The 69,870-nt window shown below is 48.6% G+C and overlaps 4 protein-coding genes across 4 annotated transcripts in view; all 4 read left to right on the top strand.

The window, feature by feature from the left end:
• The window catches only part of LOC132591334 (cation channel sperm-associated protein 1-like), a 7,160-nt gene extending 306 nt beyond the window's left edge, over nt 1–6,854 (top strand). Inside the window, exons 2-9 of the mRNA XM_060269587.1 lie at nt 196–287; nt 715–858; nt 1,204–1,267; nt 3,389–3,461; nt 4,281–4,338; nt 4,942–5,029; nt 5,755–5,869; nt 6,580–6,854. Coding sequence (XP_060125570.1) covers nt 196–287; nt 715–858; nt 1,204–1,267; nt 3,389–3,461; nt 4,281–4,338; nt 4,942–5,029; nt 5,755–5,869; nt 6,580–6,609 — 664 coding nt within the window. The 3' untranslated portion in view covers nt 6,610–6,854. The remainder of the gene's footprint in view (nt 1–195; nt 288–714; nt 859–1,203; nt 1,268–3,388; nt 3,462–4,280; nt 4,339–4,941; nt 5,030–5,754; nt 5,870–6,579) is intronic.
• A 6,714-nt stretch (nt 6,855–13,568) lies between these two features.
• Nucleotides 13,569–33,566, top strand: LOC118076228 (cation channel sperm-associated protein 1). Its single transcript, XM_060269845.1, has 12 exons — nt 13,569–13,854; nt 20,448–20,789; nt 21,940–22,053; nt 22,546–22,705; nt 24,524–24,615; nt 25,017–25,160; nt 25,530–25,593; nt 28,249–28,321; nt 29,280–29,337; nt 29,942–30,029; nt 30,761–30,875; nt 33,363–33,566. Exons 1-12 carry the CDS (start codon nt 13,569–13,571, stop codon nt 33,564–33,566), a joined length of 1,740 nt encoding a protein of 579 aa, XP_060125828.1.
• On the top strand, nt 33,513–56,306 carry SF3B2 (splicing factor 3b subunit 2). Its single transcript, XM_035098731.2, has 21 exons — nt 33,513–33,708; nt 35,798–35,844; nt 36,171–36,248; nt 37,569–37,814; nt 38,605–38,713; nt 40,334–40,419; nt 41,624–41,729; nt 42,542–42,630; nt 43,821–44,030; nt 44,651–44,785; nt 45,103–45,183; nt 46,394–46,621; nt 47,627–47,776; nt 48,181–48,270; nt 49,531–49,638; nt 51,208–51,315; nt 51,449–51,591; nt 52,121–52,222; nt 52,519–52,618; nt 54,829–55,014; nt 56,053–56,306. The coding sequence occupies exons 1-21, from the start codon at nt 33,588–33,590 to the stop codon at nt 56,122–56,124; spliced, it is 2,595 nt and encodes an 864-aa protein (XP_034954622.1). The 5' UTR covers nt 33,513–33,587; the 3' UTR covers nt 56,125–56,306.
• An 11,107-nt stretch (nt 56,307–67,413) lies between these two features.
• GAL3ST3 (galactose-3-O-sulfotransferase 3) overlaps nt 67,414–69,870 on the top strand; it is a 26,253-nt gene continuing 23,796 nt past the window's right edge. The window contains exon 1 of the mRNA XM_035099118.2: nt 67,414–67,791. The gene's annotated coding sequence lies outside the window, so the exon portion shown is untranslated. The remainder of the gene's footprint in view (nt 67,792–69,870) is intronic.

Below are 69,870 nucleotides of genomic sequence, written 5' to 3'. Positions count from 1 at the left end.
GTACCTTGAAATCATTCTTCTATCACTGTCCACAAAGAATATTTGGAACTGTAATTTGCTCAGTAAAATGGGTCATCTGGAACCCAAAGCAACTTCCCAGGTTTTAGAAGGTGGGGTGTGGGGCAGAAGGGTTGGCAGCAACTGACCTTACAACCCTACCTATCTCTCTATTTCTTTGTTTGCTTTTATATGTAGAATGATGGAGAACCTCCAGGACGTCGCAAGCACTTTTGTGTTGTCCTCCCAGGCCATCGGAGCCATTATTCTGCTCATGTTCTCTTTCCTTTGTATCCTCCCGGGAAAGAGCAGAATGGAGAGGGAAGATTCCAGGTGCAGCTGGGGCCAATTGGGACTGGTAGGACAGAAGGCAGGGAGGCCAGCAGTAGGTGGCGCCAGAGCCAATGAGAGACAGAGGCCATTAATTCTAGTTTTGTCCTCCTCCTCCTCCTCCTCCTCCTCCTCCTCCTCCTCCTCCTCCTCCTCCTCCTCCTCCTCCTCCCTGCTGAGCTCTAACAAGGGCAACACTGAGATCTGCCTTCTTCCGCTCCCCAAAATTTTACTGTCACTGATTTCTGTCATGTCATCCTATGATGAGGGAATTCCGCAGGTTAATTACGAAACCTTGGAAGAGGCAAAGGGATGGTGTTCTCCCAAAAATCCTGCATTTCCAAGGCTGATTATTTCGTTCCTTAGCCTCCGCCTTCCACCCGTCAGTCATGTCTTCCGTGGTGCTGCGTGACATGTTCAATGAAGCTGACGAAAAACACTTCGGAGACCTCTTCAACACCATCTTCACACTTTTCCAGCTCTTCACTTTGGATGACTGGTCCCTCATCTACCTTAAATGTCAAGAAGCAGGTGAGGGAAGAGGATGCTTGTCAGGGGGGTGCATAGAACAGGCACCCCCAAACTGCGGCCCTCCAGATGTTTTGGCCTACAACTCCCATGATCCCTAGCTAACAGGACCAGTGGTCGGGGAAGATGGGAATTGTAGTCCAAAACATCTGGAGGGCCGAAGTTTGGGGAGGCCTGGCATAGAACGTAGCACAGTTTTAAGCACAATCAGTTTAAAAAATACAACCCACCCAGCCTCGTGTCAAGATTGAAGAGCAAGATGGGAATTTGTTAAACGTGGAGATTTCCTGAAAAACCCACCCGTAGGCAGCAGCATCACCCACAGACCCCATATGTATTTCTTTCCAGGTTCCTGGTACATCATCATCTTCCTGATCATCTACATCCTTGTGGAGTACTTCTTGCTTCTCAAGTAAGTCTAGGCTCCTCAGGCTTTTGACTTACTGGAGAGGACCTTGGATGGGAGGTCAAGGGAAGGTTTGTTGATTTATCACATTTATATCATGCTTTTCCTCCAAGGTGCTCAAGGTAGCATACATTGTTCACTGCCTGCCCGCCCACACCACCACCACCCCGGAATTTTATCCTCACAATATCCCTGTTAGCAGTTCTGGGTTAAGATTCATGAAGAATTTAAAAATATATATTTAAAACGACAATTCACAAAAACCAGAGGCATACCTAATGGGCTTACTAACGGATGACATCCCAAAAGGAATTTATTTCGTTACGGGACAGCAGTGGCAAGAATATTAATCACTAAGAATTGAAAAACATCAACAATACTGTACCTGTATTGTCGGAATGGAGATCAAAAATTTGTGAGTTCATGACAATGGCAAAATTAACAGTATTAGTAAGAGGAGGCTCTATCCAGAAAGCTAATAAAGAATGGGAAAGCGTAGAATTATATATGAAAGAAAGTTAATAAAGAATAGGAAAGTGAAGAAAGATAGATTAAGAAATAGGGAAAGGGAAAGTAGGCAATAGGAAATAGAGTAGATTTTGAATCGCAAGGTAATTGGATAATAAAAAGATTGTGTATATCAAGAATAAAAATAAACAACATAGCAGAATAAAATAGGTAAATACCAATAATATCGCACATAGGTGAGGGAAGTAGGGATGCAGGGGGGGGAGGGAGGAGCGGAGGGATGGGGGGAATTATAAGTAGTAATTGAAGGGGTATTAAATATTAAAGATCAAGGTGATGGAGGTTGTTAATTATGTGATTTCTTCTTTTATTGTATTGATGTACAGTATTGTCTTATCTATTTATTTGTGTTATTCTTTATTTGTGTTGATATAATTCTTAATAAAGATTATTTTTTTAAAAAAATGTATAGAGATATCTATATAGATATAGATATAGGGAAGGACTGGCCCGAGGTTCTCTCTGGCACAGAGATGTCAGGCTGCGACGGGGCAATTCTCTGCATGTGAGCCACTCTAGCCTCACCACACTACTCCGTGCTTCGCCTCTTCATTTCTTGGACACTGGGGGAGGCCCGGTCCCCACCCCAAAAATATTGCGGGGGGATCCCCAAAGGGGCACGCGCCGCAGGAGCTGGTGCCCCTGTTGTGGCAGATTTAGTCCTGCCTGAGACAGTGGAGGAGGATCTGCTTGGATACGACCTTGCGTCTGGTTTCGGGGGAATGGGATTTGGGTGCCTTAGCTGTCCTCCTGACCCCTGCTTTGAGACCATTGGGCTGAAAAGTTTACCAAACTGGGCAGGGAAATCTGCCATACTCCTGGCGAGCTTCACAACTGAGCACATTTGAACTTGGGATTCCTTGGTCTTAGCCAGACACTCTTAATGGGATTAGCTGTTTCCTAAATACATTGAGCTCTGACTGATCACACCAGAACGGGGACCGTGTGGGGTGGATTCCAAAACGCACAGCAAGGTAAAAGCTTAAAGCGAAAGTAAAAAGTTTTAGATAAACTAAACCCCGAGACACCCAAGAAAAGACTAAATAGCAGCAGGGCCAGCCCAGGACATTTTTGCTGCTTGAGGCACAGCAGAAAATGTTGCTCCCCTGCCACCGCCTCCTCTACCGCCTGAGGCGACTAGAAGCAGCCCGCCCAGGGAAGTCCTGCTGCCCTGAAGGCAGTGGAAAAGTAAAAGGAGGCCAGAGAGGAGCAGGTGGCAGTAGAGGAAAAGGAAGAGGAGGTAGTGGCAGTGGCAGTGGCAGCACGGGACTGCAGAAGAGGAGGAGGCAAGCGGTGTGCTGGATCTGCTGCCTGTCCCAACTGAGGCAACTGCCTCACCCAGTCTCATGGGTGGCCGGCTCTGAATAGCAACGATTGCTGTTAAAGCCTTGAGACGCAGTTGGGCTCTGTATTGGATTTGTAATTGTTCCTATATATGCAATGTATTTTTAACTGATTTTGTATATCTGATTGTTTTAACTTTTATGAAAGCGATGGTTTTATGTACATTTCCATTGCTCTTTGAGGAAGCAATTAGTAAATTGTGGAATATAGAACAGTCACAGCCCCGTTGCTGCCCTCTCTCCCTTTCTCTTGCAGCCTGGTGATTGCGGTCCTGGTCGACAACTTCCAGATGGCTTTGGTGAAGCGTCTAGAGCTCAAGAGGCAAAAGGTCAGCACAGCTCCCATTGGTGTACCCAGGATTTCTGGTGGGTGGGGCAGGACACCCACCTGTTATCATCCTCTGTCTGGCTCTGTCTAGCAGATTTCTTTTGACAATACTGTACGTGTGTTCTGTAAAATTTTGCCCTGTCCCAACCCAGACTCCCCTACCCACGCGTGTTCTGTAAAATCCCCCACCCCGCCCCAACACATTTATCCTACCCAAAGGCATGGCCCTGTAAAAGGCCCATATTTAGTTTGTTGTTGGCTGCGGCCTAGTCAGTTCTCCGGTCTGGGCAATGGTGCAGTTCTCCGGTCTGGGCAATGCTGCGACCTATTCAGTCTGCTGGGCAATGCTGGGCCCAGTTGGTTGTTGTGGAATTCAGTTGGTTGTTGTGGAATTTTGTGATGTCACCAATTGTCTGCAGCCAATGGAGACGCTGCTTCTCTGTTCTTTTCCCCAGCATGCACTTTTGGGTGAGTTGTGTGTTCTGGAACAGGGTTTTTATGTGGTTTTTACTTCGCCCAGGTGTGACATCTGTCTTACCGTAGGTAACTTTCTAAGGTCCTTCAGACATTGGCATGTGACGTTGTGTCAAAATTTCACCTCAATCGGTCAAGCGATTTCAGTGAAAAGTGGACACCCACCCACATGCCCTATTTACATTTTTATATATAGAGAGATTTACTTGATTTGGGAGGGGGCAGCTCCGCCACCTCCCCCTGGTTATGCCCATGCAAACTGGGGGTAGGCAGGGAATAGCTGTGGCTGGGACTGCCAGAATGAGTGTGCCAATCACTGAGTTGTATTTCTTTCTCCAATTGACAGAAGTGGGTCGAACTGAAGGAGAGCAGTGTGGCAGAGGATGCTTTTGCCAAAGTAGCAGGTAAGAAGAGTCTTTGGGGAGATGGGTAGCAGGCTTTGAGACTGGGCTCAAGCTTAGAACCTTTAATGCAGGGGTGAGGAACCTCAGGCCCGAATGTGGCCCTCCAAATATTTCTATCAGCCCCTCGGACTTTCCCTGCAGGCCACACCTGCTCCTTGAGTGTTTTGGCCCAGCAGGTGGTCCAGTTTGACCCACAAGGCCATTCCCCACCCACAAACCATACCTATTTGCCAATCAGCTGACATCACATTAACTGTCCTTGCCATGCTGGTGAACCAGGGCGGGCTTTGGCTCAGTTTGGCTGAGTGAGCAGGCATGCATAACTAAAGCAAGCAGCTGGTCTTTTTTTTTTTGAAGGCATCATCTGCAAAGGGGACTTTTTGTTCAAGCAGCCAATGCTTGCAAAATGAAGGCTTTTTTTGTGTCCCCCACTCATCAACTGAACCTGAAATGAATGAGCCTAAGTTAGTTATGTCCATTCATTTCAATGGATATACAGTACTCTGAGTAGGACAAACACTGATTGTTCAGAGGGAGGAAGATGGTTCTTAACATTGAAGCCAAGCTATGCATGCTGTCAAGTCTCCTTCTGCCCTTCTGCAGATAAGCCCCAAGCAAAAGAGGAAAAGGAGGAGGAATTATTCAGACGGACGGTCATGGGAAAATATGGCAGCCTCGAGTTGATGGACAGGTGAGGAGGCGCAGCAGCCAATAGATGAAAACGTATCTACTTGCAACATTTTTTAGCTTGCTCTTCAGTGGAAGAGAAGAAAACGGGGTTCCACAGAAGCTTAAAAATATCAGTACAGTGGTACCTCAAGTTACAAACCCCTCAGGTTACAAACGCTTCGGGTTACAAACTCCGCTAACCTGGAAGAGTTAACCTCGAGTTGAGAACTTTGCCCCAGGATGAGAACGGAAATTGTGTGCCAGCGGCACAGCGGCAGCAAGAGGCCCCATTAGCGAAAGCACGCCTCTAGTTAAGAACAGTTTCAGGTTAAGAAGGGTCCTCCGGAACGAATTACTGTAAGTTCGTAACTAGAGGTACCACTGTAGTAATAAGGAAGACCTTCCCCTCAGACAACCAAAAGCAGCAGAACAAAATAATTTAGCAGTAGAATAAACATTATTATTATTATTTATTATTATTTATGTAACAGTTTAACATCTCTCCTAAATGTTAATTATGAGGTGGACAGATGCCTCTCAACCAGGAACGGCATTCCACAAGTAGGGAATCACCTCTGAGAAGGCGCTGCCACAAGTGACCACCAGCTAGGTAGCACTTGCTCCAACAGGGCCTCCTCCACTGATTAGGGCCTGAAATAATTAATACTGTACTGGGGGAGATGCTCTAATCAGTACTGATGTCCCAAGCTGTTTGGTACCCCCAATGATATTTTCTTCTTTGTCTAGAGAGTGGGAATATCTCTACTTCTACTTCCGACTAATGACAGCAATTGAGACAAACCAGCAGCAGTTCCAGTCTCAGGCGTACACCACTGACAAGATCTTAGACACTTTCTTTGAGGTAGGAACAGTGCTTCCCCCCCCCCCCAATAGAATAAAAGGTGCCGGTATTCCCCATGCAATATTGGGCCCTGCCAGAGTATCGTCCCTCCCTCCCTAAGCTGGGCAGAAGCTTTCTAGGCTTCGGAAGGAAATGCGAGGCTCGGATTTGAAAAAGGAAGAAGGTGACAATACTGCACACCAGCACATGCCACCAGGACAAAAAGGACTGGAGAAGAGAGTCCACTGAAATTAATCACTCTTAAGACATTTTCTCAGGCTTGCCTCCAATGAAGAGATGCTCTTTCTTTCCTCAAAGGAGCTCAATGAGATCAAGCTTAACCTCTTGGTCTTTTCATTGTTCCGTCGGGCTGGAGAGAATGAAATATATCCATTTCTTAAAGCAGGGATGGGAGATATGTGTGGGCCCTCCAGCTGTTACTGGACTCCAGCTCCCATCAGCCCCAGCCAGCATGGCCAATGAATTGGGAATGATGGGAGTTATGAATGAATTGGGAATGAAGGGCAACAACTTCCTACCTTGGCACTGAGAACATAGACCAAAGTTGCCAATCTTTTTTGCACCAGTGGTAATATTTTGATAAGGATTTTAATCCTGGTTTCTCAAACCTTAGTCCAACACCCTAACCATTATATCATGCTGGAATGAGTGGGATAAAGTGTAATAAATAATCATAGGATCTGACTCCTTTCTTTAACTTCCATTTACAGACAGCTGAACATGATTTCATTTCCAAATGAAGATGTTTGCATGGTGTTCCCAAACTAGACTTCACCTGCTCCTGGAGGCTTCAGTTAAAGGGTCAACCTAGCTTGACATTTTATTGATTTCTCACTTGTTTTATACATTATGTTATGTTTATTAAATGAATTTACATCTCTCTGTTGAGCACAACTATATTTGCTGGGTTTGACCTAAATAAGTTGCAGAATCTGTTTTGAATGCTTGACTTTGCCCTTCAGAGGACTGTAGGAAGCTCCTCAAGCTCTGGAACTCCTTAGCAAGGGAGGCATGTTTTAAGGTTAGACTTACACCATATATTTAAATCATATTTTGTACCACTTTAACAGTTGTGGCTTTTCCCCATAAAAGGGAGGGTAATGGGAAGTGAAGTTTACTCCTCACAGAATTATAGTTCTCAGCACCCTTAGCATATTACAGTTCATAGGATTATTGGAGGGCTGGGGATGTTCTAAATGTATGGTGTGGGTGTGAAATGATGAATTTTCACCAACGGACAAAAACATTTTTATTCAGACAGGTCTTTAGCTTCACAAGCTGGCTCTTATGTCCATTGTGCATGCTGCAATTTAGCTACCACTTTGTGCTTATTGATTTGCTTAACCTGCTTGTTTTTGTTATTTTGTATTTTACTTGATTTCACTGTCAGCTTCCTTGAGCACCACTTCGTGGAAAAGGTGCGACACAAATTTAACAACAAAGTGACAAACAGACGGACAGACAGACAGACAGACAAATGTTCATCTGCACCTCTGCAGCTACCGTATTTTTCCATGTACAAGACTAGGTTTTTCCCTAAAAAATAATGTCAAAAATTAGAGGGCATCTTATACACGGATAAATCTCCTCCTTCCCATTTTCTTAAATCTGAGTCCCCAAAGAAGGGGGTGTCTTATACATGGGGGTGTCTTATAGATGGATAAATACTGTAACTTTCACTGTGATCACTTGGTGTTCCAAAAAGACATTGCCTCCTATTATTAATTTCACATGTTGATTGTTCCTTGTGAAGATGAAGCTTCTACTGTATTTAACTTGTGCTTCCCACAGTGCTGGAGAAATGTGTGCTGAGTGTGCAAACTCCCTTTCATTTGGATACTGTCATGCTTTCAAAACAGTGTGTTGTGTACCGCAGCCTTAAAACCCTTGGACGAAAGGCAGTAATCTCTGTGCGATACAGTACTTAATAAATATGGCTAGTGAACAAATTATCAAAGGCTGTGCTTTGAGTGTGCCAGAAACATACACACATATGATTGGCCGCCACTCTATACTCGCCGCGGCTTTCATCCTCTCAAAGCTTCCTCATTGGGCACACGGCGTTCTGTCGTAGCTGCCGCTGATTGGGCGGGAGGCTCCACTGCTGTATTGCGTATGTTTCTGTTATGTACTGAGCTGAATCCTAGAACAATAGGATTCAGAATCAGCGGGAGCTACCCAATCCAACTCCAGGTGGAAGTGAATCCGCAACCTGATTGGCCTGCTGGAGCAGCCAATCAGGCGGCTGGCAGAAGTGAATCTGCTACCTGATTGGCCTGTAGGAGCAGCCAATCAGGCTGCAGGCAGAAGTCAATCCACAATATAATTGGCCCACAGGTGTAGCCCTGAAGTAGCCAATCACGCAAGGCCCATTGTGTAAATAATGTATATAAGTAGATGGTTTTGGGAAAAGAGCCATTCTTCTTCTCCTTTTCTCCTTGATTATGAGCTGAATAAAGAGCATGAAATTCACTCTCGACTCCGAGTACATTTCACTGGCGACGAAGGTGGGATCCTGCTGAGCTGACCGCCACCACGCACTGCACCGCAGCACCGCCACCTGCTGCACCGCTGCATCGCACCGTTCATCCAGGCTTCAGCTCCAGGACCCAAGGAACCCAGAATGGCAACCGACAGCAGCTTCTCGCCATTCAAACCAGCATCAGGAGACTGGGAAGGGTACGCCGCCCGTTTCAACTTCCTCCTGCAAGCGAAAGAAGTCACCAACGATGCCATGAAGAGGGCGACATTCTTCAGCGTCTGTGGAGAGGAGACGTTTGAAATCGCCCGGGCTCTCCTTGCACCTAGAGATGTCGCTACCGTCTCTTACAAAACAATAATGGAACGGCTGAAGGAGCACTTCTCACCACAGCCCTCGGTGGTAGCTTGCCGAAATGCCTTCTACGCAAAGCGGCAAGCCCCGGGGGAAACCATAACTGGGTTTGTGACCTCCCTCCGCCAAGCCGCCCGGCTATGCAACTTCTCAGAGTTGGAGAACATGCTTCGTGACCGCCTCGTTGGTGGCCTGAGGGACGAGATGTTGCAACGACGCCTCTACGCCAAAAAAGACCTCACGTTCCAGATTGCTCTGGAGGAAGCCCTGGCAACCGAAGCCGCCGAGAGGTCAACGCAAGAGGCACGACCGGCCCAGCCATCCCAACCGAGGGTCTACCACGAAGACCTCACCGACGAATCCGAATCTGACAGGGAGGAAGTACACCGAGTACAGCGGCGCACTCAAGCAGCACACACACCACAGCAGCCTCGACGAGAAGGAGGGAACTGTGCAAGCTGCGGGGAGAACCACGAGAGGAGGACCTGTCGTTTCCGCAACGCAGAGTGCAGGCAGTGCAGAAAATTGGGACACATCACCCGGGTGTGTCGGGCTCGACTCACCCGTCGACAAGCATCAGATGACCGACCCAGGAGCCCCAGGTCACACGGCACCATGCACCAAGGCAACTCGACGGAGATCACGGACTACCAGGTATTCCAGTTGCCCCATCCCAGCACAGAGAAAATTTATATAGAGGTACAGATAGAGGGAGCCCCATGCCGCATGGAGCTGGACACGGGTTCAACTCTATCCATAATCTCGGCCCGAACATTAAGGGAACTGTGCCCTAATGGGGGTCCCAAACTAAGGCCGGCCCCATTCACCCTCCGGGACTTCCAGAAACATAAGGTCCCTACAATGGGGGTGGGGACCTTCAGGGTGCAATATCGAGGGCGAAAGCAACAATTGGACTTGCTGGTAGTTAAGGGCCCCTACGTTAGCTTACTGGGACTGGCATGGTTTGGACCTCTGGGGCTAGCCGTTACCGGGGTGAACCGCACTAGCTTACAAGTGGACGTGGACGCCATATGCAAAGAGTTTCCAGGGGTTTTCGATGGGGCATTGGGACGATATACAGGACCCCCCATTGCCCTACAGCTAGACCCCGCTGTACGACCCATCAGGCACAAGGCCCGCCGGGTCCCGTTCGCCCTGAAACCCCGCATAGACGAGGAATTGGACCGGCTCGTGGAGCAAGGAGTGCTGGAGCCGGTGCCCAACGCCCCCTGGGAAACTCCAATTGTCACACCCGTCAAGCCTAACGGTTCGGTCCGCATCTGTGCAGACTACAAATGCACCATAAACAAGGCTCTCACGGCCCATGCATACCCAGTGCCAGTGGTCAGCCATGTCCTCGCCACCCTGGCTGGGTCAAAAATCTTTGGCAAACTGGACTTGGCCCAAGCGTATCAACAGTTGCCTGTGGACGAAGCCACAGCAGAGGCTCAGACGATTGTGACGCACAGAGGGGCATTCAGAGTAAAGCGGCTGCAATTTGGCGTTAGCGTGGCACCAGGCATATTCCAGAATCTAATGGACTCTCTCCTTAAAGGGATTCCTGGCGTCACCCCCTTCTTCGATGATGTACTGATCGCCGGGCCCACACCAGAGGAATTTGAGGACCGCCTCCGCTCCGTCCTGCACCGTTTCCAGATGGCGGGCCTCAAGGTGAAGCGGGAAAAGTGTTTACTGGGAGTGCCGCAGGTGGACTTTCTGGGATTTAAGGTGGACGCAGAAGGGGTCCATCCAACCGGTGACAAGGTACGGGCCATTTGTGAGGCCCCAGCGCCCAAGAGCAAGCCCGAACTTCAGTCATTCTTGGGACTATTGAACTTTTACCATACCTTCCTTCCCCATAAGGCAGCGGTAGCGGAGCCCCTACACAGACTCCTAGATAAAAGGGCCCCTTGGGTGTGGGGCCAGCGACAAAGGGCCGCATTCCAGGCAGTCAAGGACTTGCTCGTCTCGAACTCGGTCTTGGCACACTTCGACGAGAGGCTGCCAGTGGTGCTGGCATGCGACGCCTCTCCCTATGGCATCGGCGCTGTCCTGGGACACCAACTCCCGGATGGAAGAGAGGTGCCGGTGGCATACTTCTCCCAGACGCTTGCTGCAGCCGAACGAAACTACTCACAGATTGACAAGGAGGGTCTGGCAATCGTGAAGGGCGTAAAAAAATTCCATGATTTCTTGTACGGGCGGCCCTTTACCATAGTGACTGACCACAAGCCGTTGCTTGGCCTGTTTGCCCCCGAGAAGCAGACCCCCCAAGTGTTGTCTCCACGTGTCCTCAGGTGGTCAATTTTCCTTGCCGGCTACCAGTATGCACTAATCCACCGCCCTGGGAAGGCGATGGGCCACGCAGACGCCCTCAGCAGGCTACCACTACCAGAAACAGGCCCCGACCCAGCGCCTGCGCAAGAGGTTATGACCCTGGAGCTGCTTCCCGACCGACCCATTCAGGCACAAGAAGTTGCGCACCATTCCACAAAAGATAGGGTCATCTCCCGGGTCCTGGACTGGGTGTGGCGAGGATGGCCCAGCAGCAGCCCCGGGCCAGAATTCGCTGGCTACACAAACCGCAAACATGAACTGTCGGCCCACAAGGGGTGCCTGTTATGGGGAAGCAGGGTTGTTGTTCCCCAGCCCCTCCGCAAAAGGGTCCTCACAGCCCTACACGAGACACACCCAGGGGTAGTGAGGATGAAGGCCCTTGCCAGGAGTTATGTGTGGTGGCCAGGGATTGACAGAGAGATAGAGGCCTGGGTACAACACTGCCAGACCTGCCAAGAATCCCGCCCGGATCCCCCAAGGGCCCCAGTCCAGCCCTGGGAGTCCGCCCGACATCCATGGTCACGCTTGCACGTGGACTTCGCTGGCCCCTTCCAGGGAAAAACATTCTTCATAGTGGTGGATTCCTACACCAAATGGCTGGAGGTCGCACTGGTACCGTCCACTTCTACGGCGGCAGCCATCCGGGTACTACGTAAGCTTTTTGCAACCCACGGGCTCCCTGACACCCTTGTCTCGGACAATGGAACCGCATTCACGTCAGAGGAGTTCCAGACCTTCACAGCGCAGAACGCCATCCGCCACATCCGCTCAGCACCATTCCACCAATGGCCAAGCGGAGCGCATGGTGCGGACCACCAAGGACAGCCTCCGCCGCATGACACGAGGGGACTGGGAATACCGCCTTGCCGCATTTCTTCTAGCACAGCACAGCACCCCAAGCACAACGACGGGCCGGAGCCCAGCTGAACTACTAATGGGCCGGCGCCTTGCAACTAGACTGGACCGACTTCACCCCGACAGAGCTCAGGATGAGGTAGTGGTGGGGAAAGGCAGGAACCCCCGGACATTTGTGGCCCAGGACGCAGTGTACGCAAAGAATTTTGGGGCAGGCCCAGCATGGGTACCCGCCACAGTCACCAAGGTGACCGGTCCCGTGTCGTACGAGGTACTAACGGAAGGGGGGCAATGTTGGCGCCGCCACTGCGACCAGCTACGGCGACGATTCCCAGGAGGAACCCGGGAGGAGAGCGGGACAGAGGGGTCCCAAGGGGACAGCAGGGCAGTGAGGCCTGTAGAGCGAGAGGGGTGGGCAGGGGAAGCAGAAGCAGTAGGCACAGAGGGGCGCCCCGAGGCTGGAAGGACACCGGAACCAGAGCCACAACCTAGTGGTTCAGTGGCGCCAGACCAGACAGCCCCGGCACAGCCAGCAGCCTCGGAACACGAGCCAGAACCAGAACCCCTGACCAAGGAACACCCCAGGCCACAACGCACACGGAGGCGGCCAGCAGACCTTGGGGACTACGAATGCAACTTCCCGGGCAGGACTGGAACTTAGAGGGGAGGGGTGTTATGTACTGAGCTGAATCCTAGAACAATAGGATTCAGAATCAGCGGGAGCTACCCAATCCAACTCCAGGTGGAAGTGAATCCGCAACCTGATTGGCCTGCTGGAGCAGCCAATCAGGCGGCTGGCAGAAGTGCATCTGCTACCTGATTGGCCTGTAGGAGCAGCCAATCAGGCTGCAGGCAGAAGTCAATCCACAATATAATTGGCCCACAGGTGTAGCCCTGAAGTAGCCAATCACGCAAGGCCCATTGTGTAAATAATGTATATAAGTAGATGGTTTTGGGAAAAGAGCCATTCTTCTTCTCCTCTTCTCCTTGATGACTATGAGCTGAATAAAGAGCATGAAATTCACTCTCGACTCCGAGTACATTTCAGTTTCCCTTCTAGGTAACATTCCAGGGGCCACATACACAGGTAAGTAGAGCCAAGGGCAAAAGTGGATGGAGCACTCATGCCAGAGTGCCAGAATGAAAGCTGCTTGTGTTTTGTCCCACAAGATCACAAAACAAGCATCATTTAGTTTCGTGCTCGCATGCAGGCGCAAGTGCTTGGGACCAAAAAAGGAGCACCCCGATTTTGGTCCCCATGACGTTGGAGGGCATGAGTACAGTAATGTGTTGCCAACCTGTTTCTGAAACTTTCCCCACCTTCTTGTAGTGGGATTGGTTTGCTTTTCTGTTATTGGTTATGATTCCTTACATGGTCAGTTTGGGGGGGGGATGTAAAAATAAAATGTGGAGAGGGGCAGGGGATCTGCGGCCTGCCCCACAGACCTGGGCCTTAGGCTCCATAGGCTGTCTGCTAACACCGCTGCTTCTGACTGCCTTTGCATCCTTTCTTTGCCTCACGATGGCATCACAAAGAGCTGCCAAGGCTCCTCATTCGGAAGCCTGGGGCCTTCCGTGTTCCAGGTTCGCCACAGCGCAGCCTGGAGAAGCAGACTGGGAGGACACTTCTAGGCAGGCGCGTTTGAGCTGCGAGGGCTCCTTCAATTCGCCACCATGAATTACCTCACCGTGCCCGCCATGTCCTCTGTGCCTCAGATGGAGAAAATGCTGACCCAGGAGCAGGGCCAAGCCCAGGGTCCAGGCGCCGGAGTGCCTGGGACTTCCAGCTTTGGGCCTGGGCAGTTACCCTCACCCCACCCACAGTATTCCACGGTCCTGGCCGTCAGCCCCATGTCGCCCTTCATGAAAGGGTCCAGGAGATACAGCAGCAGGAGCAGCAGAGGCAGCAAGAGGTCAAGGCAAGGATCCAAAGCCGTAAACACAGGACCGAGAGCCAAAAGTGAGGGGGCGATTCCAGGGGTGCATTTAGACTTAACATTAGTGCTGTGGGCCTCCCCACCAGACCCATTTTTAGATGGCCATGTGTATTATTACTTAACTTCCTTCAAAATGGGGTGAGCCAGCATCGCTGCTTTTTCTAGGATCTGCTTTATACCGAATCGGACCACCGGACATGGAGCCCAGGGTTGTCTGCATCAAGAGTGGGGAGCCTTTTCTAGTCAGGGCCCCGATCCTTAGCTCCCCAAACCCTGGCAGGCCAGCTGCAGGAGCCACCTGTCAGTCACCTGGCATCCCTACGATGACAGGCGATGTCATGCTTTGAAGCAGCGGTGCCAACTTGAATAACGTATTTGGGGGTAGATAAACCCTGCGCCCAATCTTAGCAATAGACGTACTTGGTACTGATGAAGGGTTATTCCCCCACCCCACCCCAACCCACTTTTTATCCCCAAAACAGCTCTGTGAGGTTGACTGGTCTCAGAAACTGCGACTTGGCCAGGGCTGCTCTGAATTCTTAAAGCTAAAAAGGGACATGAACCCAACTCTCCCCAAGCCCAAGTTTGTAGGCATATGGGTGCCTTCCAGCTCGCACCAAAGCAACAGCTACCGGTTGCAAAATTATGCATTTGCCTGCTTGAGCATATTTTTAGGGCCTGCCTAATTTCTGCGACATTATTATTATTATTACTATTATTATTAATATACCGCCCTATACCTGGAGGTCTCAGGGCAGTTCACAGAAGAGATCAACCTAAGTTGCTTTAAATTGCTTTTAAATATTGTGTTTTAATTATAACCTGCCCTGGAACCTTGGGGTAAAGGGTGCATTAACAACAACAACAACAACAACAACAACAACAACAACAACAACAACAACTTTTTTCCCCTGAGGGTACTCAATGGTACGCACTACCGGCACCTTATTCCCCCCCCCCAAAATGTTAAAAGTGTGGCACTTTCTGTAACAACTTCATTGTGTGTACTGACACCTATCCCTCCCTTAAAAAAATCAAACACTGATGATGACAACAACAATAATCTGAATTAAGCACTCCTGGTTTAATTCTAAAAAAATGGTAAGTAGCCAGGAGCCACTTCCTCTCTTGTCCTAGCAGAGCTCTAGGACTTACTCCAATCTCAAGGGCTGTAAGAAACAACGTTGGAGGTTTGTGCCCAATCCCAGCTCTCTTGCCCTCCAACAACCCTGTTACAAATTCCTTGCAAAATGAAGTCCAAATGTGGCTTTTATTAGGTGGGGGACCTGGGCCCCTAGGAGTTGGTGGCGCCTCTGCTTTAAAGCCCCAGTTTTCACAAGAGACCTCCTTAGCTCCCAAAAACCCTGGCAGGACGGTTGGAGGGGAAGTTTACATGGGGATTGATCTGTTGGCAGAGTAGCTAAATTGCCGCTAGGAAGCCAGATCTGACTCTTTTATTGAAATTAAAACAAGGTTAAAATATTCAAAGCTTTCACTTGCAGAACACCGTAGCTAAGGAAGAATATATTTACATTCACATACTTATCCAAGCATGGGAATTGCTCCCCCCCCCATAACGTTTATTTGAGTCTAACACACTGTCGAATCTCACGTGCACCTCAGTTTTCAGAACTTTGAAACCGTGTGTGTGTGTGTGTGTGTGTGTGTCTATCTATCTATCTATCTATCTATCATCTATCTATCTATCTATCTATCTATCTATCTATCTATCTATCTATCTATCTATCTATCTATCTATCTATCATCTATCTATCTATTTGCTGGTGAATGTAAATGTTGCATTGAATCTAATGCACACCTTAGTATTCGCAACATAACTTGGCCAAAGAAGATGAACATTAGATTCAAGTAAATACGGTAGTTGAAGACTCTTCCGTAAATATTCAAACTAACTCGGTCTGTCTGTCTTTCCAATCCTGGCACTCAGCCTTCTGTACATTACCCAGCTAACCCATGCAGCTCCTTCCAAGAGGTTTCCACTTCTCCTCCGTGTGTGTGTGTGTGTGTGTGTGTGTGTATGTGTTTGTATCTATCTATCTATCTATCTATCTATCTATCTATCTATCTATCTATCTATCTATCTATCTATCATCTATCTATCTGTCTATCTGTCTATCTATCTACTGTATCTATTTGCTGGTGAATGTAAATGTGCCATTGAATCTAATGCACACCTTAGTATTTGCAATGTAATTTGGCCAAAGAAGGTGAACATTAGATTCAAGTAAATACGGTAGTTGAAGAGTCTTCCGTAAATATTCAAACTAACTCGGTCTGTCTGTCTTTCCAATCCTGGCACTCAGCCTTCTGTACATTACCCAGCTAACCCATGCAGCTCCTTCCAAGAGGTTTCCACTTCTCCTTACAGCCTCTTTGGGAGAACACCAGATTCTGTACTTGTTTTTGTCACATTCATTCACAGACAAACATTAGCACTCTTCTCCTCTATTGAATATCAGACCCTGCAGGTGTCCCTATTTTCCAGGGACAGCCTCGGATTTACAGAAGCTGTTCCAGGTTCAAATTTGATATTCTATTCCTTCGGACGTCCCTATATTCATTGGAGAAATGTTGGCGGGTATGGAGTTATGCAACCCCCATGCCAAGGAGATAAGTAAATATGCAGCCTTTAGAAGACATCTGAAGGCAACCCTGTATAGGGAAGATTTTTAATGCTCAATGTTTCATTATGTTTTTTTATATATGTTGGAAGCTGCCTAGAGTGGTTGGGGCAACCCAGGCAGATGGGTGGGGTATAATAATAATAGGATGTCCCTATTTTTGTCGGAGAAATGTTGGAGGGTGTATTGCATTTAGAGAGTTCTCTCTTTTCTTCAGTGTTCATGGAGATGCAGCCAAAACAAAATGGAGAATGTAATAAGATGCCTCCCATGTGAACAGAATTAACCAATCACATGAGAGTTACTGGGAAACATTCCAGAATTAAACACACATTCATGCATTTAAGCATTCCCAATTTCAGTAAAATAAATCACTGTACTTAATACGGTCTCCTCTGGAGGAGGAGGAGCTCAGCCTAACTCCGGGAATGATTACTTGGAACTGTGGGACTTAGTCTCCAACATGGGTGCTGTAGGGAGGTATGTAAGAAGGGATTTATTTCTGTCCCACCCACAATTCGTCACATTCAGCAGGTATAACAACAACAACAACAACAACAACAAAAACAACAAATTATTATTATTATTATTATTATTATTATTATTATTATTATTATTATTATTTATACCCCGCCCATCTTGCTGGGTTTCCCCAGGCACTCTGTGAGGCTTCCAACATACCGGTAATATTAAAATACGATAGTCTTTCAGATATTAAAAGCTTCCTTAAACAGGGCTGCCTTCAGATGTCTTCTAAAAGTCTGGGAGTTATTTTTCTCTTTGACATCTGATGGGAGGGCGTTCCACAGGGTGGGTGCCACTACTGAGAAGGCCCTCTGCCTGGTTCCCTGCAACTTGGCTTCTCGCAGTGAGGGAACCACCAGAAGGCCCTCGGCACTGGACCTCAGTGTCCGGGCAGAACGATGGAGGTGGAGACGCTCCTTCAGGTATACTGGACCGAGGCCGTCATGTGGTACAGCATGAAACTCTTTTACACACACACACACACACACACACACACACACACACATATATATATGAAAAACAAAAGCACATAAAAACAAACCACATGGGAAACACCCCACATGGGGTACAAAAATAAATAAATGCACAGAATACAGGCATACAAAAAGAATAACATTCAAAAATAAAAACAATAAAAAGAAACAAAAAATATAATCCTGTTTATATATCTAAATCTCTGACATTGTTGACTTCCTAGCTGCGTTTCATTATATGTCATCTTTAGTAATTTCTAAATCTTGTTTTTACATACATAACCTATTTTAACTTTTATTTCACATTTCATAATCCGTTCAAGTCTTGATTAACACTTATATCTAAATTTTACTATATTAAAAAATAAAAAATATCAACAAATTCTTTTCTACAACCTCTATGTACTTCCAAATCTTAAACATTTTCAATATTGCACTTATTTTTCAAATAAATTTTAAATTTCTTCCAATCTTCTTCTACCTCTGGTCACGGAGTCTCCCAGTCAATTCAGCTAGTTCCATAAATTCGATCATCTTCGACTGCCACTCATCCACTGTAGGTAGATCTTCATTCTTCCAATTCCTAGCCAATAATATTCTCGCTGCTGTTGTGGCATACAGAAAAAACGTAACATCTTTCTTACGTATTTCCTCTCTAACTATCCCAAAGTAAAAAAGCTTCTGGTTTCTTACCAAAAGTGTTTTTCAACACTTTTTTCATTTCATTATAAATCTTTTCCCAGAAAATCTTTACTTTTACCTTTTACCACATATGGAAAAAGGTTCCTTCTTGCTTCTTACATTTCTAACATTTGTTATCATTCTTGTGGTAAATCTTAGCTAATTTTACCGGTGTAAGATACCATCTATACATCATTTTCACCATATTTTCTCTTAAAGTGTTACACGCGGTAAACTTCATATTCTTCTTCCACAACCTTTCCCAATCCTCTATCATAATATTGCGACCCACATCATTTGCCCATTTGATCATTACAGATTTCTTTTGTTCGTCTTTCATATGCCATTCCAACAATAAATTATACATCTTTGAAAGATTCTTAGTTTTAGATTCTAACAACTCCGTTTCCAATTTTGACTTTTTTATTTGAAAAACTACTTTTTTAATCAAATTTATACATTTCATTTATTTGATAATACTGTAACCAATCATTTACATTGCTTTTTAACTGTTCATAAGTTTTTAACTTTAAAGTTAAAGTTAAAAGTTCTTCCATCAATATATCTTTGTACTTTAACCACTTGGTTTCCATATTCAATTTTTTCTGTGCCTTGGCCTCAAAAGGTGAAATCCACCTGGGTGTTTTCCTTTCTAATAAATCCTTGTATCTAATCCATACATTATACAATGACTTTCTGATAATATGACATTTGAATCCTTTATGAACCTTGATTTTATCATACCACAAATATGCATGCCAACCAAATGCGTTATCATGACCTTCCAAATTCAATACATCTACATTCTCAAGTAAAAACCATTCTTTCATCCAGCAAAGTGCTGCGGCTTCAAAATATAACTTTAAATCCGGCAGGGAAAAACCTCCTCTCTCCTTAGCATCCGTTAACTATTTATATTTAATTCTTTCCCCCCCTGCCATATAAATTTTGATAACACCCTTTGTCATTCTTTAAAACAGCCTAAATTATCAACAATAGGTAATACCTGAAATAGAAACAACATATTTGGCAATACATTCTTTTTTATCACAGCTATTTGGCCCAATAAGGATAATTTCAAATTTGACCACGTTTCCAAATCTCTCTTAATTTCACTCCACAATTTTTGATAATTGTTTTTAAATAAATTTATATTTTTCTCAGTCATATTCACTCCCAGATATTTCACCTTTTTAACAAATGTCAAACCTGTGGTATTCTGTAAACTCTTTTTCTTCTGGTGTTAATTTTTTTGCGAAAACTTTGGTTAGCTTAAACCCTGCAAGCTGTCCGAACTCCTGAATTATTTCCAGTGCTTTCACTGCACTGGTCTCCGGGTCTTGTAATGTCAATACTAGGTCATCTGCAAAGGCTTTTAATTTGTACTGTTTTGATCCCACTCCTATCCCTTTCACCTCCTCCTCATTCCTAATCATGTTCAGCAAAACCTCCAGGACTGTTATGCAAAGTAGAGGGGAAAGTGGGCACCCTTGCCTGGTTCCCTTTTCTATTCTAATTTCCTCTGGTACCACATTGTTCACAATAATTTTCACTTTCTCTTCAGAATAAATCGCCTTTATACCACTAATAAACCCCTCCCCCACCTCCATCTTTTCCAAAAAAATTATCATAAAACTCCAAGAAACATTATCAAAAGCTTTCTCTGCATCAATAAAAATTAATACTGCTTTGGTATTTATTTTTACCTCCAGCCTTTCCAACACATCAACCACATTTCTTATGTTATCTTTCATATGTCTTGCGGGCAAAAAACCCGCCTGATCTTGGTGTATTTGATCGTTTAACACCCTTTTAAACCTTGAGGCCAGAATACTTGCAAAAATTTTATAACCCACATTTAAAAGGGAGATTTGGTGGTAATTCTTCATCTGAGTTCTATCTGCCTCTGGTTTTAGAATCAGAGTTACAAAAGCTTCTCTCCAGGTCTCGGGTGCTTTCATGCGTACAGCATGAAACTCTTGATCAGAGGTCGGCAAGGTTTACCCGGGTGGGAGGATGCCCGTGCACATACACTTGAGCTATTTCTGGTGCTCCTGCGACCTGGAAGTGCGCTGGAAATAGCGTTCATGCATGTGTATGGGCGTGCGCTCCCGCACACTCTCCTGCACTCCGGCCCACCGCAGCATCAGCACTGCAGGCACCGGCCCGAAGCGCCGTAAGTTTGGGGACCCCGATCTAGTCCAACCCTCTGCAATGCAGGAATATGCCGCTGTTGCATACAATAATCAAACCTGCAACCTTGGCATTGTCAGCACCACGCTCTATCCAACTGAGCTACTCAGGCCCTTGTTGCAGGGGACAACCTCATGCGGTCTGAGAAACTGGGTGAGGGGAATAGCTGCCTCCGCTGCCCTCACCCTCAAACGATTCTTCCTCCCTCTCTAACTCTAGCAAAGCAGGGCCGCCATCGTCACAAGAGGAAGCACAGACGAATGACGCTGAGAGAGATGGTGGCGTATGCCTGGCAGAAGATCCACCCAAAACTCGTCTTGCTGCATAAGATCATCTACGACTTGACTCAGTCTTTCATCTTTGACTTCCTAATCTGCTCTGTGGTTGCTATCAATACCATATTGCTAGTGGCTCAAACGTTTGCGGTGGTTGAAATTCGGGGAGGTCAGTCCACAGGAGAGGCATTTCTTTCCTCATAAATAATCCTGCTCCGTAGACTTCTTCTGAATAATAATAATATAATAATTTATTATTTATACCCCGCCCATCTGGCTGGGTTTCCCCAGCCACTCTGGGCGGCTTCCAACAGAAAAATAAAATAATCGATTAAACATTAAAAGCCTGCCTAAACAGGGCTGCCTTCAGATGTCTTCTAAAAATCTAGTACCTCTTTTTCTCTTTGACATCTGATGGGAGGGCGTTCCACAGGGCGGGCGCCACTACCAAGAAGGCCCTCTGCCTAGTTCCTTGCAACTTGGCTTCTCGCAACGAGGGAACCCGCCAGAAGGACCTCATTGTCCAGGCAGAACGATGGGGGTGGAGACGCTCCTTCAGGTATACTGGGCCGAGGCCATTTAGGGCTTTAAAGGTCAGCACCAACACTTTGAATTGTGCTCGGAAACGTACTGGGAGCCAATGTAGATCTTTCAAGACTGGTGTTATGTGGTCTCGGCGGCCGCTCCCAGTCACCAGTCTAGCTGCCACATTCTGGATTAGTTGTAGTTTCCGGATCACCAGGGCTGGCCCTATGGCAAGGCTGGGTGGCACCGGATGCCGGGGGGGCGCCAAATATGCTTAAGACGGCCCTGCGGATCACCTTCAAAGGTAGCCCCACAAAGAGCGCATGAATGCTGGGTATTGACCAGAGCATGCTTTGGTTTCAATTAGGCCAGGGGCTTTAGTCCTGCCCCAAGGAGAACTTCTCTCCTCCCAGACTCTGACAGCTGGCCCTCAGGAGAGATCCCCACAGTTGGAAGCCATATTGACCCGAGGGCCTTGTATCTGCAGAATAAGGCACTGGCCCTTTCAGGAAGCAACGCTAGTCAGTGATTACCTATCCCCGATAGAAACCAGCCAATTGCTTCAGAACCTTGCTGAGACCACTTCAGAGTTTGGCCTTGCCTTTAGGGGCATTATCTGTGGTCCTGCACCCACACCTTTATCTCCTGTGGAGATTCAACCAGGGACTACTGCCCCCACTCCCCGCTTAGGCTACCCACCCTCTTATCTCCACAGATCACAGCAGCTTTCATCATGGAGGAGAGTGGCTTTCTCACAATCAATGGTTCTCTCTTTCTCTCCTCTCTTGCACCAGAATGGTTCTTTGCTGCCATGGATCCTGCCTTCCTTTCTATCTACGTGTTCGAGGCCGTCCTCAAGCTCATTGCGTTGGGCTTCGACTATTTCCGCGACCCGTGGAATGACATTGGTGGGTCTTTTTGCAGGGTGGTCAAGGGGGTATAGACAGGCGCTGAGGCCAGTGCTATGTTTCTAGAAAAAGAGGTGCCGGAACCCACCATGGACGCCTCTCTTGTTCTCTTATCATGGCAATGGCGCCCACCTGAGAGGTGCAGGAACTGAGTTTTGGCAGGTTGAAGCTGAGAGAAAAAGCCCTGGCTGATACCAAGGGATTCCAGGGCAAACAATTTAATTAGCAGACTGCCTGAGAATAGCAACATGTGCAGAACTAACAGCAGACCCTTCTCAAATGATGAGGAGGTTGGTACCAAGCGAACACAAGATTCAGGGGTAGAAATCAGCTATGTGTTGTTGTTTTCTCTGGAATGCCTGTAATGTTATACTAGTTGTATAAGCTTAACGCTGCTTCCATGCTACACTTGCCAGCTCAGCTGACAGCCTGAAGCACCGTTTCATGTGGGTCTGCCTTAATTCCTATGTTTCCTCTTCTTCCCCTCACCAGATTTCTTCATTATGTGCATCACGGTGGTGGATTTTATACTTCCCTTGCTCCTCACCACCAGAATGACCAAAGGCGGCAACTCACTCAACATCTTCCGGGTCCTCAAAATCTGCAAGGCCGTCCGTGCTATCCGTGCCATTCGCTTCCTGCTCACCTTCCGGTTAGTGCCAACATTTCGAGGTGGGGGTGGGGGAGGGGAATAGAAGAGCTCCTTGGCGCCTCCATATACAGTGGTACCTCTACTTACAAATTCAATGCATTCCGAATGCACATTCGTAAGTCGAAAAATTTGTAAGTCGAATCCCATAGGAATGCATTGGGAGAAAAAATTCGTGTAGAAGCAACCCTATCTAAAAATTCGTAAGTAGAAAAAATCCTATCTAAAGCGCATCCAAGATAGCGGGCGAAGCTCCATTCGTAAGTAGAAAAATTCATAAGTAGAGTTATTCGTAAGTAGAGGTACCACTGTAGTCAATATTTCGCAAGAGGGCTTCCAGCATATACCAGGACCCTCCCGTCCTGTACCTTGAAAGCATTCTTCTATCACTGTCCACAAAGAATATTTGGAACTGTAATTTGCTCAATAAATGGGTCACCTAGAGCAGTGGTCCGGTACTGGTCTGTGGATCAAATGGTACCAGGCCACCCAAGGAACATTAAATAAAATTACAGTGGTACCTCCTTTTACAAACAGTCCCGTTTATGAATGCTGCAGACCCGGGTTCCGCGGCGTTGGATGCGCAGACGCGATCTGCGCAGCTCGCACATGTGCAGAAGCGATCTGCGCAGCGCACACGTTTGCAAAAGTGCTCTATGGGCGCTTTGCGCACGCGCAGAACATGCCTTCGGGGAACGAACGCCTCCGTTTACGAACGCCTCTGTGGAACGGATCGCGTTCGTAAACCGAGGTTCCACTGTACCGTATATACTCGAGTCTCTTACAGGGAGGGCTCAGGGGAGGGGGCATATTCAGGGAGGAATTAAGGGGGGAAGGGGGCAGATTCTGGGAAGGTTTCAGGGGTGGGTAGTTTCAGGGTGGGCAGTTTCTATGGTGGACAGAGCTGGGTGGGATGGGGGCAAAAGCGACAGCTTCTCCGGGGCTGAGCTGGGCTCTCGCTTTGCTTGCTTTTAACTGGAGGAGCTCACAGAAGGAAGGAAGGCAGGCAAGTAGGCAAGACAGGCGTACACTCAGACCTTAACCCTGGAGGAGAGCCGCAGCCTCCTCCCACCCGCCTCTTGCTCTATCCCAGCGAGAGGCAGCGGCGGGAGGAGAGAGCTGCCCACAGCGTGTAAGTAAGAGCGTGTAAGTGGCTGCATGTCTGTGCAAGAAGAAGATCAACTGCTAGAGATTGCAAATGACGGCGGCCTTAAAACTACGTTCGAGACAACAACTCTGCCGGTGTTCTGGATTAAAGTCATGGCGGAATACCCTGAGATTGCCACCACAGCACTTAAATCCCTATTGCCATTTCCGACAACCTATCTGTGTGAAGCGGGGTTTTCTGCATTGACAGCAACCAAAACAAAACAACAGAATTAACTGGACATAAGCAACACACTTCAGGTGTCATTGTCTCCTTATTACATTGTCTCCTTATTTGTCTTGTTGCAAAGAAACAAGCTCAGGGTTCTCATTGATTTAGTGTTCTAGTGAGTTAAAATGTTAAATCACTTTATATTAATTTTTTGGTGTAACTGTATTTTATTTTGAAGGCATGTTTAAATACAATTAACATTATTAAATCAAAACAATCTAAATAAAATATAAACAATCAACGTCCCCTCCTCAGCGGGCCGCGGTAAAATTATCAAACGTTGACTGGTCTGCAATGATAAAAAGGTTGGGTAGCACTAATCTAGAGGAACCCATAGCAACTTCCCAGGTTTTAGAAGGTGGGGTGTGGGGCAGAAGGGTTGACAGCAACTGACCTTACAACCCTACCTAACTCTCTATTTCTTTGTTTGTTTTTCCATGTAGAGTGATGGAGAACCTCCAGGACGTCGCAAGCACTTTTATGCTTTCCTCCCAGGCCATCGGAGCCATTATTCTGCTCATGTTCTCTTTCCTCTGTATCCTCCCAGGAAAGAGCAGAATGGAGAGGGAAGATTCCAGGTGCAGCTGGTGCCAATTGGGACTGGTAGGGCAGAAGGCAGGGAGGCCAGCAGTAGGTGGCGCCAGAGCCAATGAGAGACAGAGGCCATTAATTCTAGTTCCTCCTCCTCCTCCTCCTCCTCCTCCTCCTCCTCCTCCTCCTCCCTGCTGAGCTCTAACAAGGGCAACACTGAGATCTGCCTTCTTCCGCTCCACAAAATTTTACTGTCACTGATTTCTGTCATGTCATCCTATGATGATGGAATTCCGCAGGTTAATTACAAAACCTTGGAAGAGGCAAAGGGATGGTGTTCTCCCAAAATCCTGCATTTCCAAGGCTGATTATTTCGTTCCTTAGCCCCCGCCTTCCACCCGTCAGTCATGTCTTCCGTGGTGCTGCGTGACATGTTCAATGAAGCTGACGAAAAACACTTCGGAGACCTCTTCAACACCATCTTCACACTTTTCCAGCTCTTCACTTTGGATGACTGGTCCCTCATCTACCTTAAATGTCAAGAAGCAGGTGAGGGAAGAGGATGCTTGTCAGGGGGGTGCATAGAACAGGCATCCCCAAACTGTGGCCCTCCAGATGTTTGGGCCTACAACTCCCATGATCCCTAGCTAACAGGACCAGTGGTCGGGGAAGATGGGAATTGTAGTCCAAAACATCTGGAGGCCCGAAGTTTGGGGAGGCCTGGCATAGAACGTAGCACAGTTTTAAGCACAATCAGTTTAAAAAAATACAACCGACCCAGCCTCGTGTCAAGATTGAAGAGCAAGATGGGAATTGGGGGGGGGGATCCATGCCAATATGTTAAACGTGGAGATTTCCTGAAAAACCCACCCGTAGGCAGCAGCATCACCCACAGACCCCATATGTATTTCTTTCCAGGTTCCTGGTACATCATCATCTTCCTGATCATCTACATCCTTGTGGAGTACTTCTTGCTTCTCAAGTAAGTCTAGTCTCCTCAGGCTTTTGACTTACTGGAGAGGACCTTGGATGGGAGGTCAAGGGAAGGTTTGTTGATTTATCACATTTATATCATGCTTCTCCTCCAAGGCGCTCAAGGTAGCATACATTGTTCACTGCCCACCCGCCCGCCCGCCCGCCCACACCACCACCACCCCGGAATTTTATCCTCACAATATCCCTGTTAGCAGTTCTGGGTTAAGATTCATGAAGAATTAAAAAATATATATTTAAAACGACAATTCACAAAAAAACAGAGGCATACTTACTGGGCTTACTAACAGATGACATCCCAAAAGGAATATATTTCATTACGGGACAGCAGTGACAAGAATATTAATCACTAAGAATTGAAAAACATCAACAATACTGTACCAGTATTGTCAGAATGGAGATCAAAAATTTGTGAGTTCATGATAATGGCAAAATTAACAGTATTAGTAAGAGGAGGCTCTATCCAGAAAGCTAATAAAGAATGGGAAAGCGTAGAATTATATATGAAAGAAAGTTAATAAAGAATAGGAAAGTGAAGAAAGATAGATTAAGAAATAGGGAAAGGGAAAGTAGGCAATAGGAAATAGAGTAGATTTTGAATCGCAAGGTAATTGGATAATAAAAAGATTGTGTATATCAAGAATAAAAATAAACAACATAGCAGAATAAAATAGGTAAATACCAATAATATCGCACAGAGGTGAGGGAAGTAGGGATGCAGGGGGGGGAGGGAGGAGCGGAGGGATGGGGGGAATTATAAGTAGTGATTGAAGGGGTATTAAATATTAAAGATCAAGGTGATGGAGGTTGTTAATTATGTGATTTCTTCTTTTATTGTATTTGTAAGGGGGAAGGCTTATAGGGAACAAACCCCCCCCCCATCAGGTTGAGTTCCTCTTAGAGCAGTTCCCAAGTCCAGCAGCAGATCAGATTACAGGAGTCAGGGAGAGACAATGCTATAGCAGTGTCAAATAGCCTCCACACTGAGTAGAGAGGGAGGAAGCTGGGGAGGAAGGGACCCGAGAGCAGTGAGAGGGACGGCCCTTCCCCCCCCCCCCGACGCCTGAATTGAGGTGTACAGCATCCCGTAGGACAAGGGGGAGGTGCTTTGGAGTTCCCAAGCTGTTATGTTGGGTGCGAAATAGAAAGAAGCCATTGCGAGGTTCTGACTCAGACTAAGCAGACATGCTTTCCAGGCACTTTGCACTGTAAATAGAATGCACAATAAAAAACATCTTAAAGACAAGCAGATGTGGAGAATCGTTACTCAAGAGCAGCCGCAAGAACCTCTTACAGTATTGATGTATTGTCTTATCTATTTATTTGTGTTATTCTTTATTTGTGTTGATATAATTCTTAATAAAGATTATTTTTTTAAAAAAAATCATTCCAGCAGCACCTTAAAGACCAATCAAGTTATTATTTTGGTATGAGATTTCGTGTGCATGCACACTTCTTCAGATACACACTTTTAAAAAAAAGATATAGATATAGAGATATAGAGATAGAGATACTGTATATAGATATAGATATAGATATAGATATAGATATAGATATGTGGAAGGACTGGCCCGAGGTTCTCTCTGGCACAGAGGGGGCAATTCTGTGCATGCAAGCCACTCTAGCCTCACCACACTGCTCCGTGCTTCGCCCTGTTGTGGCAGATTTAGTCCTGCCTGAGACAGTGGAGGAGGATCTGCTTGGATACGACCTTGCATCTGGTTTCGGGGGAATGGGATTTGGGTGCCTTAGCTGTCCTCCTGACCCCTGCTTTGAGACCATTGGGCTGAAAAGTTTACCAAACTGGGCAGGGAAATCTGCCATACTCCTTGCGAGCTTCACAACTGAGCACATTTGAACTTGGGATTCTTTGGTCTTAGCCAGACACTCTTAATGCGATTAGCTGTTTACTAAATACTTTGAGCTCTGACTGATCACGCCAGAATGGGGACCGTGTGGGGTGGATTCCAAAAAGCACAGCAAGGTACTGTAAAAGCTTAAGGCGAAAGTAAAAAGTTTTAGATAAACTAAACGCAGCGGTAAGCTCTCTTAAAACCCCGAGACACCCAAGAAAAGACTAAATAACAGCAGGGCCAGCCCAGGACATTTTTGCTGCTTGAGGCACAGCAGAAAATGTTGCTCCCCTGCCACCGCTTCCTCTACTGCCTGAGGCGACTGGAAGCAGCCCACCCAGGGAAGTCCTGCTGCCCCGAACGCAGTGGAGGAGTAAAAGGAGGCCAGAGAGGAGCAAGTGGCAGTAGAGGAAAAGGAAGAGGAGGTAGTGGCAGTGGCAGTGGCAGTGGCAGCACGGGACTGCAGAAGAGGAGGAGGCAAGCGGTGTGCTGGTTCTGCTGCCTGTCCCAACTGAGGCAACTGCCTCACCCAGTCTCATGGGTGGGCCGGCTCTGCATAGCAACGATTGCTATTAAAGCCTTGAGATGCATAAGGGCTCTGTATTGGATTTGTAATCGTTCCTATATATGCAATGTATTTTTAACTGACTTTGTATATCTGATTGTTTTAACTTTTATGAAAGCGATGGTTTTATGTACATTTCCATCGCTCTTTGAGGAAGCAATTAGTAAATTGTGGAATAGAGAACAGTCACAGCCCCGTTGGTACCCTCTCTCCCTTTCTCTTGCAGCTTGGTGATTGCGGTCCTGGTCGACAACTTCCAGATGGCTTTGGTGAAGCGTCAAGAGCTCAAGAGGCAAAAGGTCAGCACAGCTCCCATTGGTGTACCCAGGATTTCTGATGGGTGGGGCAGGACACCCAACCTGTTATCATCCTCTGTCTGGCTCTGTCTATTTCTTTTGACCTCAAGTGCTCAGAAAAATTTCTCAAAATCTTTCTACACTTTATAATTTTAGTTAAGTATTTATTTATTTACTAGGTGGCCCTGACACGCGTTGCTGTGGTTTTTGTGTTAAATGGACCTATTTCTGTTAAATGGACATTCAGAGTCCTCCTTCATTTGGCATACAATCATTCCCCCCAATACGCGTGTTCTGTAAAATTTTGCCCTGTCCCAACCCAGACTCCCCTACCCATGCATGTTCTGTAAAATCCCCCCACCCCGCCCTGACACATTTATCCTACCCAAAGGCATGGTCCTGTAAAAGGCCCATATTTAGTTTGTTGTTGGCTGCGGCCTAGTCAGTTCTCCGGGCTGGGCAATGCTGCGGCCTATTCAGTCTGCTGGGCAATGCTGGGCCCAGTTGGTTGTTGTGGAATTCAGTTGGTTGTTGTGGAATTTTGTGATGTCACCGATTGTCTGCAGCCAATGGAGACGCTGCTTATCCGTTCTTTTCCCCAGCATGCACTTTTGGGTGAGTTGTGTGTTCTGGAACAGGGTTTTTTGTGGTTTTTACTTCGCCCAGGTGTGACATCTGTCTTAGGTAACTTTCTAAGGTCCTTCGGACATTGGCATGTGATGTGTCAAAATTTCACCTCAATCGGTCAAGCGATTTCAGTGAAAAGTGGACATCCACCCCCATGCCCTATTTACATTTTTTTTATATATAGATAGATTTACTTGATTTGGGAGGGGGCAGCACCGTAACCTCCCCCTGGTTATGCCCATGCAAACTGGGGGTTGGCAGGGAATAGCTGTGGCTGGGACTGCCAGGATGAGTGTGCCAATCACTGAGTTGTATTTCTTTCTCCAATTGACAGAAGTCGGTCGAACTGAAGGAGAGCAGTGTGGCAGAGGATGCTTTTGCCAAAGTAGCAGGTAAGAAGAGTCTTTGGGGAGATGGGCAGCAGGCTTTGAGACTGGGCTCAAGCTTTAATGCAGGGGTGAGGAACCTCAGGCCCGAATGTGGCCCTCCAAATATTTCTATCAGCCCCTCGGACTTTCCCTGCAGGCCACACCTGCTCCTTGAGTGTTTTGGCCCACCAGGTGCTCCAGTTCGACCCACAAGGCCATTCCCCACCCACAAACCATACCTGTTTGCCAATCAGCTGACATCACATTAGGTGTCCTTTCCATGCTGGTGAACCAGGGCGGGCTTTGGCTCAGTTTGGCTGAGTGAGCAGGCATGCATAACCAAAGCAAGCAGCTGGTCTTTTTTTTTTTTTTTTGAAGGCATCATCTGCAAAAGGGACTTTTCCTTCAAGCAGCCAATGCTTGCAAAATGCAGGCTTTTTTGTGTCCCCCACTCATCAACTGAACCTGAAATGAATGAGCCTAAGTTAGTTATGTCCATTCATTTCAATGGATATACTCTGAGTAGGACAAACACTGATTACAACCTCAAGTTCAGAGGGAGGAAGATGGTTCTTAACATTGAAGCCAAGCTATGCATGCTGGCAAGTCTCCTTCTGCCCTTCTGCAGATAAGCCCCAAGCAAAAGAGGAAAAGGAGGAGGAATTATTCAGACGGACAGTCATGGGAAAATATGGCAGCCTCGAGTTGATGGACAGGTAAGGAGGCGCAGCAGCCAATAGATGAAAACGTATCTACAGTACTTGCAACATTTTTTAGCTTGCTGTTCAGTGGAAGAGAAGAAAACGGGGTTCCACAGAGGCTTACAAATATCAGTACAGTGGTGCCCCATGTTACAAACCCCTCAGGTTACAAACGCTTCAGGTTACAAACTCCGCTAACCTGGAAGAGTTAACCTCGAGTTGAGAACTTTGCCCCAGGATGAGAACGGAAATCGTGTGCCAGCGGCACAGCGGCAGCAAGAGGCCCCATTAGCGAAAGCACGCCTCTAGTTAAGAACAGTTTCAGGTTAAGAACAGACCTCCAGAATGAATTAAGTTTGTAAGTAGAGGTACCACTGTAGTAATAAGGAAGACCTTCCCCTCAGGCAACCAAAAGCAGCGGAACAAAATAATTTAGCAGTAGAATAAACATTATTATTATTATTATTATTATTATTATTATTTATGTAACAGTTTAACATCTCTCCTAAATGTTAATTATGAGGTGGACAGATGCCTCTCACCAGGAACGGCATTCCACAAGTAGGGAATCACCTCTGAGAAGGCGCTGCCACAAGTGACCACCAGCTAGGTAGCACTTGCTCCAACAGGGCCTCCTCCACTGATTAGGGCCTGAAATAATTAATACTGTACTGGGGAGATGCTCTAATCAGTACTGATGTCCCAAGCTGTTTGGTACCCCCAATGATATTTTCTTCTTTATCTAGAGAGTGGGAATATCTCTACTTCTACTTCCGACTAATGACAGCAATTGAGACAAACCAGCAGCAGTTCCAGTCTCAGGCGTACACCACTGACAAGATCTTAGACACTTTCTTTGAGGTAGGAACAGTGCTTCCCCCCCCCCCAATAGAATAAAAGGTGCCGGTATTCCCCATGCAATATTGGGCCCTGCCAGAGTATCGTCCCTCCCTCCCTAAACTGGGCAGAAGCTTTCTAGGCTTTGGGAAGGAGGTGCGAGGCTCGGATTTGAAAAAGGAAGAAGGTGACAATACTGCACACCGGCACATGCCACCAGGACAAAAAGCACCGGAGAAGAGAGTCCACTGAAATTAATCAGTTGTAAGACATTTTCTCAGGCTTGCCTTCAATGAAGAGATGCTCTTTCTTTCCTCAAAGGAGCTCAATGAGATCAAGCTTGACCTCTTTGTGTCTTCATTGTTCAGTGGGGCTGGAGAGGATGAAATATATCCATTTCTTAAGGCAGGGATGGGAGATATTTGCGGGCCATCCAGATGTTACCGGACTCCAGCTCCCATTAGCCGCAGCCAGCATGGCCAATGAATTGGGAATGATGGGAGTTAATCTAACACAGGGGTCCCCAAACTTACGGCACTTCGGGCCGGTGCCTGCAGCACCGATGCCGCGGAGGGCGGGAGAGTGCGTGGGAGCGCACGCCCATAAGCAAGCATACATGCTATTTCTGGCGCACGTCGGGATCGCAGGAGCACCGGAAATAGCTTGTGCGCATGCGCATGGGCCTCCTCCCACCCGGACGTGCTCCAGAAAAGACGCTTGCGCATTCACGCAGGCTATTTCTGGTGCTCTGCGACCCGGAAGTGGGTAGCCGCTCCGCGCTGCACCAGTAAGAGCGGGCTGCAGCAGCACACGGTGGCAGCAGGCAGCAGGCTGGATAAATGAGCCCTTCGGGCCATATCCAGCCCCTGGGCTGTAGTTTGGGGGTGCCTGGTCTAACATCTGAAGGGCAACAACTTCCCACCTTTGCACTGAGAGCATAGACCAAAGGTTGCCAATCTTTTTTGCACCAGTGGGTACATTATGAATTTTCAGCAAGTGCCCTTGCTCAAATGAATGAGGATTTTAATCCTGGTTTCTCAAACCTTAGTCCAACACCCTAACCATTATACCTTGCTGGAATGAGTGGGGTAAAGTGTAATAAATAATCCTTTCTTTAACCTCCATTTACAGACAGCTGAACATGAGTACATTTCCAAATGAAGATGTTTGCATGGTGTTCCCAAGCTAGACTTCACCTGCTCCTGGAGGCTTCAGTTAAAGGGTCAACCTAGCTTGACATTTTATTGATTTCTCACTTGTTTTATACATTATGTTATGTTTATTAAATGAATTTACATCTCTCTGTTGAGCACAACTATATTTGCTGGGTTTGACCTAAATAAGTTGCAGAATCTGTTTTGAATGCTTGACTTTGCCCCTCAGAGGACTGTAGGAAGCTCCTCAAGCAAGGGAGCTTCCTTAGCAAGGAAGGCATGTTTTAAGGTTAGACTTACACCGTATATTTAAAATAAAAAAATTCCTTCAGTAGCACCTTAAAGACCAACAAAGTTTTTATTTTGGTATGAGCTTTCGTGTGCAAATAAAAACTTGGTCTTTAAGGTGCTACTGAAGGAATTTTTTTATTTTACTTCGACCCAGACCAACACGGCTACCTACCTGTAACCGTATATTTAAATCATATTTTGTACCACTTTAACAGTTGTGCCTTTTCCCCATAAAAGGGAGGGTAATGGGAAGTGAAGTTTACTCCTCACAGAATTATAGTTCTCAGCACCCTTAGCATATTACAGTTCATAGGATTATTGGAGGGCTGGGGATGTTCTAAATGTATGGTGTAGGTGTGAAATGATGAATTTTCACCAACGGACAAAAACATTTTTATTCAGACAGGTCTTTAGCTTCACAAGCTGGCTGTTATGTCCATTGTGCATGCTGCAATTTGCCAGCACTTTGTGCGTATTGATTTGCTTAACCTGCTTGTTTTTGTTATTTTATATTTTACTTGATTTCACTGTCAGCTTCCTTGAGTACCACTTTGTGGAAAAGGTGTGACACAAATTTAACAACAAAGTGACAGACCGACAAATAAAAAAATTCCTTCAGTAGCACCTTAAAGACCAACTAAGTTTTTATTTTGGTATGAGCTTTCGTGTGCATGCACACAAATGTTCATCTGCACCTCTGCAGCTACGTGTACAAGACTAGGTTTTTCCCTAAAAAATAATGTCAAAAATTAGAGGGCATCTTATACACAGTGCTTCCCACAGTGTTGGAGAAATGTGTGCTGAGTGTACAAACTCCCTTTCATTTGGATACTGTCATGCGTTCAAAACAGTGTGTTGTGTTCTACAGCCTTGAGACCCTTGGACAAAAGGCAGAAATCTCTGTGTGATACTTAATAAATATGGCCAGCGAGCAAATTATCAAAGGCTGTGCTTTGAGTGGTGGGTCAGAAACATACACACATAAAAAAGGCCGCAACTCATCGAAGCTCAGCTAAACTACATAGCCCAGAACTCAACGCGACTTAACCCTCCCGCTCCTGAATAGAACGAGGCATCCCTGTCCTCTGATTGGCCGCTCCTCTATACTCGCCGCGGCTTGCGTCCTCTCAAAGCTTCCTCATTGGGCACGCACCGTTCTGTCGTAGCTGCCGCTGATTGGGCGCGAGGCGCCGCCGCCGCAGCGCGTACGGTGGCCGCGCGGTCTCCGTTGGGAACTCTGCGTTGTGTGCGCTCGGCGGAGTTCGCTTGAGCGCGGCGGGGACAAGGCAAGATGGCGTCCGAGGTGCATTCGGAGCCCCCCAAGGCAGGGGAGATGCCGTTGCCAGCATACGCGGCCTGGTCTCCCAACGAGCTGCAGGCCAAGCTGGCCGAGATCGGGGCGCCCACGCAAGGTGAGCAGGCCCTGTTTGTGGTGGGTCAGGGGGCGCTTACAGCCTGCCGGTACGGGGAACAGGAACCTGCAGGCCTTTCCCGTGATCTGGAAGGACTCTCTTAGTGTGGAAGCAGCTGGAGGAGAGCGGGGAAGGTTCTGTGGGCGGGCGAACGGGGTGGGGGGGCAGGGAGCACGGGCAGTTGCCTTATATTTATTTCAGCTTTGTCACATTTATTTACACCCCATCTTTCCCCCCAAGGAGCTCAAGGCGGCGTACATGGTTCTCTTCTCTCTCCCCCCCCCCCATTTCATCCTCATAACAACCCTGTGAGGCTGAGAGGCTGGTTCACTCAATTGGCCCAGTATTGAACTGCTCTGACTGGCAGCAGCTGTCCAGGATTTTAGTCAGGGTGCATTCCCATCCCCATGTGCAGATGCCACCGGGGATTTGAACCTGGAGTCTTCCGCATGCGAAGTGCTGACCTACACTCTTTCTACGAGGAAGGGGGTCATGGGAGGAGGATGTGAAAGGGCCCTTAGGAGCTTTGGTGGCAGTTGGGGAATAGAGCTGAGTCTCAGATTTTTGCATTTAAAGCATGGGCTCTGCCATAGAGCTGTGGTTCATCTTTGAATGTACTGTACCTCTGACCAAGAATTCATGGATTGCACTTTTAAAGGGGGGAAACACTTTTTATGGGTTCAGTAATGTAGGTGAGGCCTGAGTTGTTATTTCCAAATTTAATTTGGCATGATGATGTTTACCTGTTCTGAAAATTCCTTTAATATATCCATAGTTGGATTCGAGACTTTAGAGCTGGTTAGTTTGGCTTCCAAGATCAATGCGTAGGAGCAGAAATGTAACAGAGCGGGAAGAGGGGAATGTTGGAGAGAGGGAGAAGAATAAGGGATTTTAGTGGATTAAGTTGGGGAAATGGGAGGGGTTATGAAGCTGGCAGTGAATCCTTGGCGCCAGAGAGCAACAGGAAGTGTCTTTGGAGGGTGAATGGTGATTTGAAACCTGGTTTCCCAGACCCTTGTCCTACACTCGAACCACTACACTATATGTACTTCACTCCAGGCAATGGAGACATTCAATAACATAGATTAACCAGGCAGAATAACTGAAGGAAGGGTTAGAGCAGGGCCAAGGAGTGTGGTAGTGACCAAGGGCCAGATAGAGAGGCCTGGAGGGTCACATTTGGCCCATGGGTCTGAGTTCCTCAACTCTGCTTTGTGGGGTAGTTAGAGGAGGGAGGTTCAGGTTGTAGATTTTACGGATTCCATTCTACTTCCAAGGTACGACTGTATAATGGTTTATGGTCCATGTAGCCCAGTGTTGTCTATTGAAATGGATGCCTGGGGTGCTTGGCCTGTGAGCGCTCCAGTTGGAGAACAGCCTCTATCAAAGGTGTCATGGGCTTTGAAGAAACTCGAACTCAGCACGCAAGGGAGCAACGTGCTAAGAGGAAGGCAAGCTTGGCAAATCCACACCATGATTAACTCCCACCAGGAAACTTATTTCCGCACTGTGGAAGGACGTGTGGATCCAGAATTGGCCTCCACAGTCACTTACGGACTCATTGTTAAAACCATGTTTATGGAAGACAATCTTAACTCAGCTACAAGTGATTGCCACAGAAGAAAAAAGAATAATTACAGGCGCATCCAGTTGATGTGTGACCACCAACATGTGGATCCTTTTGGTCCCAGAAGGTAGCGGGACGGGCTTATGCGCACAGGGGCCAGGAATGAAACTTCCATGCAAAATGGCTGCTGCCTGTATTGACATAATCTATTTGGCCTTGAGCAGTTAACTTAACAAACAGTATAATTAAAAATGTCAAGGCCCTGCTCTTGACCTGCAGAAAGAAGGGTATGTGTGAGAGTCTGGGGATTTTCCCTATTGAAGGTGAATGGGAGGTGATGAGAAAGTTGTTTTGTTGGTACAATATGGTCAGGATGTTGGGAATGGGGTGCATGTGTGTGTCAGAGATGAGCTTGAGGAGAGTTGGTGCAGGACTGTTGGCCCTAAACTCCAATCCTGTCATCTTATCCCATGTGACATAGAGTAACCCCAGAATGACCTCAACGTCTCTCTGTCCTTCCAGGTGGCCGCGAGGAGCTGGTGGAACGCTTGCAGACTTACACACTTCAGGTGAGACCGTATTTCTTGCGGCTACAAATGTGACCACCCAGAACACTTGAGGATAAGAATGCATTAAGCTGCCTGAAGGACTGGCTTGTACCATCTCTCCAACATCCCCCAAACATTTAAAGTTGGCCAGGGGATGGGGTGGGCAGTCAGACTGAAGAAGGCCCGGTTGTTGTCTATGCTTGCTTCCCATGCCCTCTTCTTTCTCTCACAGGGAAGATTGGTTTCCTTTGTAACCTGCCCTGGGACCTTGTGGTGAGGGGAAGGCAATAAATTTTATGATGATGTTTATGGTTGCCTCTACTACTGTTCCATCTCCTTCTTTACAGACTGGGATAGTGCTCAACAGGCCAGTTCTGCGAGGAGATGATGGAGATAAGCCGGGTTTGCCCCCCATGCCAGGCCAGGTGAGTGATATATCCAGGAAACCTCTGGCCACTGTTATGAGACTTGAGCAGCTTCAAGAGAGCCATAAGCTCAGCGGCAGCCCATGCACTTTGAATGAAAAAGGTCTTGGGTTCACTCTCAGGTTCATCTCCAATATGTTTGTTTGAAAAATGTCAGGTAGCAGGGCTGTGAAAGACCCACGTTTAATAAGGCAACTGAATACTGGTTGTAGCCAAACAGAAACATATGAGAAGGAATTATACATAAAAATTAAAACTTATACAAATTATTATTATATTTATATTTATATACTACCCTTCATCTGAGTTCTGAAGATCACAGGGTGATTCACAACATAAAAATACAAAATGAGAACACAAAGTGCATAATAAAACAAAAACAAAGCAATAATCCTCCTCCCACAAACACATTATTATATCCCAGGTGCCCCCCTTCAGATCACCCTCTTCTGATTGCACTCCAGTTTGTTAGATTACCTCATAAAATGTTGCATCCAAAATTATGGACATCTATAGGACTCTCTGGTGGGATGCGGGTGGCGCTGTGGGTTAAACCACAGAGTCTAGGGTTTGCAGATCAGAAGGTTGGTGGTTCGAATCCCTGCGACGGGGTGAGCTGTTGTTGCTCAGTCCCAGCTCGTGCCAACCTAGCAGTTTGAAAGCATGAAGTGCAAGTAGATAAATAGGTACCCCTACAGCGGGAATGTAAACAGCATTTCCGTGTGCTGCTCTGGTTCGCCAGAAGCGGCTTTGTCATGCTGGCCACATGACCTGGGAGCTGTACGCTGGCTCCCTCGGCCAGTAAAGCGAGATGAGTGCCGCAACCCCAGAGTCGGTCACAACTGGACCTAATGGTCAGGGGTCCCTTTACCTTTATAGATCATACATGTGGAGCCCTTTTTCTGCCAGATATTGCTGAATTACAACTGCCATCAGCCCCACCAATGGTCAGGGATGAGTTGTAGTTTAGGAACATCTGGAGGGGCAGAGGGTTCCGCCCCACCTGCTCTTGATGCAGCCTGACCAATGCGGAATAGCATGGAACCTGCTGCAATGCTATGCTTGAGTTCATGTAGCCATAAAATGTATTTGTTGCATCACCTTCCTGGCTCACGTCCAGCTTGAGAGCCACAAAGACATTTACATCTTTTCATACGTACTGCTTCCAAGCGAGGTCTCGGCCATCCCATACATCTGGATCTTTACCTCCTCTTGTCATTCTGTTCATGGGTGGTTGTGTCATGCAGGAATCCTTAAAAACCTAAGCCAAGCGTGCTTCCAACATCTCCCACAGCTGCCTTCTTCTCTCTTGTCTTGCAGCATCCCGGGATGCCTCTGCCGCCCCCTCCCATGGGGATGCCGCCAATGCAGCCGCCTCCTCCTCCGCCCCCTGGCATGGGCCTCAACTTCCCCATGGGGGTGGGGCCACCTCCTCCGCCCCCTGGCATGGGCCCACCTCTCCGTATGCAGGCGGTGGATCCCTCTGTGTTACCTGAGGAAGAGCGGCTGAAGCTGGCTCAGCAGCAAGCAGCCATGTTGATCCAGCAGGAGGAGAGGGTCAAGCAGGTAACGGCTTGCTCTGTTCCTCTGTGTTCGTGTCTGATAATGCAACGGCTCCCAACAACATGAATTCTGCTGTGTTGCAGAACATATTTGTAGCTTGTGTGTGTGAGTGAGAGAGGGAGCGCAAGAGTGAGATCAGAGATGGGGAGCCTGTGGTCCCTTGTGGTCAGTGGTCATGGATGTTGGGATCTGTAGTCCTACAACAGCTGGAGGGTCCCATCCCTGTTTTATACTGTGAACTGAATGTTCCTACTCACCTCTCCCTTTAGATCTGTGGTTCTCAAAGGGTGTGGCAGGAGAGGATAGCATGTGCAGTGGGAAGCTTCAAGGACAATCAAAGAAACAAGTGTAGTATAGTATAACATCAAAATAGTTTTAATTATTTGCAGAATATGGATAGATATATTTTCAAAATGAGAGCAAAAAGCATTGGCTATTCTTCCGCAGTTCTCCATGACATACTGTTGTGAACAGGGATTTTTCAACTCCCAACAGATTATGAAAGATCAGAAAAGAGAAAGGCTTTTTTGTGTTGATGAGGAGATGAGAGTTTGCTTGTCTCAAATTAGACCTAATATAAATGAGGTAACATGGCAAAAGCAAACTCCACTCATTGAGTTTGTATACATACTTATGGTACATATGCAAGAGGCTAATTTATAGTTATATTCTGTTTGAAATCCTGGAGACATCAGTCGATGTAGACATGCCTGAGCATGATGAATCAATTGTGCGATTTGTTATAAAAAAGATTCCTATGTTAGAATCTGTGTTGTTTCTCTTCCCGTCTCAGGCTGCTGTCCTTATGGAACAGGAGCGCCAGCAAGAGATGTCTAAGCTGGCCCCCTCTGTACCTCGGGCTGCTCCAGACCTGGGGCCAAGACCTCAGGGGCTTCCAAGAGGTAAGTCCCTTTGCATCAGAGAAGGAACTCTGGCCCATTTATGCAAAGAGGGCAAGCAGCGTCAGGCAGTCTTTTCAGAATCATTCAGGAAGGTGGAGTGTCAGACCTCACTCACTCTGTGTCATTCACATACTCATTGGCTAGGAATCCATTCCCACTTATTTTTATTTCAAGGAACAGTATATTACCGGTACAGTACATGGTGTCATGGGAGGGGAACCCAAAATCCTTAAAAAAAGAAGAAGAAGAAGAAAAGTATTTATGCCCACTTTAAAAAGAGGTTTGTTGGCAAGGGTTATCCCTCTGAGTCTGTACTCCTCTCAGTGAAAAGCAGGCCCCAAATTGGCTTGCGGAGTAACTTGTTGAACTGAAGGAATGGCAGATCGTTGAAAATGTTAACTCTGGGGTTCTGTGCCAAGGGTTGTTACACCCCCATCCTGATTTTAGTGAAGAGCTGGATAAATTTATGGAAGGTGGGACTGCTGCCTTGGTTGTATGTGCAGAACTAAAATTGCACTTAAACATAGCTGCCAAGTTATCCCTTTTTTAAAGGGAAATTCCAGTATGCTGAATAGGCTTCCTCGTGAGAAAAGGGAAAACTTGGCAGCTATGCTTAAAGCTGAGTTTGGTGGCTTGTGTTTAAATTGAGCAAATATATCTGCATATTTTGATACTTATTGTCATGGAATTCTACTCAGTATTGATGCAGAGTAGATTTCAACGTATAGTAAGCAGAGCAAAAACTTAAACACGTTGCAGGATTCCCAAAAAATAGACCAGAGGCAGTTAATATTTCATCCAGCAGAGCTTTACTGCTACTAAAGACAACCGAGCATAATGGTCACAAATCCAGTACATTCAGGATTGGCCCTGTCCATAAGAAATCCAGTTGCAGCAGACTTAACTTAAACTTACAATAACTTATCATAAGCCTAAACCTTAACACTACATACAGAACGCCACACCAGAAGGAAGAGAGAAAGAAAGAGAAAGTGAAACCCAGGCTCCCTCTGGCCTTCCTTTTGTAGTGGGCATGACCTTGACAGAAGAGATAAGAGAACCAGTTTAAACCAGCTGTTCCTCTGAAGGAATAACCCAAACATCACGAACCTTCTGCTTGTTTCTTTCACACAAAAGCTTCCAGAAGCCTCTTGAATTAATTAGAATAGGAAAGATCTCTACACATCAGATCAATACTTTCTGCACCAAGAAATGCAAACTGACACTTATAGAGGGGAGTTAAGAGCTAAAGAGGTTGCTCAGATGCTACTCAGTGTTGCTCTCCCTCTTTGAAGCCCTTGAGAACCAAAGGGGCTAGGAACTTGCTTAAATCAGAGATTTAAGCCCCACCGGGAACCTGTGGCCTTCCAGATATTGTTGGACTACAACTCTTACCATCCATGACGTTGGTAATGCTGGCAGGGGCTGATGGGAGTTGGAGTCCAGCAACATCTGCAGGGCTACAGACCCCCCCACCCTCGGTCTTGGGATGGGCGTGAAAGCTTTTCAAGTGATGTCAAAGTACGCAGTTTCTTCTGACAAGTAGGGAAGTGGCACACTGATGGTGGCTGTCGCTGCTTTGCTTTCCCGTTGGGAGTTCATTCGCCAATCTTTTCCTAGGGAATCCCCCTGTGGGCTCGCCCATTGGACCACCTGGCCCAAGACCCCGTGGCCCCCCACCTCCTCCTGGAGAGGACAGCCGTGAGGTAAGACTGGTTGTTGCAGATGTGGGGGGGGGGTAGGCTTGGCAAGGTGACAGGGAAACTGCTTTGGGGAATGGGATAAATTGCACGAGTGAAGATGAGCCCGCTGGATCAGGACAGTGGCCCATTTAGTCCGGCTCCCTGTCCTCCCAGCAGCCAGCCAGATACCTGTGGGAAACCAGCAAGCATGATCCAAGCACAAGAGCCCTTTCCTCTCCTGTGGTTTCCAGGAACTGGTATTCAGAAACATGGCTGCCTCCTAGAATGGAGCGCAGGGCCTAGCTATTGTGACCAGTAGCCTTGGATAGCCCTCTCCTCCCTGAATTTGCCTAATCCTCTTTTAAAGCCACTGTCTCGCCAGAGTGGTGCATGCTCTGGTTATCTCCCACTTGGATTACTGCAATGCGCTCTACGTGGGGCTACCTTTGAAGGTGACCCGGAAACTGCAGTTAATCCAGAATGCGGCAGCTAGACTGGTGACTGGGAGCGGCCACCGGGACCACATAACACCGGTCCTGAGAGATCTACATTGGCTCCCAGGACATTTCCAAGCACAATTCAAAGTGTTGGTGTTGACCTTCAAAGCCCTAAACGGCCTCGGTCTTGTATACCTGGAGGAGCATCTCCACCCTCATTGTTCAGCCCAGACACTGACATCCAGCGCCGAGGGCCTTCTGGCAGTTCCCTCATTGCGAGAAGTGAGGTTACAGGGAACCAGGCAGAGGGCCTTCTCGGTAGTGGCACCCGCCCTGTGGAACTCCCTTCCATCAGGTGTCAAGGAAATAAGCAGTTATCCTATTTTTAAAAGACATCTGAAGGCAGCCCTGTTTAGGGAAGTTTTTAATATTTAATGCTGTATTTTAATACTCGATTGGGAGCCGTCCAGAGTGGCTGGGGAGACTCAGTGAGATGGACAGGGTACAAATAATAAATTATTATTATTATCCAAGCGATAGCCATCAATGCCTTTTGTGAGAGGTTGTGAGTGGGGGAATAGGCATTCTTCCCCTGGGTTGGCTTCAGATGGGAGGGAGGTTCAAGCAGTCAGACATGGGCGGTGCTGGGAGTGTGGTCTCTGGTGCAGCCTGTGTTCTTGAGAGACACGGCTTGGATGAAAACAAACGCAGGATTAGACAAAAGCTGAAAGATCTGCATTTGGAAGCAGAAGGAGGCCACTCTTGTCAATAAACTTTGTTTCGTCTTCCAGGTTGATGAGTCCGGCGTGGGTCCCAAAATCCCTCAAGCCCTGGAGAAGATCCTCCAGCTGAAGGAGATTCGCCAGGAGGAGCTCACGGCTGTGCCCACCGCCACAGGTACTGGGTTGTCTGAGGCAAAGGTTAAAAGTTGAAATTGAGACACGCAGTTAGGGCTGTGGAACCCTTTTTCAGCCCAAGGGTTGCATACTCTCCTGGGTAACCTTCTGGGGGGGGGGGCACATGCCAGTGGTGGGCAGGGCCAGAGGCCAAAAAGGGGCGGAACAACTAATGTGAATTTTCGCTTCCTGCAGTAGGTTTCTGCAGGCACTCACAAATCCCGCTCTATGGTCCTCCATTTAGGCAAGCGTGAAGCATTATCCGAGTTCAAGGACACATTCCAGCCAGGCAGAAACACTCAGGGAGGGTGTGGAGCAACGCCAGTTGTGGGCGGGGCCCGTGGAGAGCCTGGAGCAGAGAGGCCTGGAGGCCCGCATTTAACCCCTGGGTCTGAGGTTTTCTATCCCTGCTCTAGGTGAACTTGTGTGTGTTCCGTGCGGTCACATGACCAATATGGGAGTTGAAATTTTAGTTCTAACCAGAGGTGTCAGGGTTCCCTGATGCGCGTCGTGCGTGTGTGATGTCGCATCACCTGGAGGAGGCCGAACGCTCCGGAGGAGCCAACCACTGAACTTGTGACTTGCACACTCTGGGCCCTCTCAAGCTGGGTTCTGAGACCCACATCACATTCTGTGCCTTCCTTCTGCACTTTGCGGAACGGCAGTAAAGGCAACCGAAGAGCAGATTGTGGCAGATCATGACTGACTGAGGGGTGGAATTGCCAGCATGCAAGCTTTCTGCAGAGATGGCTAGGCCAGGCTTCCTGTATCCACTCTGCTACTCATTCCCTCACACTTGTGCTTTCCCCATAGATGATGACATGGAGACTGACCTGAGGGTGTTGGCTGGTATCTCCGCTTCAGACGCTGAAGAGGATGCTCTGGCTCTGTCTAAGAAAGAGGTGAGGAGGCAGGAACTACGGAAGGGGTGGGGGGAACTGTTGGCCCTCCAGATGGCATTGGGACTCCCAGTCCAGCGGTTGAGGACAACAATGTAGTCCAACAGCCTCTAGAGCAGGGGTCTTAAAACTGGGGGGCCTGTGAATGCGGCACACACGTGCACAACCCCCTCCCCAATGCAATATGTTATATGCAAACTTCTGTGTGTTTCTGTTTATGTGCATTATTCGGGGGGGGGGGGAAGAGATCCATAGCTTCCATCAGATTCTCAAAGGAGACTCCCCCAAAAGGCTAAAGAACCACTAATGTAGAGAGCCACAGATTCGCCACCTCTGAACTACTCCCGCTAGCTCTGGCTAACACGGCCAGTGGTCAGGGCAAGTTGGCCACCCCTGAACTGCAGCCAGTGGCAGCCTCCGTTTTCTGTAAGCTGTCGGCCCCTCTGCAAAGCTGTCCTGTCCTGGCCTATGAAGGCGAGCAGAAGCTTACCCATGGGTATATACCCACAGGCAGCTGTATAAAAAGGGGGTGGGGAAAGGGACTCAGTCAAGTGAGACTTTAGAGCATGAGCAGAGGATGTCCCCCCCCCCAGGTGGTAGAAAGAGCCGGTTCCTAAGAACTGGGCTGCCTTGGAGGCAGTAATGTTGCCCTATCAGAGGAAATGTGTCCTGTGTCGGCCCCGCATCTTTGGGATGTCCCCCCCAGGGGAGATGCATTTGACACCCTCCTTGTTGGCCTTTAGGAGAGCCTCACAGACCTTTTTTATTCCATTATGGTGCTGTGTGTTGATCCCTGTTTTATCTGCTGCTGCTTTAATGCTTTCTTGAGTATTAATAATTTGTGATCTTACTTTTGTTTGACTTCTTCCAAATGGCCTCAGGAGGCTAATTGATCCTGAAAGTTAAAAACAAAACATTAAAGTTGCTGCAGTATGCCAATATAGTATAGCAGCACTTACTCTCTGGAACTCCCTGCTTATTGATATTAGTGTTGTACCATTATTGACGCCTGCTAAAATCATTTTTGTTCATACAAGCCCACCCAGACGTACAATTTTATTATGTATATTTGGGTTGTTTTAAGTCTAATTATTTTATTTGTGGTTTCTTACTACGTAGTATCTTATTTTAAGCAGCTTAGCAGTATGTAAATCTTGTTAAATCTAAGTAAGCGCATTTGGTCCGCTTGACAGAAAAACCGCAAGCGGCGAAACCGGAAGAAGAAGAAGAAACAGCAGCAGCAGAGCACGTCCCCGAAAGAGAGCCCACCTTCCCAGGACGCCAAGGGGCGTGGGGAGGAGTCTGGGGGCGATGGCCCAGTGGAAATTGAGTATGTCACAGAGGAGCCAGAGATCTATGACCCCAACTTCATTTTCTTCAAGAGGATCTTTGAGGCATTCAAGGTATGAGGAGGGCCTGGGATTTCCTGATCTCGTCCCCTGCATTTACAGTGGTACCTCCGCTTATGTATCCCTCCGGTTATGAAAACTTTGGAATGCGTAAGCGGCAAATCTGGAAGTATTTTTGGGGTTTTGCCGCATGCGCAGAAGCGCTCTACTGCCGTGTGCGTGTGCACAGAAGTGGTCTCTCCGGTGGCGAAAACCTCGGGATCCGGCCGGACCTCCGGAACAGATTCCGTTCACAACCGGAGGTACCACTGTATATGGGATATGAATGTAACAAATAGAAATTACTTTTTTATGGGGAAGAACCTCAGATCGTTAGAAATGCCTGTCAAACAAGTGCATGTGAACTTTTGCTGAAAAGGTATTAAATGTATTAAAGTCCCACTATCCCTAACCATTAATGGTGGGACTGATGGGAGTCAGGAGTGAGCATTATTGCCCCTCTAAAGGGATTGATAAACATGGCAAGTTCTCCTTACCTTTCTATGGAAGGTGTTGGACCTAGTTTACATTATAGAGAGAGAGAGAGACTCCACTGCTTCCCTGTGTGTGTGCTTAGTTCTAAGAAGGAGGAATGGGGAGTCCCTGCCTCACCTTTTGCTCTTCCCTTGCCACAGCTGACCGATGATGTTAAAAAGGACAAGGAGAAGGAACCGGAGAAAGCAGACAAGGTGGCCAGTTCAGCTCTCCCCAAGAAGAAGGGCTTTGAGGAGGAGAGGAAAGACAGTGACGACAGCTCGGATGACGAGCAGGTGAGTGCATCTCAGGGGTGGGCAGAAATGCTCTCACTCCACCTGCCCCGGACCCTCGGTTCCGAAGAACTGCTTGCCAGGTGCAAATGGACAGGTCCCTCCTAACGCCTGAAGAGTGGAACCTCCAAGTTCAGAGGCAGTCTGCCTCCGACTGTCAGGCTCCCGGGGTGGAATCCTTCCTTCACGCAACTCCTCCTTCCTTTTGAAGTCTTGGTGGGGTGGGGTGGGGGGAGTGCTGTGGAAGTCACAGTACTTGAAATAAAGTGCAAGTTAACAATAAGAGGAAATGACGGCCTGCCCCTCCCTACTGTGTGCAGGAGAAGAAGCCAGAGGTTCCCAAACTGTCCAAGAAGAAGCTTCGGCGGATGAATCGCTTTACGGTGGCTGAGCTCAAACAGGTATGATTGCTGGTGTGTGGTGTGCACGTGCATGTCTGTTTGGAGCGTAACAGGGAGAGGGACACTGGTACAGTTGATTTAAAAGGATTTAAAAAGATTTGGCTGCCCCCTCATTGGTTCTTCCACCTTCCTCCCACCCGTCCCCCAGTTTCTGCCTATTGCTGATGCATTTGAGAGCTGGCCCAAAACAGAGATGTTACTCTTCCGGGAGCTATGATGTGTTACACATGAATGGTCTCCTAACTAGTGGTGTGAGGTGAGAATATTCTCCGGAGTATAGTCTCGAGAAAATTCTCTGCTAGAAAATTATCCGGAGAATCTTCTCCACAAACTGTAAATTCTAATGTAAGAACCAGTTTTACAACCCATATTTAAAGAACGCACTCATAACGGACCTGAGGTTTTTTTAAATATTTTTTTTACTTTAAAAGCTACATTTCATACATACACAACATAATTAGAATTCAAAGTTGAGGGTAAATATATGGTTAGTGGCAGGCTTAGTGATTAACGTGAGTCATTCACGTTGAATTTTCAATTTCAAGTTTGGTGCAAAAAATCAAAGAATGTGAATTCACTGCATTGCACCGTTGAATCTGTATCTGTACAGTTTTTTTGTTGCCATCTTAATAAGTTTTGTTGTTGTTTAGTCGTTTAGTCGTGTCCGACTCTTCATGACCCCATGGACCATAGCACGCCAGGCACTCCTGTCTTGCACTGCCTTCCGCAGTTTGGTCAAACTCATGTTCGTAGCTTCGAGAACACTGTCCAACCATCTTGTCCTCTGTCGTCCCCTTCTCCTAGTGCCCTCAATCTTTCCCAACATCAGAGTGTTTTCCAGGGAGTCTTCTCTTCTCATGAGGTGGCCAAAGTATTGGAGACTTTAAGTTTACCCATGAATAAACATGTATATTAACTAATTATATTCTCCTATTTTAAATGAAAATTCTCTAATATTCTCATTAATCGAGAATATTCTCCAAAAGATTATTCTCAAGAATTTAACATCACTACTCCTAACTGTCTGTGATTTGTGGATCTAGAGACGCTGCTCTGGCTCTCTAGATCCAGGGTGGTAAGGGAAGCTAATTTCTAAAAAGCCCGGCGGGTGGGAGTGAGAAGAGCAACTTCCATGGCGAGTTGGGAAGGGTTCGCTCTGACCCAAAGGGCAGGAAGAGTTGGCCCCATTTCAGCCCTGTCCTCCCCGCAGCTCGTGGCCCGTCCTGACGTGGTGGAGATGCATGACGTGACAGCCCAGGACCCCAAGCTGCTCGTCCACCTGAAGGCCACACGCAACTCTGTCCCCGTCCCCCGGCACTGGTGCTTCAAGCGCAAATATCTGCAAGGCAAGAGGGGCATCGAGAAGCCGCCCTTTGAGCTCCCCGAGTTCATCAAGCGGACGGGCATCCAGGAGATGAGAGAGGCTCTGCAGGAAAAGGTCAGTCTGTGCCCCCCTCCCCTCCAAAAACACGGGCAGGGCCCTGAAATTCACAGGAGTGTCAAGTGCTTGCGGTGGGGGGAGTTGTTTACGCTTTTGCACCATCTGTGTGTGCGCAGGGCCAGCCCAGCTGTTAGGCAGAGGGGGTAGCTGCCTCGAGCATGGAGTTGCAGAGCAGAGCTCTCTGGGCCCCACATGAGCTGCTCTCCTGACCTAGCCAGCTGCCATCAGGGGCAGAGAGGAAGCCGTCCTGTTGCCCGCCTGGTCTGCTTTTGCACAAGGAGCCTTTCTTTGACATTGGGCAGCAAAATGGGGGGGGGGGAGAACCCATGATCCCAGTACAGTGGTACCTTGGTTTAAGAACAGTTTGGTTTATAAACAGCTTGGATTCAGAATGCTGCAAACCTGGAAGTACGTGTTTTGGTTTGTGAACTTTGCCTTGGAATAATGTTTCGCTTCCTGTTGAGTATGTTCCATTTGTAAATTGAGTCCCCCGCTGCTATGGGAAAGCAGCACGCCTTGTTTTAAGAATGGACTTCTGGAGCGGATTAAGTTTGTAAACCAAGGTGCCACTGTACTCGCAACAGTGGGGAACCAGATCTGGCCAGTGAACTGGATCCTTGTCTCCCCCTTTTAGATCCCCCTGCCATCGGGTGGCAGCTGAGGGTTGTATCCAATGAAATTCTACTTAAAGCAGAGCCACTGAGATTAATCAACCTCCGTTGGTCGTGTTGGTTGCTTTCAGTGAGTCTGCTTTGAGATCCTCACTGTGAGATCCTCAGGAAGCTGAAGTCTGCACCTCCCTGGAATTGTGGCCTGCACACTTTGAACTTGTTGCTAACCAGATTTCCCAGCAGTTTCAGGGAGATGGTTAAACCTGGCATTACCCTGTAGCCTTTGGGCGACCTGTGACCCTTGGACAAATTTCATGCATCCTGGCAAAGACTGCGTACGTGTAGGTCTCCGTTTTGTAACCGCCTTCTTTCCTGTTCTACCCCCTCCTAGGAGGAGCAGAAGACCATGAAGTCCAAGATGAGGGAGAAAGTTCGTCCCAAGATGGGCAAAATTGATATCGATTACCAGAAACTGCACGACGCCTTCTTCAAGTGGCAGACCAAGCCCAAGCTTACCATCCACGGCGACCTGTATTACGAGGTAGCAGAGGAGCCCTCAGTGGAGGCTCGCCCATGAGGGCGAATGGGACACTGCCCCTCCGACCTCTGCCAGCCTCCACCTGCTTGCCTCCTTAGTTAGAGCCAGCTCAGGGGGTGGTACCAGCTGTCAGCCTTGCCCTGTTCCTGCATCACAGCGCTGCCCTGGTAGAACTCTGCAGGGATGGGGGTTAAGGACAAGGCTCGAGTTGGTTGGCTCTGCCTGTCATTGCTCCGACACCACCCCCTCCTGGCTTCCCTGTTTTCCACTCCTCCAGCCCCGACAAACACCAGTCCCCCTGGGGCGCCATGGTGTCCCTCTGGAAAAGGTTGGGTGGGTAGGAGGGAGGGAGGGAAGCCATTGTGGAGGAGCCCCCATTTCTGATTTCATCTCCCCTTCCATTCCAGGGTAAGGAGTTCGAGACGCGGCTGAAAGAGAAGAAGCCTGGGGACCTGTCAGACGAATTGCGCATTGCGCTGGGGATGCCTGTTGGGCCGGTGAGTGGCAGAAGGCTAAGCCCAGTGGCCCTCCTAGCCACCAGGGCTGACGGGAGGATGGGCTCTCATGGAAGGCAGAATTGGAGGCAAGGCGGGCAGAATGCGGGCTGCCGCCTCACCAGGTTTCTGAGGCACCTACATCCTCCAAATCCCCATTTTAGCAAATGTGTTTTAAATTCAGGAGTGAAGCGATTTTCAGGAAGTGTAAATTAAAGTTGGTTGCACCCAACTTTAAAACCCTAAACAGCATCAACACCCCCATCACTTAGCCCAGACACTGAGGTCCAGCTCCGAGGGTCTTTTGTTGGTTCCCTCACTGCAAGAAGGGAAGTTACAGGGAACCAGGAAGAGGGCCTTCTCGGTAGTGGCACCCGCCCTGTGGAACACCCTCCCTTCAGATGTCAAGGAGATAAAGAAATATACAACTTTCTGAAGTTGTATATCTGAAGGCAGCCATGTTTTTAAATGTTTGGTGCTTTGTTATGTTTTATATATTCTGTAAGCCACCCAGAGTGAACAGGATAATAATAATAATAATAATAATAATAATAATAATAATAATAATAATAATAATGCTACCCTGTTTCTCATATTTTAAGACATACCCATAAAATAAGCCATAGCAGGATTTTTAAGCATTCAAGGAATATAAGCCATACCCCGAAAATAAGACAGAGTGATAGGCACAGCAACAATGCCGTCCGTGGCAGGAGGAGGAGGGAAAAAAAAGACATCCCTTGAAAATAAGCCATAGTGTGTTTTTTTGAGGAAAAAATAAATATAAGACATGTCTTATAATATGAGAAACACGGTAGACCTACTAGCACTAATAGACCCAATAAGTTAATCATGCACATTAATTTCAGTGGGTCTCCTCTGCGTAGAACTAACACTTAGAACTGTGTTATTTACTTCCTAACTATTTAATTTCAGACACCCCACCCCCACAGGAGCTTATCTCCTGGTTTTGTTTTGTTGGCAGGTAATAAAATTTGGGGCAGCATATTTCGGTAGGAGATTGTGGATTGTTTCCTTCCCGGAATAGGTCGGTTGAAATTGATGAAGCCGGGGTCTTCTCAGAGTAGGACTACCATTGAATGCAACCCCGCGGGAGGAGGGGCAGGGCTGTGAGAATGGAAAGCAGAGTGTGGCACGTACGGCATGAGATAGCGGGGAAGGGGAGCTGGGGGATTGGGGTAACGCAAGCGGGGAGGCTTCAATAACTGATGAATGTCTTTTTTCTTCCCCACCGCCAACAAGAATGCACACAAAGTCCCTCCTCCCTGGCTGATTGCCATGCAGCGCTATGGCCCGCCCCCCTCCTATCCCAACCTGAAGATTCCAGGCTTGAATTCCCCAATCCCAGAGGTGAGCAGAGTCATTCCCTTCGTTGCCATCTTCGCTTTTTCTCCCTTGCTAGAAAACAGGTGGCCAGTTGGCAACCTGTATTATTAATATTAGTGGCTCTAAATGGGGCATTGCCCCACCAACCTCCGTCTGCCCTCAGCCAGCCCCTGCCTCCCTGCCTTCTTACAACCACTCCAAGGGGTGGCAGCTCAGTCTCGGTGTTGCCTTTGTAGAACTCAGCGGGCAAGAGGAGAACGGGGTGTGGGTGAAACTGGAATGAGTTGGCTCCTCCGTCCTCCACCCCACCAGTCCCAGTGCGGACTACCCATCAAGGATTGGTGGGCAGGACCTGTAGCAGGGGGAGCTGTGTCTCATGCGTGCTGGAAGCCCCAAGCTCAATCCCTATTGGCATCTCCAGGCAGGGCTGGGAGAAATCCCCTTTGAAATCACAGAGAGCTGCTGGTATGTCACTGTAGACAGTACTGAGCGAGACGGACCAAAGCTCTGATTTGGTGCATGGCAGCTTCCCAAGGAAGAGCTGGAGTCCGGCCTGCACAGATCTCCAGTGATTTGCTTGCCCTCCCCCCATGGAGTCAGCTAGGAAAGGCAACTGAGGCTTTGCCTTGCTGAAAGCCCTGCTGAGGCCCCTTAGCTGTGGTCCACACACTTCTGGGTCCCTCTCTAAAGCCTTGAAGGCTGGAAAGTTGGGAGTCTCAAGGTGCTGCATTCCCCCCCCCCTCGTACCAATTTCAGTACAGTGGTACCTCGGTTTGAATACACAATTGGTTCCGGAAGTCTGTACTTAACCTGAAGCGTACTTAACCTGAAGCAAACTTTCCCATTGAAAGTAATGGATTAATCCGTTCCAGACGGTCCGTGGAGTACTTAAACTGAAGCGTACTTAACCTGAAGCGAACTTTCCCATTGAAAGTAATGGAAAGTGGATTAATCCGTTCTAGGTGGGTCCACGGAGTACTCAACCTGAAGCGTACTTAACCCGAAGCATGAGTGTAATTGGTTCTGGGAGTCCGTACTTAAGCTGAAACATACTCAACCTGAAGCAAACTTTCCCATTGAAAGTAATAGAAAGTGGATTAATCCGTTCCAGACAGGTCCGCGGAGTACTTAAACTGAAAGTACTCAGACTGAAGCGTACTTAAACCGAGGTATTACTGTACTTGTAGATCACATCTAGCACTAAATGGGTATGCGAGTATTGAAGAGGGATCATAGAATCATAGTTGGAAGGGGTCCTGAGGATCACCTAGTCTGTCGTCCTGCTAGCTAAGGATGATGGGAGTTGTAGTCCAAAAACAGCTGGAAACCCTGGCCTAGTCCAACCCCCTCCAATGCAGAAATATTCAGCTGTCCCTTACGGGGATCAAACCTGCAACCTTGGCGTTTTCAGCACCACGCTCTAACCAACTGAGCTATCCAAGCTGGAGCTTGGAAGTCCCTCATACCACAAAGTAACACCGCACTCTCAGGAGCCTTGGGATTTTTTTGGGGGGGGGGAGCGCAGAGAACGCTTCCCAGCTCCTCCTGTCCACTGCTGAATGACTGACTCCCCTCTACCCCCTTTCCCCCCAGGGATGCTCATTCGGGTACCATGCTGGGGGCTGGGGCAAGCCTCCAGTGGATGAGACTGGGAAGCCCCTCTACGGAGATGTCTTTGGGACCAACGCGGCTGAATTCCAGGTAGGCATCGGGAGCCTCACTTGCTTGGCAGCCATGGGGTTTGACCGCTTGTCCAGAGCCCATGCTCTGTGCTGCGTTTGGATCTGCTGGCCTGGGAGGTGACGGGATCACGTTTTCTCTCCCCTGCCATTAGACCAAGACAGAGGAGGAAGAGATCGACCGGACACCGTGGGGAGAACTGGAACCCTCTGATGAAGAATCCTCTGAGGAAGAGGAAGACGAGGAGAGTGATGAAGAGAAACCAGACGAGACGGGTTTCATCACTCCAGCAGACAGGCAAGTAGCTGTGATTATGGGTCCCTTCCAGCTCTACAGTTCTCTGATTTTAAGTACCTGACGCTCTCTCTTGCCATGCCTTGGCTGAGCAAGTATCAGTGTCTGCTGTTGCTGGGCACCTGCCTGGCACTCTTGTCCCTGCAGAGAGGGACCACTGCTCCCCCACCCAGCCCAGCGCCCCCTGGTTCTGTCGCTGGTGATGAGGAAGTGGCGCAACATTCCCCCTCTTAGCTTGCATTTTTCTCTGAGCCATGCTGGATGGGGCTGTTGGGAGCTGTAGTCCAAAGCTTATGGAGGCCACCAGGGTTATTTATGGAAGGCTGACTCGGGCAGAGGCCAAGGGCAAGCAAATGGGCATTAGTAGAGGAGGAGCTGGGCCCGTCTTGCCCAGGACACGCAGTCACCCCTGCAGAGACAGGGTGGATCTCTGGGACTAGAGTTGTTTTGAGACCGTTGCTTGTTCATTCATGGGAGGGGGGCGGCTGGTTGAATTTGGCTTGGCCTTTGACCCCTTCTGATCTTTCTCCAGTGGTCTGATCACGCCTGGGGGCTTCTCCTCGGTCCCCGCTGGCATGGAGACCCCTGAACTCATTGAACTGCGTAAGAAGAAGATTGAGGAGGCCATGGATGGGTAAGTGTTGGCTTCTTCTCTCCTCAGCCGCTGCCCATGAGTTGTTGCATGCTTTGGGGGCAGGTGGGCGTGTTTGCTCAAATCATCGGTCAAACAGGGGATCCTGGAAGGCCACAATTGGCCCACAGGCCAAAGGTTCCCCTCCCTTGTGGAAGAACCTGTTAGCACTGGCCCAGAGCTCTGTCTCAGCCACGTGGGGCAAGATTCTTCCTGGCTAATCTGCGCCCATCCAACCTCTCTCTGCCCTTTCCCATGATGCTGAGCGTTTCTTCTCTCCCTCATGTTCTCCTCAATAGCAGCGAGACGCCCCAGCTCTTCACTGTTCTGCCAGAGAAGAGGACGGCGACAGTTGGCGGGGCCATGATGGGCTCCACTCACATCTATGACATGGCGACGGTAAGAAGAGGCTGGCTTTAGTTCTGCCTTCTGCTGAAGGATGTTTAGGGCCCAAATAGCTGAAGGAGCACCTCCCATATCAACCTCATGTGTTTTAAGAATGTAGGAAGGGCTTGGCAGCAGGACCTGGCCAAAGGCTCATCTAGTCCTCCGTCCTGTGCTTGCAGTAGCCAGCAAGATGCTTCCTGCAAGCCTAAAAACAGGACCTGAATGCAGCAACAGTCTCCCTCCATTGTGATTCCCAGTATCTGGAGGCACACTACCTCAAACATCAGAGGTTGATCATCAAGACCAGGCGTCCGTAATGTTTTCTGCCCGTGGGCCGGAGGATTCCCACGAACATGGGCCGCACAGACGCAGAAGCGATTTCTGGTGCCGCGCTGCCCATGTCCGGAACACCAGAAATGGCTTCTGCACATGTCTGCGGCTGCACAGAAGCGATTTCCGGTGCTAGCCGCCCATTTCCAAAATGTCCGCAGCGCCAGAAATGGCTTCTGTGGCTGCGTAGATGCGATTTCCTGTGCCGCGCTGCGCCGGTTTACCGCAGCGCACGGGGACTTGCCAAGCGGGCGGCTCGGTTTAAGGGCAGCCCATGGGCCAGATAAACGGCCTCCATGGGCCGGAGGTTGCCGATGCCTGATCAAGACCCTTCTGTGCATTCTCCCTTTAGGAGAGGAACCCTTTGAATGTTCAAAAGAGAGTGCCTACTCTGTGGTGGCCCCTCAACCCTGCAGTGCTCTCTTAGTTGAGGGACACCTGGAGCTAGCACTGTAGACCAGGGGTCCCCAGACTTACCGCGCGGCGGGCCGGAGGGCGGGGGAGTGCGCGCCCGTGTGCATGCGCACACGCACACGGGCGGGAAAAAAATCGCCGAAAATCACTTGTGCGCATGCGTATGGGCCTCCCCCGACCCGGAAGTGCACCAGAAATGACCTCTTCCGGGTCGGGAGAGGCCCATACGCATGCGCACAAAGGATTTTCGGCGATTTTTTGCCGATTTTTTAGATCGTCGCTGTGCCGCGCGCCGTGAGAGCGGGCGGCGGCAGCGGGCGGCGGGGGTCGTCGCGGGCCGGATTGGAAGGCCGATTGGGCCGCATCCGGCCCGGGGGCCGTAGTTTGGGGACCCCTGCTGTAGACTGTCGTGGCACCAGGTTAAAAACTTTTTTAAAAATTTGCCCAGGCATCTTGGGCTGCTGCATCCCCCCCCTTAATTTTTTATTTTTTGTTCCACTGATTTATGCTTTCAAATGCTGCCTTGTGGGTTTTCATTTTGTACGTACGCTGCCCTGAAACCTATTTTTGGAACAAGGTATGTGTTCTTAAAGCAAGCAAATTCAGCTTTAGGCATAGGTGAGCAGAGCAGGCTTGGAAGGGCAGCCACCTGGCTTCTGCTTCAGATATACTAGACTGGGGACGGAGAGGAGGAAAGTTAACAACTGTCCTGGAGCAAAGTTTGAGCACTGTGTCACTTTGCAGGGGCAAGAGAACAATAATAATAATAAATTAAAATTACTGCCCTGTAGGTCCTTACAGACATGTGCCACTTTAAGCTTAAAGAACCCTTTGCTTCAAATGTTTTAGTTCCTGTTCCCTGTTGCTTGAAAAGAGAGTTAAATCAAAGGAAGTGGGAGATCAGACCACCTCCTCAAGACTTGTTCATAGGGACAACTTTGCATTGGTGGAGCCTCGTTATCTGCACATAAGACACACACACTTACTTTCAGAGTAGAACCATCGACATGAATGGCAACTTAGGTCCATTCATTTCAGCGGGTCTCCTGTGAAGCAGAAATTACTCGGATACCAGAGCTGCAGGTGGAAAAGTGGGACTTCAGGGAGAGAGACGTATGGATGCACACACGCAACATGGCGTGCGTGTGAAGAGAGACAAGCGAGTGCTTGTCCATAAAGCACGTGTGAACAGGAGTTGGGCAGTTGTTCCTGAGTGATACCCTCAGTTGGGGAGTCCCCTGTGTGGGCTTGCCTGCCTTCCTGCAGATGTAGCTCTGCGGATGGACTTATTCCAAAGCAAGGCTTTTGCAGGCAATGCTCTGCTTCCACGACTGAGAGGTAGGCTGCCTGCAACACCCCTCTGTGTTTGTGTGTGGTTTGGGAGGCGAGGGATAGTGACCCACCCACCCTGCAAATACCTTACACCAGTATCCGCTGTTGGCTGGCTGCCTCCTCCCTCCCCCTGCGTTTGCTTGCAGGTGATGAGCCGCAAAGGACCCGGGCCAGAGATCCAGGGCGTGGAGGTGGCCTTGGCCCCCGAGGAGCTGGAGCTGGACCCCATGGCCATGACGCAGAAGTATGAGGAGCACGTGCGGGAGCAGCAAGCCCAGGTGGAAAAGGAGGACTTCAGCGACATGGTGGCGGAGCATGCTGCCAAGCAGAAGGTGAGCGGACCTGTGGAATGGAGGGGACTCGCCAGTCTGGCCAGTTGGCCAAGCCATGGAGAGCTCCGCCAGGACAGGCTCTTTGTCTGCCTCTCTCCAGCACTGTGTACTCGGGAAGTGGCCCTATGGGAGAGAAGGGCCTTTTCCAGCACCCGCTATCTGATCTTAAGCTGGAGATGCTGGGGATTGACCCCAGGCCCTTCTGCATGCCAAGCAGGTTCTCTATTATCCCTCTCATGGGATGTCCTAGAACAGGGTTTCCCAAACTTGGGTCTCCAGCTGGTTTTGGACTACGGTTCCCATCATCCATGACCACTGGAGATGATGGGAGTTGTAGAAGAACAAGAAGAAGAGTTTGGATTTGATATCCCGCTTTATCATTACCCTAAGGAGTCTCAAAGCGGCTAACAATCTCCTTTCCCTTCCTCCCCCACAACAAACACTCTGTGAGCTGAGAGACTTCAGAGAAGTGTGACTAGCCCAAGGTCACCCAGCAGCTGCATGTGGAGGAGTGGGGAATCGAACCAGGTTCACCAGATTACAAGTCCACCACTCTTAACCACCACACCACGCTGGCTCTCATTCCTGAAACAGCAGAAAACCCAAGTTTGAGGAACCCTGTCCCAGAATGACAAAACGCAGCTGCTGTGAGGGAAGTGCAAGGGCTGTGGGTTGCTTTGGGGAGAGGAATTCAAATGGGGTTCAGGGATGGGACAAAGGCTGGGTTGCTGGCAGGGAGGTGGAGGCCAAGAGAGCCTGTCCACGTGGAAGGGGGACAGCAAAAGCAGCAGGCCCCGTCCGAAACCTGTAGCCGAGGAAAGGCAGAGGGGGAAAGAGTACAGGGCCCTAAGGGAAGGGGTGGGGTGGAGTTCACACAGCAGTTTGGGAGAGGTGATGCAGTTGCATAGCGGCTGGGGAGGGGTGTGTGCAGGCATGCATATGTGCCTTTTCACATTGGGGTTTTTTTGTGGGGGGTGGGGTGGAATCAAATTCTCCGGCATTATCAGCATGTTGTGACCGCCCTCTTTGCTCCTCCAGCAAAAGAAGCGGAAAGCACAGCCCCAGGACACCAGGGCAGGAGCCAAGAAGTACAAAGAATTCAAGTTCTAGCCCAGCTCTGAACTCCTGTTCCTGTTCCTCGTTCATTTTTAATCCCCTCCCTCCCTCCCTCCCTCCCTCCCTCCCACTTCCATTTCTCCTTTGCACCCAGTGGCTCTCATGTTGTTCTCGTGTCTTCGGTCTGGATAAAGATGTGGAATATTTTGTAAATAAAGTCAGAGTTGCTCTCTGGAGGTCTTTGTTTACTTAGGTGGAGGAGGGTGAAATGATTTCTACTCTCCATGGCGATTTGGGGGGTCTTCCTTTGCAGGTCCCGTGGGTAGGAAAGTAAACTTCAGCATGAAATTTGCAGGGCGTGTTATGTGTATGCTTCATGTCTGTGGTCCCCCGCCCCTCAGTGCTTTGAAACAGGAGGCCAGTTGTTTGCAAAAGGTAATCCCTTGCCCCCAGTCTCCTGTTCCGGACTCAGCATTCAGGTGAGGCACACTGAGTCATTATCTCTCTGCCACTTTATTCCTTGCACTCAGTTACCCTGCCAGCTTTAAGCTGTCTCTTTCCAGGGTTGTCACCAACCTCCCCCTGCCCCTCCACTCAGTTAAAGCATGGAAGGTAAAATGCACGGGTATGGGTGAGCTCTTGTACTGCTTCTCTTAGGCTAATGCTGTGTCGACCTGCTTCCATAACTGGATTTGTGCATTCCTGCTCACAGTAGTCCCTTCTCCTGCTCTGAAGTGTGTGTGTGTGTGTGTGTGTGTACACAGCCCAATTATCTGCCTGGCTGCTTGTGAGCTGCTTGATTTCAGGGGATCTCATTTGGTAATCTTAAAACTGCCTTGGACACAAAATACCCACCTCACTGCTGATACTCAGAGACCTCTCCAAGAGCAGGCAAATGCACCCCCACCCTAAAAAACCCCAACAACAAAGAAAATGGACTGAAAAATCTGGCAGCCTCCCCACCGCCACAAAAAACAGGCAGCTGCTTAGCCCCCAAAAGTAGAAATGAGAAACAAGAATTTTAAACAGGCTTTTTTGTAAACCACTTTTGAGGGTTTTTTTTAAAAAAAACCAAGCTGTGTATTTATTTTATGAAATAAAATAAAGGGGGTGGGGGCCCTTGGCATGTGCCAAGGGCTGGGGGTGTCAGTTGCTGGGGTGCTCACAGGCACCACATTGGGGGGCCCTGGTTTAATACCTTTTATCAAGACCCTTTGCTGTCATTTCCCTATTTTCCCATCCCAGACACATTCCCATCCCATATAAGGTGAGTCTCTTAAGTGTTCGGGTGCATGTTAGGGGATGTGAGATAATGCTCAGTGCCAGGAACACTCCTTTCTTTTTTGTGATTGTAGGAGAGGGAAGGTGAGCTTAACTCAGAGCTGTTTGAAAACAAAGCAGAATTTTATTTCTTTTATCAATCGTACATTTATACCCCGGGACGCAGGTGGCGCTGTGGGTTAAACCACAGAGCCTAGAGCTTCCCGATCAGAAGGTTGGCGGTTTGAATCCCCGCGACGGGGTGAGCTCCCGTTGCTCGGTCCCAGCTCCTGCCAACCTAGCAGTTCGAAAGCACGTCAAAGTGCAAGTAGATAAATAGGTACAGCTACAGCGGGAAGGTAAACGGCAGCTCCGTGTGCTGCTCTGGTTCGCCAGAAGCGGCTTTGTCATGCTGGCCACGTGACCCAGAAGCTGTACGCTGGCTCCCTCGGCCAATAACGCGGGATGAGCGCCGCAACCCCAGAGTCGTCTGCAACTGGACCTAATGGTCAGGGGTCCCTTTACCTTTACCTTTACACCCCACCTTTCCTCCAAGGAGTTCAAGGTGGCCTGCGTGATTCTTCCTTGCTCCATTTATCCACACAACAACCCTGTGAGGTAGGTCGTGACAACGATATTGCCCTTTCTCTACTGGTCTGTTGTCCAAGCTTTGCAATGCTCTCAGTGTTGTGCAGCAAATAGGCGCTCTGATCTCTGCTTCAAGTTCCACCTTTGCCATAGCTCCAGGCAGCTGCCACTCCTCATGACAAACACCTTCAGGTTTGTTGTGAATGCAAACATGCTGCTAAAGTGTTTTGAAATTTAAAGTGTGCGATAGAAACCATGAATTGTCGGGCACCTGCTAGCAGATGCTGGTACCTGCAGTTGTCAAGAAGTCCTGGATCTCTCAGTGAAGGGAGTTTGGACTGTGACCACTGGGGGGCAGCAAATTCACATTGCTCAGGTAAAAACCTGCCATAAGCTTTTGCCACAGGAAATCTCTTGGTGGGGCGCGCGGGTGTGTGTGTGTGTGTGTGTTTGAAGCTGGATCAGGCAGCTTCACCCTTTAATGGAGCTAAAGAGGTCTATGGGTTTGCAAATACTTAGGAAACCTGGGGGTTTGCAAATACATGCCAACTCAAGACAAATGGTCCGTATTGATCCAGCATTGGCTGCACCAAATTGTAAAATATCTCCTGGGTTTCAGACAAGACTCTCCAGGCTGTGTCTGGAACCTGGCAGCTTTGGCTGCAAAACAAGTGCTCTGCTACTGCTGTGGCCCTCAGTACCTGCACCCCATTTCCTGGCTCACAGAATCGTAGAGTTGGAAGGGACCCTGAGAGCCATCTAGTCCAACCCCTTGCAATGCAGGAATCGCAACTAAAGCAACTTCTGGCTGGGGGGGGGGGGGCGGCTCAGCAGCCCTGCATTGAGCGGTCTTGAGTCCAAAAATGCTTTTATTCTCTCAGCCATCGGCATGGAAGGGGACTGATGTAGCTTCTGATATTGTTGTAAGACCGGTCCTATGGAAATTACCAGTGCTTTTGAACACTCTCAAAACAGGTAAAGAAAGAGGACAGCTGCCATACTTCCAGCAGCTGTGTAGAAGAGAAATAATGTATAGAAAGGGGGTGACTAGAATCGTAATCGTAGAAGAGACTCCGAGAGGCAGGTAGTCCAGCCCCATGCAATGCCCTCCAGCTGTCGATGGATCTCAATGCCCGTCATCCCTGACCATTGGGCACGCTGGCTGGAACCTGCTTTTCAAAAACAAAATCAACGCACAAAGCTGGAAGCAAAAAAATGTGTGCGCTGGCTGGGCTAAGACGGGGCCAGCGCCCCAGCTGTGGTTGCACCTCTTTCTGTCTGATTTTATGACACTGCATGCCAGCTGCTGTGTGGGTGTTTTCCGCCAGCGGCGGACTTGTCCCAGGCTGCTTTTAAGGCCAGCATCCGCCTGTCTCCTCTGCTCTCGCTCTCATGGGACGCAGCCACAATCGCTGCTTTGTGGCTCAAGCTTCTGCCCTTCGCCCTGGGAGGGGAAGGGGAGATGGGAGGAAGGGCTAGGGCTTGGGGATGGGAGGTTGGGAGGAACAAAGGGGGCCTCTCAAGTTCCAGCATGCATGCTATTGTCCCCTTGTAGACAGGTCAGCCCCCTGCCCCTCACCCCCCTGCGCACAATGGGTGTCCGGCTGCTGGGACAAAGGAGAGGCTGGCAGAGATGGGGAGGGGAAGGGAAGTGGCATTTTCTGCTCCAATTCTCCAAGACTTTCCCCATCTTGGTGGGGGGAGGGGGGAGAAAGTCCTTATTGAGAGAAGGGGTGTCTGATTCCCAGGAGGGAGGGAGAGAAATTGCAGGCTGTACATCTGGATTAGGGCAACCCTATACACTTTGGGATGCAGCCAGCTAAGTCCAACTCAAAGTAGACCCATTGAAATGAAGGGTTTATTCTTAAAGGACCATTTCTATACCGCTTAATTAAAAAAAATTTGTCCAGTAGCACCTTAGAGACCAACTAAATTTGTTCTGCATGCACACGAAAGCTTAGAACAAACTTATTTGGTCTCTAAGGTGCTACTGGACAATTTTTCCATGTATTTCGACTGCGTCAGACCAACACAGCTATCTAGCTGGATCTATACCGCTTAATACAGGAAAAAAAGTGTGATAAAGCATGGTACTAACGACTAATAAAAACACATATATCAATGCCATAATTGGTAACCTCTTCATTTTCTGACCCTTCCTGCATCTCATCCGGGACTCTGTCCAATGTGTCCATCTCTTACCCAGGATCCCAACAAGCTCACAGACTCACCCCATAACTGGCAGGGTTGATCTGTGGCAATTGGTTTCACTGGGTGCACTCTGAGCAGAGCTTAAAGGTAAAGGTAATGGGACCCGGCCATTAGGTCCAGTCGTGACCGACTCTGGGGTTGTGGCACTCATCTCGCATTATTGGCCAAGGGAGCCGGTGGTTTAACCCACAGCGCCACCTGCGCTTGGCTTATGTCAATATAAACCTTTGTGTCCCCTCTACCTCCTCTCTGTCAAAGAATAAACACCTTTTAACAACAAAAAGCTTTAAACAACACTGTTTACCTTCCCACTGTAGCGGTACCTATTTATCTACTTGCACTTTGACGTGGTTTTGAACTGCTAGATTGGCAGGAGCAGGGACCAAGCAATGGGAGCTCACCCCGTCATGGGGATTTGAACCGCCGACCTTCTGATCGGCAAGCCCTTGGCTCTGTGGTTTAACCCACAGCGCCACCCACGCTTATCTCAATATAAACCTTTGTGTTCCCTCCACCTCCTCTGTCAAATAATAAACACCTTTTAACAACGAAAAGCTTTAAACAACGATGTGGGTGGTACTGTGGGTTAAACCACTGAGCCTAGGGCTTGCCGATCAGAAGGTCGGCAATTCGAATCCCCACAACGGGGTGAGCTCCCGTTGCTCGGTCCCTGCTTCTGCCAACCTAGCAGTTCAAAACCACATCAAAGTGCAAGTAGATAAATAGGTACCGCTACAGCGGGAAGGTAAACAGCGTTTCCATGTGTTGCTCTGGTTCTCCAGAAGCGGCTTTGTCATGCTGGCCACATGACCTGGAAGCTGTACGCTGGCTCCCTTGGCCAATAACACGAGATGAGCGCCACAACCCCAGAGTCTTCCACGACTGGACCTAATGGCCAGGGGTCCCTTTACCTTTAACAACGAAAAAGTATTCAGCGAAAGAGGAAGAAGGAAGGAACAACAAGGTTGTCTGCAAACGGGACACCTGCTGTAACGAATTCTGTTTAAACATTGCAAGCAGAAGAGGTAGGGACAAATCAAACTGTCCTGGGGCATTGGATCCCCTCCCATCTTATGTTGCCAGATGTAACTATTTTATGTGAATGCACAAATGCCAGCATAGGGGTATTCAACCTGAAGGGAGGAGGAGAAAGAAAACAGAACCAGCTGCCAAACTGTCTACCATCTAGATCAGCGGTGGGAAACCTTAGGTTTGAAGGCCAGTGGCATAGCATGGGTTGCAAGTGCCTAGGACAAGTCAAGTACTGCACCCCCTAAAAAGTGGTGGTAGTGGCTGCTTCGGTCACCCGTCAGCCCCGAAGGCGTCTCCTGGGTTTGCCATGCACCTCCTTCTAGGGACCTGCCAAGGCCCCTTAGCCGAGAGCTCCTGAGAAGGTCACCCCGCCCCCTGAGCAGAACAGGCAAGCGCAGCCCACCCCCACTGGATCTCCTCTCCTTCCTGCCCCCTTGCCTTTGGCCACTTCGCGCACAATTGCCTCCACCCCTTGAAGGGACAGAGTGGAAAGGTAGGAACGGGCACAGCATCCTTATCTAGCCTTGAGCACCGAAGCTCCTCTCTTCTTCCCCGCCCTGCTGCCCACTGGATCCAGGCCTAGGAGTGTCCAACCCGCCCATCCCCCTGCCTGGCCTTGCCCAGCCTGGCTTGGGGAGGGGGCATCCCGCTGGGTCTTTCTTGGCTCTGGCCGCCAGTGAGCCAGATCAGTCCTAGGCAAATCTGCTTGGGTGCGCCAGCCTTAAAGGCAGGGCCATCCATTTGGCACCTGGGTGGGAGGAGCCAGCACGGAACTCTTAGCAAAGTTTCAGAGGCAGGAGAGAGTGGGGCGGGATGTGAGGGGAAACATTTTGCACCTGGGTCAACCACCCCTGTGTCCCACCCCATGTTAATCCACTGCTGGAGGCTAAATGTGGCCCTCCAAGTCTTTCCACCTGGCCCTCAGAACTCTTCCCAGACCCTCACCAGTCCTGATTTGCACTCCAAGTGTTTCTCTGATCATGCCTGTTGCTTGTCTGGTTGGAGGGTGGAGAGGGGACCCTGAGTAGATGAAGAAACCAGCCTACAGTAGATAGATGAAATTTATATCCCTTGTTCCATTGGCCGTGGCTCAGAGGAGAAGCTGTCCCCAGCCTCTGCTCGGGGACATAGGAAGAGCTTGGTGGTTTGTATTATTTTACTCTGCCTTTTGGCCACTGTGTTCTTCACGGTGCATTTACGGCTTGGGCTTTCGGTAACGAATTCCTAAAAAAAATATCAAATTCCAAACATTTTAAGAAGCATTTCCACTTAGCCACTCTGGGAAGGGAAAGGGAAGGGGGTGAGGAGGGAAATGTGAGATTTGAGGAGCGGAGCAGCTGCAGACAGGTTTAAGCTGAAAGAAGATGACAGGAAGGGCAGCTGGGGGCAGGAAAGCCCACCCTCCTCCCTATCGTGTAGGCGCAGAATCTTGCGGTGGCAAGAGCTGCAGCACCGTAGGAAACTTATCTGCTTGCTTCACATCCAATAATTTCTATACCCGCAACGTTAAGAAAAATACGGTAATAATAATGGCAGTGGACAGTAGAAAACCAGCTGTCCAATTACATTCATAAATGAAATACAGTGGTACCTTGGGTTAAGAACTTAATTCATTCCGGAGGTCCGTTCTTAACCTGAAACACCACTTTAGCTAAGGGGGCCTCCTGCTGCCGCCGTGCGATTTCTGTTCTCATCCTGAAGCAAAGTTCTTAACCCGAGGTACTATTTCTGGGTTAGCGGAGTCTGTAACCTGAAGCGTCTGTAACCTGAAGCGCCTGTAACCCGAGGTACCACTGTACAAGACCCATAAAAAAGATATACAAATCAAATATGTGAATAGGCAGTGTGTCAGTCTGAACTTTGGTTTATTACTGTAGATCACCGCATGAGAAAAAAGTTTGACATAACTTCATATGACAGGAGACACTCCATTATTAACTGTCTTGACGCTGGTAGGAGTCTAATCTCAAGAACACTTCCTGAAAGGCATTCAGGAGACATCCTTGCTTGTATAAGGATCAGCACATGCTAACCTAGCTACCATTAAAATTGACTTAACACTTGAATGCAGGCCATCAAGATAATGGTGGGATACCTTTTGAGGCAGGAGGCAGACAAGGCGGCTAGTTTAGTCATCACTCACTGTGAATTATGGGGAAAGTGGAGAATGGGCAGGAAACTGGGATAAATTCAACAGAACCATGGGACTATTTTTTTATTTTAAAAATCCTCAATATTTTTTTTTTAAAAAACCAGAACCACGGGACTATTGGAATTATAGGAATTGGTCATCTCAAAGCCCCCCTCTCTTCTCTATTTGAATGCATTGGCAAAAATGATACAAAAGTCCTAGATTTTCAAAGGTTAGTTGGCTCTCAAAACTCCGAGAATTCTACTTGGTGCCATCAAGGAATCTATACCTGCTTCTCCTTCATGACAGGTACGGTATGCACTTCCTCCCCCCGCCTCACCTCCATTTCTTAACTTGAGTTCTGTGGCAAAATTTTCATTCTCTGTAGGATTTTGAGAATAATCAGGGATCAAAGTGTGCCTGTATTGAAGGATCCGTTGCTTGCTCAAATTGTAATTTTGCTGCATGAAGCAGCATTTATATGGGCAACTCATGAATGTGTGACCATGCACGGATCCAGAACAGGACATGAGACAGGGGCAAAACAGTGCAGGCTTATGCACACTCTGCCAATGTGAGCGATAACCTGGAACTGTGCCTGGAACTGGAACTACTTTTCAATCATGATATATCACCAGCTAAACAGCGCAATATATCACCATGTCTGAAACAAGGATGGAGCTATGTAGAGGCATTGGCCGGCTTCACGGTTTCCCCCCACATTGTGATTTCTGCACACATCATCATTCGCCACATATTGCCAGATAAGAAACTATGAAACCGACATCGCAATATGGACTTTAAACTGGTTTTGGACGATATGTTGATATATCACCCAGCCTTAACTGGAACATAATGCTTGCACAAAATGTGGAGTTGCCTGTATATTCTCTCACCTTCATTACATGTAATAAACCAAGTTTTCTTTATTCCTCTGGTGTAAGAACTTTTTGTGGGCAGAATGTTAAGTGTGTGTATATTCATACACTGCAAGTATATTTTGCTAAGAGTGATGAGGTTTGTCCGTTAGGAATATGAGTTTACACATGAGTGCTGAGCACACCTGTGCGTTCAGTCACATACTTGAAACAAATACATCAACACAGTTAGATCATTCTTCTGGGAAAGCCTGCTGTGAGATCAGGTGAGTTTTCCACAGGCTGTTAAACGCCAAGACCAGGAGTGGATGGTGCCCATCGGCTGGGACTAGCAGGGTTGCCCCAATGGTTGTAGGTGCCCCCCGGATGTGTGTTGGGGGTGCATTCCAAAGGCCCTGGTTTAATGGGTTGTAAGATGAACCTTGGGAGCATCTGGCCAAGAGTGTCTCTCCTGAAGATGCTCATGCCATGTTGAAAGGGCACCAGAGCTCTGGTAAATGCTGCTGTTTAGCTCTCAAGTTGTATGTACTGTATAGGCTTGTAAGCTGAACTTAAACCACAGAGCCTAGGGCTAGCCGATCGGAAGGTCGGCAGTTCGAATCCCCGCGACGGGGTGAGCTCCCGTTGCTCGGTTCCAGCTCCTGCCAACCTAGCAGTTCGAAAGCACGTCAGAGTGCAAGTAGATACCGTAAATAGGTACTGCTACAGTGGGAAGGTACCTATGTATGGAACTGGACCATAAAGAAGGCTGATCGCCGAAGAATTGATGCTTTTGAATTATGGTGCTGGAGGAGACTCTTGAGAGTCCCATGGACTGCAAGAAGATCAAACCTATCAATTCTGAAGGAAATCAGCCCTGAGTGCTCACTGGAAGGACAGATCCTGAAGCTGAGGCTCCAATACTTTGGCCACCTCATGAGAAGAGAAGACTCCCTGGAAAGGACCCTGATGTTGGGAAAGATGGAGGGCACTAGGAGAAGGGGGCGACAGAGGACGAGATGGTTGGACAGTGTTCTCGAAGCCACCAACATGAGTTTGACCAAACTGCAGGAGGCAGTGGAAGACAGGAGTGCCTGGCATGCTATGGTCCATGGGGTCACGAAGAGTCCTGCTACATCAAACCAAGGTGGGACTGGTGGCCTCTGCCCCAGCCCTATACCCAGCATGTCCCAGGCAGAGAAAGGCCTTTCCCCATTGCCTGCCTTCTGGATCCTTTTAAGTGGGGACGCCAGGGATGTTGTAGCCCACAAGCTTGACATGAGTCAACAGTGTGATGCAGCAGCAAAAAAAGCTAATGCTATTTTAGGATGCATCAACAGAAGTAGAGTGTCCGGTTCAAGGGAAGTAATAGTCTTGCCCTGTTCTGCCTCTGTTAGACCACAGCTGGAATACTGTGCCAAGTTCTGGGTGCCAATATTTAAGCAGGATAGTGTATTGACAAGCTGGAACGTGTGCAGAGGAGGGTGACCAAGATGATCAAGGGTCTGAAAACCAAGCCTTATGAGGAAAGGTCAAAGGAGTTGGGACACACTCTAAACCAGGCATCCCCAAACTGCGGCCCTCCAGATGTTTTGGCCTACAACTCCCATGATCCCTAGTTAACAGGACCAGTGGTCGGGGAAGATGGGAACTGTAGTTCAAAACATCTGGAGGGCCGAAGTTTGGGGATGCCTGCTCTAAACACTACCCCACACCAACCAGCTACGGTAGAAAGCATACAATTTAACAGTCAATATTTCTTTAATGTGGCTACATACTTGCTCGGGTTATAAAGATTTATTTCCAAAACAGGCGCTAGAGTGCTCTGCACACACACTGAGAATTTGAAAAAGGCTGTCTGCCTCCAAGGAAGCCCCTCGGTCTGCACATGCTCCGAGGTTGCCCCTCTTTGCTTAGCACACGACGCCTTGCGGTGCTGCGCTTTCCCCCAACATTGGAAACAGCCTCTGGGCAGCGTGTTCTCAGTGAAGCCCTCTTGCCTTGGCCCTTGCCTTCTCCCATTTCGGCACCGGACGAAATGGAAAGGAGGAGACCCACCTGGGCAACGGTGAGCCGAGCTCGTCCTCTGAAGATGGGGAATCATGCGCGCCCTCACGTGTCCACACAAAGAGGAAAAGGCGCAGAAGCGCGCGCGCGCTGAACATAACGCCCAGCAAAGGCCAAGCGACTGCGGGGGAGGGGGGGCATTCACTCGTAAGACGTAACCCTGGGTTGTAGCCCACGTTAGCCAAACTCCCGACTAGACACCCATCGGACTCACCTCGGTCCAGCCATCCTAACGGCTCTGCTGCGAGCACAACTCGGTTGGATACAACCTGCGGCGCAGCAGCAGGCACGTCCACGCGTGCCAAGCGCAACACGCGCCTTCGCGGAGCGCGCGCACGTGCAGGATCTTCGCCTAGGGAAACCGACCCCCCCCCTCCACACACTCCACCCGGCGACACGTGCCTGGGTCTCTCTCTCTCTCTCTCTCTCTCCGTGTGCGTGTGTATAGAGCCGCATCGCCCGCACGCGCCCTCTGGCTGATCTGCGGTCGCCGCCACGTCCTCCTCTCCCCGCGCCTCCGCCGCCGCCGCCGTCGGGGGAAGTGAGCGCCCGTCCTCCGCCTCCCCAAGACGCATCATGGCGCTGCGCCGGGACGCCGCCGGCTCGTAGGCTGCGCTCAACGCGCCCTCTGCTCGGTTCCCAGGAAGGGCTGTTGCCGCTGCTGCTGCTGCTGCTGGCTTGGCCGCTGCTCTGGGCCGGGCGATGCGGCGCTGGGGGACGAGCCCCCCCGAGGCATTCCCCAAGGCGGAGCGCCGGAGCGGGAGCCGCGGCGACGCGGGCGCCGGGAGGGGGACAGGTGCGTCGGGAACGGGGGTGTCCTCCAGTCGGGGGTGGGTGGAGAAGCTGGCTTTTCAGTGGGGAGGGAGGGGGCACTATATCCGGCCCCCGCCTTCCCGGAACCCTTTTTCTCCTCCAGCCAGCCATTGCATAGGGTCTTTTCTTGGTGCAAGGATTTTCCTTTTTTTCCTCCCCCCCTCCCTTTTTGGCATTGTTCCTATGTGGGGGTGGGGGGGTCGGGGGCATGGCGCTCCCCTTCTTTCTTTCTGCACGCATCCCAATGCGTTTCCATTGGCGTGGCTCAACGTGAGAACAGGGTGACCCGGGCAGAAAGCCAAGGTGGTGTGAGAATCTTTCCCTCCGAGAGGAAAGAGACCGCGGAGGAGGAGGAAAGCTCCAGGGAGTTGGGGGGTGGGAGAAGGGGACAGAAAGGAGGACCTCTCCTTCCTCTCTCTAGAAAAAATAGCCAAACACTTCAAATGCCATCTGGTCCTTTGGCGAGGAAGGCGACTTGCTCTCGAGTAAGCATGCTTGAGATGGGCGCTGTGGATTTCATTTGCTTGATTTGGTTTTTAAATTTTAAAAAACAAAACAAAACTATTTTAGCCTGATTGCTTCCTAGCTGTAAAGCTGTTTGAAAGGGCAACAACGGTTGCAAAATAAGTTAGGAGCGAGAGATTTGTGAATCGGATTCCCTGGGATTGAGAGGCGGTTCGGGGGAGGGGACAAATTTTTAGGATTCTGTTTCTCAACGCACAAACCTGCGCAGAGGCTTCCCTGTCGCCCCGAGAGGCAGAGGTGAGTTGGTGGATTTGGGGTGGACCATGAAGGATGGCGGAGAGGGGGGGTGGAGAGCCTGCTCTGTAGGGCCCGATCCACCGGGGAACGAGCTTCCCGCATGTGCCTCATTGAACTGGACGGGAGCTGCAGTGAGGCTGGTCGAGGCGGGGTGGGGGAGGGAGGGAGTGTTAGCCAATACCCCCATTCCATACATCCTCACAAACGTCCTCGTCTTAAATTTGCTGTAGGAGTCAGGACACTGAATGCCATTGCATTTACTTTTTTATTTAAAAGGGTGGGCGTTTCAGAGTTGGAGTTAATAACTCTTTGGGCACAGAACGATCTGAGACATAAATTGCTTGTTGTAGCTGCCAGAATGGAAGTGGCTGGACCACACTGGATAAATCTGAGAAACCTCTGTGTCGAATCTTGAGTATGCAGGGGCTTCTCGAGAGAAATCCAACCCAGCAATGGGGAGGGGAGGGGAACCTAGGGGAGAAACTCAGCCTTAGAGATTCCCAGGCCTTTGGTTTTAGTGTGTTACTCTTGTTAACACAAGGGATAAACACAAGGTCCACCTGCTGCCCAGTTTTGGAGTGGCTCTCTGGTCTCAGCTGCATTTCCTGATGGATGAGAGATTTCCTCTTGCTGTGCTAGCTCTAACTTACTTCTTTCCTTTCGTATACTTGTCTATAACACTACAATTGTTCCATTTGTTAATTGCTGATGGTCATATGTATATATATATGAGAAATGCTTTCTAAAGTGCCATGTGTGTGCGCGCATGCCCAGGGGCACTATGTCACTGAATCCCAGGCTGTGTTCATACAGTCGCTCTTTTGGAGATTCTGCTCAGTTCAGGTTCTGCAATTGAAGTGGATTTGGTGCTGTTAGTCCACCTCCCATAGGACTTTTTGCAGTAAGGAAGGTGATGGGGAAATGCAGTGGCCTGGCTCAGTATATGTAAAGAAGTTGGAGTTCTTGACTGAAGGTCACATATAAATAGTAGTAAGGCAAGAACTCAGGCCGCCGTGGTAATGTGTCGCTGATAGTGGTTCAAATGATACAATAGTTTCAAATAGTCTCTTTTGTGGTTGGATTTACTTATAAAAGTTTATATGTCAGATGAAGTGTATGTACCAGGGCAGGGCCCTGTTTCGGAGGTTCTTCATCAGCAAGTCTTATAGTCAACGTGTACATGTAGATCAAAATTAGATAACCAAAGTGTGTTTGTAATATATCAAACACACTTTGGTTATCTAATTTTGATCTACATGTACACGTTGACTATAAGACTTGCTGATGAAGAATCTCTGAAACAGGGCCCTGTCCTGGTACCTATATACCCTTCATCTGACGTATAAACTTTTATAAATAAATCCAACCACAGAAGAGACTACAGTATTTGAAACTATTGTATCATTTGAACCATTATCAGGGATAAATTACCACGGCGGCCTGAGTTCTTGCCTTACTACTACAGTATTTATATCTGGCTCAGTATATGGCAGCCTCCTATGTTCCTAGTTACCTAAATTAGCCCTTTATGAAGAACAATGAGGACTGGAATCTTCAATTTGCTTTTAGGAAAAGGAGTGTGCATGATTTGCTTGTTGGAGCGCCCAATTCAATCCCTAGCATCTTTGAGTTGGGCTGGGAGAGACCCCTGCCTGAAAACCTGGAGACCTACTGCCAGTTGGTGTAGACTAGAGACAGTCCTGACCTAGATGGACCAAGCATCTGACTCTATCTAGGGTAGCTTCCTGTGCCCCTATCATTATACGCATCAGTATAAGGCAGGAGCTTCCTGTGTCTTCACATTCACAAGCTTTATCCTTTATCCCCCCCCCTCCCCACCCCAATTGCACCACATAATCTCACAGGCAAAAGGGCCTTCATTTGGGTCAGTTGCTCCTCTTTGCCAGAGGCAGATTAATATTTCCCTGCAGCCGGATTAATATTTCTAGTGGCTGGATTATTATTTCAGGCTGTGATGACGCTCAGGTGGTGCCCCTGTGACCTGAATTCTTCCAAGTTTCCCCACCTGGCTTGCGTAGCTACTGATTCTTTTTTAAAAAAATATTTTTATTAAATTTT

This window comes from Zootoca vivipara, chromosome 17, assembly GCF_963506605.1.
Source record: "Zootoca vivipara chromosome 17, rZooViv1.1, whole genome shotgun sequence".
Classification (NCBI taxonomy): Eukaryota; Metazoa; Chordata; class Lepidosauria; order Squamata; family Lacertidae; genus Zootoca; species Zootoca vivipara.
The sequence above is the reverse complement of the archived record's forward strand: the minus strand, read 5'-3'. Positions and strand labels throughout refer to the sequence as shown.

What these genes read in the sequence shown, in the direction of transcription:
- LOC118076228 (XM_060269845.1), top strand. Translation starts at nt 13,569, where the DNA reads ATGAATTACCTCACCGTGCCCGCCATGTCCTCTGTGCCTCAGATGGAG. An exon ending in GGTGGTTGAAATTCGGGGAG is followed by an intron (nt 20,790 to 21,939) that starts GTCAGTCCACAG and finishes CTCTTGCACCAG; the next exon opens with AATGGTTCTTTGCTGCCATG. An exon ending in CGACCCGTGGAATGACATTG is followed by an intron (nt 22,054 to 22,545) that starts GTGGGTCTTTTT and finishes TCCCCTCACCAG; the next exon opens with ATTTCTTCATTATGTGCATC.
- SF3B2 (XM_035098731.2), top strand. Translation starts at nt 33,588, where the DNA reads ATGGCGTCCGAGGTGCATTCGGAGCCCCCCAAGGCAGGGGAGATGCCG. An exon ending in TGCAGACTTACACACTTCAG is followed by an intron (nt 35,845 to 36,170) that starts GTGAGACCGTAT and finishes CCTTCTTTACAG; the next exon opens with ACTGGGATAGTGCTCAACAG. An exon ending in CTGGAGAGGACAGCCGTGAG is followed by an intron (nt 40,420 to 41,623) that starts GTAAGACTGGTT and finishes TTCGTCTTCCAG; the next exon opens with GTTGATGAGTCCGGCGTGGG.